Raw genomic sequence first — 72,089 nt, 5'->3', positions numbered from 1 at the left:
ATGTGTTCCTAGAACTTGAATGAGGTTGTAAAAAAATTGAACTGTCAAACTGACAATTGTAAAAAAAATTGGAATTAATGTTCGAATTGCACGATCTAGACAAAAATTTGTTTTGTCAAGATAGGAAAGTAAAGTAACAGATAAGAATAACTTGCAAACTCGTGTTACGTTTTATTTAGGCCTGAAGTTTGAAGAAAAATCTAAGTGTTGAATAAAAGTGAATGACTTGATCTTTTTCTACAAATTGAAAAATAAACAAAAAACTTTGATATTTTGTTAAATCATATCAACTAGTGTTATGATAAAACAAAGTTTTTAAGTTTTGACCTTAAAAGACTGTAACATATTAATTTTTTTTTTATCACAAATGATATTTTCAAAATAGGTTTTGAAAAAAAAAATCTATAGATATCTCTTGAATATCAGATAAACGCTTAAAACATGATAAAGATGTTAAAATTAAACTAAAATAGTGTTTGTTGAACCTTATCCGAAAGATAGCTATAAAAAAATAAAATAAAAATAAATAAGAAAATAAAAGGAAAAGAATATAAAAAAAAGGGATCGTGCATGTGTGAGAGTGTGTAACCAAAAAAAAATTGCATGGTTTCTTATCACCATCATTTGGATGTTTTTTTTGCGACACCCAAACAGTCACAAAAGCTTCATGCAAAGGTCACGAAAAAGGAATTGTCACAAAAAATGTGAATTCTACTTTCTTTCACAACACTTTGTTGGGTGTATGTATGATTAAGAAAGATCAAGAGAGAAAGTAACGTTGGTTTAAAATACTATTGATCTAGAAAATAGGTCTTGATCAAGGATTATTGAATACACACAAATGCCACACAACATTTTTGAAGACTTGTTTGTTCATAGCAAGGGTTCCTTTGTGTTTGGCTTCAATGCTCACTTCCACATAATGTTTTGTGACCAAGTGAAGCTGCATGCGAATGGTTTTGGTGAGAAGGGACACATTGTGTATGTATGTGTACAACATGATCAAGGCATCAAATAAACAATTTTTTCTCTTGTAATTTTAAATATCTCTATGACATTAGATCCTACAGATCGATAATGCACCGCCAGTGGATGCTTTAAAGTAGGCCCCAATGCAAGTTCTTCAAACATAAAACGATCCATGTGAATGTACATGGCTGAGTAAGGATGTATTTCCAACTTCCACGTCTGAGCAGAAGATGCGCCAGTGAGATGAACTAGAGCATGGATTGAAGACCAACCAAAAACTTGACAACAGATCTATCAAGATGTGATGGTCAATAGGTGGATGTTCACCATGCATGTGATCATGCGCACAGGATGTTTCACCGAGTGATGTTGCTCCAAGGAAAAAAACAACTCTAGAAAAAAAACGTGATGCTGAAAGATGGTGTATAAGATACACACATTTTTTTTATAGATCATGCATGCTCATTCGATATACATCATGTTCAAACACTACTAGAAAACAAAGAGTTTTGCCACAGGAAAATAACTAAGAAAAATTTCCGTAGGTAATTACCTACAAAATACCAACGGAATTCCTACAGAATGAGATGCCCTAAGTTAGTAACAGAATAACTACGGAATAATAACGGACGAACGTCCGTAGATATTCTGTTGCTAATTAGCTACAGAATAGCTACGATATAGCGACGAAAGTAAACATGTAGGTATTCCGTAGGTAATTAGCTACATAATAGCTACAGACTACTCACAGAAGAAAATAGCTACATAATAAATACGAAATACCAAAGACTTTATAATTTTATTATTATTATTATTATTATTATTATTATTATTATTATTATTATTATTATTATTATTATTATCATTATTATTATTATTATTATTCAAAATTCAAGTCTTAATTTTTTTTGATCGTTTTGTTTTAAATATTTAAAACATACAAAATTAAAAATCATACTAATAGTACTATTAATAATAATAATAATTATAAACATAATATAATATATAATAATCATAACGAATGTGTTTAACACACAAACAAATGAACAAACGAAAAAAACAACGTTAACACATCAATAATGTAAAATAATATACATTTAATGTATGAATAATGAAAAATGATGATAATTAGGGGAAATATGTATATTTGTATAAGTAAGTGTATGTATGTATTTATTTATGTATGTTTGTGAGTATATATATATATATATATATATATATATATATTTATGTATATGTATGTGTGTATATGTGAGCTTATGGATATGTATGTGTGTATATATGTGTATGTGTGTATTTGAGTATGTATGGGCATGTGTATGCATGCGTGTATGTGTATCTATGCGTATGCATGGTTTATATACATTTATATGATGTATAACTTTGTGAAAACAAAACAATCAAAGTATAATGATGTTGTGAAAAAATGAAACGGAAAAAACAACATTAGACCCTTGAAAAATAGAAAATAAAAAAATCGTAGGTAATCCATAGGTAAATACATATGGATAACCTTTATCCGTAGGTATTTACCTACGGATTGCCTCCGCTTTTTTTTCTTTCTAATTTTTAAGGGAAAATATTGTTCTTTCAATTTCATTTTTTTTTCTAATTTTTAAGGGAAAATATTGTTTTTTCAATTTCATTTTTTTCACAATAATGTTATACTTTGATTTCTTTGTTTTCACAAACTTATACATAACATAAACTTACATGCAAATGTATGCATTGTTAGAACTCATTACTCATTTACAACTTTATTATTCTTTTTCATATAATATAAAGGAAAGTTATTTTCTTTACACAAATACAAATAAATACACATAATTACATACAACCCATATGTATGTATTATTGTGAGTATATCATGTATTTTTTTAATGAGGGTAATTGTTGCTCAAGAACAAACATAAATAACTTTTTGTATCCTATATAGTAATGAGTTATAATGATGCACATTCTTCTACATACGTTTATATGATGTATAATTTTGTGAAAACAAAACAATCAAAGTATAATGACGTTGTGAAAAAAATGAAACGAAAAAAACGATATTAGACCCTTGTAAAATATACAAAAACCGTAGGTAAATATTATTTACCTACGGATAACTTTTATCCGTATGTATTTACCTACGGATTGCCTACGTTTTTTTTTCTAATTTTTGAGGAAAAATATTGTTTTTTCAATTTCATTTTTTCACAACTTCATTATTCTCTGATTGTTTTTTTTTTTTTTAATTTTTTTTATGGATAACATAAACTTACATACAAAAGTATACATATACTAATAGTACTATTAATAAGAATAATAATTATAAACATAACGATAATATATAATAATTGTAACGAATGTGTTTAACACACAAACAAATGAACAAACGAAAAAAACAACAACGATTTAACACATCAATAAGGTAAAATAATATACATTTAATGTATGAATAATGACAAATGATGATAATTAGGGGAAATATGTATATTTGTATAAGTGTGTATGTATGTATTGATGTATGTATGTATGTATATATATTTATGGATGTGTATGTGTGTATATCACGCTTATGGATATGTATGTGTGTATATGTGTATGTATGTATTTGAGTATGTATGTGTATGTGTATGCGTATGCATGCGTGTATGTGTATCTATGCGTATGCACGGTTTTATGTATATTTATATGATGTATAACTTTGTGAAAACAAAGCAATCAAAGTATAATAATGTTGTGAAAAAAATAAAACGAAGAAAACGACATAAGATCCTTGAAAAATAGAAAAAAAACCCGATAGGTAAATACCTACGAATTACCTATGGATAATCTTTATTCCGTAGGTATTTACCTACGGATTGACTACGGTTATGGATATGTATGTGTGTATTTGAGTATGTGTGTATGTGTATATACACAGTTTTATGTACTATATGGATGTATTATATACTGTTTTTTTCCAATTAATTAAAATATTTTAAAAAAATAGAATATTTATACACTATATTAATTATATTGAAAAAAAAAAACATAGATGATAATTTTCAAATTATATTTAATTATAATATAATAGATCAATTTTTCAATTTGTTGGTACCTACAAAATTCCTACATTTCCGTATTCCTACAGAATTGCTACGCCTCCTAAAACCCAAATTCCCGCTTGAAGATTGCTCATCTATCAAACTTACCCAAACAAAACCCTTGTATACACCGGCGATTTCCGAAGCCTGCTGAAGCACACATCCGCCGGTGATTCTTGACTGATTTCAGGTAACCAATTAGACTTTTGTGATTTCCGAACTCTGATTTCAGCACACATCGGCGACTCACATTGACCAAAACGGTTGCAGGTTTGCCCTCTAACATCGCTGTCGCACACCACCGCCTACGCTGCCCCGTACCACCACCGTCGCTGCACCATATTACCACCGTCGCTGCCCCACACCACTATCAGCGACACCCCAGGTATGTATGTATGTCGATTTCAGTTGCTCACATTTCGCAAATTTTGCCACTGGAGAATCAATTTCAGTTTCTGTGATTTCAATTGTCTTTGTCAGCTATGCTTTCCATACTTGTAACTTGTCCATTGCAGTAGATTTCACAAATTTAGACCCAGAGAACTTGAATCATCAGTTTGCAGCAGTTCTGCAGCAATACTTGTAAATTGTCCATGTGCAGAGCTCAAGTTAAGCTCCAACTTAGATACCCTTTCCTCTTCTGAATTCTATGACCCTGTCCATATTTCTCTTCTGCGCGAGTTAGAACTCATCAAGATCTGTAATGGAAGTATTCACCTATTTGGGATGGAATTTTCCTGTTCTCAATTTGCTACTTAGCTTATCTAGATGTCATTCTTTCCCATCCGGTGTTACTTCTTCTGGATTTGGAATTTTACCCAAATGCAATCGTTGAAATTTTGCCTATTTGGATGATTTTACCCTTGATATTTAGCTTTGAAAATGTGTTACTTTTTCTGGACATGGTAATGTTTGCCTTAGTTTTGGAAGTGTTGGAGTTTGGTTTTAAAGAATATCAAAGGGATTGCTTTGCTAGACGATTATGCCTTTTGAAGTTGATTGCCTTAACTAGGGGTGTTCCCAGTCCGGTTTTTTCGGTTTTTGGGTCAAACCGAAGCCAAACCGTTAGTAACGGTTTTTGTCAATCAAAAACCGAAGCCAAACCATTGAAAAATAAAATCGAACCAAACCAAACGGTTACTCGGTTAGTAACGGTTTGGATCCGGTTTGGCTTCACGGTTTGGGACTTTTATTAGACTAATTTAGGAAAACAAAAATTAAAATCTGTCAAATTAAAGCTGTCAAAACAATTAAAAAAACTGCCAAAATGGACATAAAAGCTACCAAATAGTGTTCAATACATGCAACTTAATAAGCTGTCCAAAACAAGAAATAACAACATTAAATATTTTTATGATACATCAAACATTTTTCCAATTCTTGCAGCTTAAAAAGTGAAAACTAAAATGAAAAATGGAAACTTGGAACTGGAATGGAAATTTAGGAAGTATGGAGGCCATCAGGTGTGAATATGCCATTATTTGTGTTAATTAGGTTACTGCGCTTATTGAGTTATTGGATTGGACTATTGGACGCTTCACAATAGAATTGGGTTGGTAAGTTTTCATGTTTTGGTTTTAATTAATTTTTACTACTCATAATAAATATAAAAATTAATATACAATAAAACCATATATATATATATATATATATATATATATATATATATATATATATATATATATATATATATCGTATGCTCTGGTCCGGTTTTATACGGTTTGAAAAATGTGAAGCCGTAAACCAAACCGTCCACTATGGTTTCAAGCCATAAGCCAAACCGTAAAGAAAAACAGAAACCACGAAACCAAACCGATGCATCATATCTAACCTTCCTAGCCTCTAGAGTTGCTTAAATTCACAAGAAAGGATCTATGGACTCAAAAATGGACTTCTACAAAACCCTAGCTCAACTAACAAAAAGGATTAGCAAGATGTAAGGTTTTTACCTACAAATGCTCTCCAAGATACCCTAGATGCAAAATCCACAAGCTTTTCCCACGTTAAATTCCTGGACAACACCTTCTTCTTCTTGCAAATCCACTAAAATGGCCACCAAAATCACCTTTAGGCTCAAGACTCACACTCTCTTGCAAAGATAGGGTTTAAGGACAAAAAGAGGCTATGGAGGTTGTTTAGGATTTGGTCCAAATGATATAAGTGTGTTTAAATAGGGTCCATGCCATGAAATTAGGGTTTGGGTCATCAGCCTCGTACGCCCCAGGTACATGCTCGTACGCCCCGCGTAGGATCCCTAGCCACCCGATGCATGCACAAGCGTATGCTAAGCGTACACTTATGTACGCCCAACTTACAGAGGGTCCATAATTTCCATAAATAAAATACTTCAAGGGCATAAATGGAATTTTGAATGTTACAACGCTTCCCCACTTGAATTAGACTTCGTCCTCGAAGTCTTCCAACACAAATAGATCCGAGTAATGCTCTCTCATCTCGTCCTTTGGCTCCTAAGTCCATTCGGAGCCCTGCCGGTGCTGCCATTGCAACTTCACTAGCTTCACCACTTTATTACGAAGAGCTTCAGTTTTTTTATCCAGGACTACAATGGGCTTCTCAACATAGTTCAAGCTCTCATCCATTTGAATGTCATCCAACGAAATAACTGCGGTCTCATCTTGTATACACTTCCGCAGCTGAGACACATGGGAGGTGTTATGGATTTGATTGAGCTCATCAGGGAGGTCAAACCGATAAGCAACCTTTCCAATCGATGTAACAGAATTCCTAAATGGACCAATGAATCGGGGTCCCAACATATCCCTCTTCCGAAAGCGGATGACACCTTTCCAAGATGACACTCTTAGTAATACCAAGACTCCTACCTGAAACTCAATGTTCCAATCGGCATCGGTCTGCATAGCTTTTTTGACGACTTTGCGCGACTCGCAGATTGTCACACACTTGCTGAATCAACTTGGTGGTCTTAAGCACCACTTCGATGCTTCCTATGACCCGATGGCCAACCTCTCCCCAACAAACTAGAGTCCTACACCTCCTTCCATACAACATCTCGAATGGGGATCAGTCAATACTAGCATGATAACAGTTGTTGTAGGAAAACTCTACTAGTGGGAGGTAAGTATCCCAACTCCCTCCGAAGTCTTGGATGCATGCTCGAATCATATCCTTGAGTGTCTGGATCATCCGCTCGCTCTGTCCATCGGTATGGGGGTGATAATTTGTATTGAAGTGTAGTTGAGTGCCTAACTCCTCATGAAACTTCCTTCAAAACCTAGAGGGGAACCAAACATCGCGATACGTGACCACAGATACCGACACTCCATGCCTGACTACCACCTCCTGTACATAAGTATCCGCTAACTTCTCGGTGGATATACTCTCAAAAATCAGAATAAAGTGAGAACTCTTGGTTAGCATGTCTATAATAACTCAAATGGAGTCAACACCCCGCACCTTCCTAGGTAGCTTAATAATAAAGTCCATAGTTATCTCCTTCCATTTCCAAATGGGGATGGGCAGTGGCTGTACTTTGCCGTGAGGTCTTTGGTGCTCGGACTTGGCCTTCCTACAAGTCATACACCGCTCAATGAACCAAGAAACCTCCCGCTTCATGCTAGGCTAACAGTAACTCAATCTCAGATCCCGATACATCTTTGTGGCTCCCAGATGAATAGAAAAACTTGGACTTATGTGCTTTCTCCAAGCTCTTCCGCCTCACCCTACCATATGCCGGAACCCAAACCCTACCACACTGAGTCAAAAATCCCTGGATGTCTCTAGTAAACAACGAAATATGCCCTCTAATCTGCTTGGTCTTCCAATTCACATTTTCAATCCTTTTATTCTGGCCTCCTTAATCATATCTATCAATGGTGAGGTGACCGTCATCCTCAGACAAATATATCAGATCGGAGAGCACTCTGTGTTACGATTTAAAGCATCGGCTACCACATTGGCCTTCCTGGGATGGTACAAAATATCGTAGTCATAATCCTTCACCACATCTAACTGTAACGTTTGTAGATCCGGGCTAGTCAATTTAGAGATAATAGAGGTCGAAAACGACTTTTCGATAAAAGGTTATTTAGAAGAAATAATCTTAACCAAATTGTAGAATATGTCTCAAGGGTTTCGTACATATAAAGAGCGCCGAAATCCGAGTTATAACGAAGAAGTTATGACCAGTCGAAGTTTCGTGACGGAACCGACACGACACCGAGGAGACGTAAAGTAGTTAATTTATGAGAGAGCAACTTTCAGCCTTAGTGATCTAAATGAAATTCATAGAATATGTTAACTTGAGAGCGTCCATAAAAAGAACGCCCAAATCTGACTTCGTATGAGGAAGTTATGATTTTTCTAAGATTTGACTTAGCACTGCACGACCCGAAACTCGAATTTTAGTTCGAGAGGTTTTTGGCTTACGTGAAATAAATGAGAGTTGAAGATCTCATTAATAGGAACTCAACGGTAAAAATACAGAAGAAAACGGAGTCTGTATGAAGAAGTTACGATTTTTTCGCGGTCCTTTACCAGTCTAATCTTCCCGTACTGTTAAATTTAAGATCGGTCGAGAACTAGCCGACAGAGTCAAAATGAAAGTTGTAAATGTTATTTTTACCTACGCGTGTATATAAAGAACGCCAAAAACGGTGCTCGTATGTGAAAGTTACGAATTTTAGAAGTCGGAAGTGTGCTGCTGTGCGAAAATGGGTGACGTGGCACAATCTTGGTCATTGCTTTCTCCCCAAGTCTTGCCACCAGATGGTGACATGTGGCACCAAGTTCAGCCATATTTCACACTATAAATAGAACCTCTTCCACCCTCATTTTCTTCACACTTTTCCTATTCTTTATTCTCTTTACTCTCTCTCTCTCTCTCTCTCACTAGAACCTCTCTCTAGCCCCGAAACCCCCCGAAAAGCCTAGGGAACCTCCCTAGCACGAGGCAGAAGCCCCGGAGTGCTTGATGGCTACAAGAAGAAGAGCTTTTCGGCTCGGAAATGCTGCTCCAAGCAAAGCCCGATTTCTATAAAACCCATTATAAGTGAGCTACACCTACGCTATTTTTAATATAGCTTTTATTTAAGTATAGTAACGTTATTAGGAACTTATAATAAGTACTTGGGCTATTATTATGGGTTATATAAGTATTGTTTAACGCTTATATAATAGTAATAATAGCTAGACTATTAATTAGTTTCAGCGAATAATAGACTAAACTCTAGTGATAATAATATTAGGTTTCGTCGAAGGAAATTATTTTTAAGAAGCGAAGCGCTGTCTGAGTTTGGAATCAACACCTTTTCAAGTGAGTGCATAGTTACTTCCATCTTACACATAGATATGAAATATTTTATATAAATTACATGCTATGTATGCATATTATTTGAATACTTGGGGCGATGTAGTCATCTACCAGAGTATAGATGGCGATCACAGACTATTCTAAACAACCTCGTGGAAACACCAGCAGGACCATAACCTATAGGTGATGAATTACGAGTTCAGGCACGTATTGAGGGAGTAATCCCTGAATCAATACTGTCTATGCGATGTAGGTGATGATCCTTAGGGAGAGTCTTTAGGAACAAACATATAAGGAAATGCGATGTAAGGAGATGAGAGGTAAATATGATGTATGAGAAGATCCTTAGGATAAATCCTTAGGGAAGGTACTTAGGAATAAAGAAGATAATGGGGATGGGTAATTGGGCTAATTGTTTGATGATTAAACATAATAGTTATATTATTGTGGGTTGAAAACCCTATGTACTCACCAGGTTTCCCAACCTGACCCACTCAGTTTACTTGTATCACAGGTGACGAGGTGAAGTTACATTACACTGAGAGATTAATGAGATATAGATCACTAGTGTAAATGAATGTAAGTTCTATTTATGCTTATGTTTCTGTATTGACGATGACATCCCAAATGTTTTAAAATGAATAAAAATACATTTCTTCGGAAATGCTTTGATAATGAAATTATCATGTTTTTCTGGGAACAAATTCCGCAACGTTTTTATTAAAAGAGATACTCTGATTTTTATAAAGCATACACAAAATCGGTCTTTTCTGGCCATGAAAATGGTGATGTCACACTAACAACCTCCTCTGCCACATGTTTAAGTTTGGTTGATCCATCAAATACTTCAAATTCTTATGATCAGTGTAAATAGTGCATTAAACCCCTTACAAGTAATGCCTCCATATCTTGAGGGCAAAAACCACCTACCTCAATTCCACGTCATAAGTGGGGTAATTTGCCTCATGAGGCTTCAGCTACCTCAAAGCATAAGAAATCACATGACCCCTCTGCATAAGGACGACTCCCAAACTCGAAATAGAGGCGTCACAATACACCACAAAATCATATAATCCCTCCGGTAACGCAAGAATCGGGGCCTCACACAATTTTTGTCTCAAGGTCTCGAAGGCTTACTACTGATCCGGATCCCACCGAAAGGTCACATTCTTCTTGGTTAGATGAGTCAATGACACCACAATCTTTGAGAAGTCCTGTATAAACCTCCGATAATACCCCACAATGCCCAAGAAACTCTGGATCTCAGATGCATTCATAGGAATATCCCAACGTATCACGACCTCAATCTTAGTCGGGTCCACCAAAATACCTTGCTAATTGATGATGTGCCCCAAAAACTGCACCCCACGCAACCAAAACTCATATTTGGAGAATTTAGAAAAAAAGTCTCTCTCTCTCTCTCTCTCTCTCTCTCTCTCTCTCTCCTCAGAGTCTCCAATACATACCTTAAATGTTGCTCATGTTGCTCTTTGGTCTTAGTGTAGACCATGATGTCATCAACAAAAACGATCACAGATCGATCCTACGATCCAACATCGGTCTGTACACCCGGTTCATATTTCACTTTGATTTTTATGATATTTGATACACTTGTTTTATTTGGGATGTATGGATGATGTTGGAATACCGTTTTACTTAAATTAAAAAAGAAATTTTTGGATCATATTTTTGGGACGTCACACAATGAATATCGAATTGAGATCAAAATGATACCGATGGCTTACAAGGAAAGCCCTTGATCCTTGATATGATCATCAACATAAAACATTGGGAGGTGATAATAATCACCTGCCTTGTTTGATTTAATTGATTGAAGAATAAATTACGGAGATAAGCTTGGTAATATAACCACAAATGATTCAGTGAGTATAGATGTCTAAGGTGTCAGCAAATTGTGGCCATTGTGTACATGTTACAAGTGTATTTATAGTCTAGGTTATGTAACTAATAATCCGATATTTCTGAGATCCCGTTGAACTAGTATTTGCACGTGCTTTGACTTGGTATTTCTAGGTCTTAAGCTTGATTAAAGAAATTTTTCAGAGTTGATGAGTCTTTTGTTGACTATTTCTGCACATGTGGACAATAAACAAGAAATATATCCGTTAATTTCGTTAGGAAATAATAATGGCGATGTGTAGGATCCTGATGTATGTTTCGGGATCTTGAGACTCCTTTAAGATTCGAGATCCTAGATAGGTTTAAGGGTCTTGACCCCTGAAAAATCCCCCAAAATTATACCTGAAAAATAATTGAATTAATTTCAAGTGTTAAAACTGTATAATTTAATTAATTGAAAATAAATGATTTGAAATTCAAACTCTAACGGATAGAATTGTATACGTTCAAAAGATATAATTATGTTGTCAAATCACTTCTCTCTCTTCTATGATCCTTATAAATATGGATTAATGGTTGTCGATCTCCTTTTAGCTCTCTTTCAAGCGTTATCGGTTATATTGAAGGCACATCTCTTGTTCCTTTCTTCTCATTTTTCTTGTTTGATGATCATAGGTAAAAAGGCACTTCGTTTTCACTCGATCATCCTTACTCTTCCCGAAGAGGACTACGTATAGCAAAAGATCCTGTCTTACAAAGAGTCTTGCTCTTTTCATGATCACGATATCGAGTCCTTGAAATCGATCGGAACTTTTCCTGCTGACATCATTTTCTATCCTTTTGATGTTAAGGCCAAACTTGACTTCGTCTTTCCTACTTGGGTTTGTTTTCCTGAATATCCTTTCTCCTTGGGCTTGACATATTTTTCCTAGCATCATCTATGAGTTCTTCGAAGTTACAAAAATTTCTTATATCTAGACTATGTCTGTGGTCTGGAGGATTTTGTCTTGGATTGATTGATTGAATCAACCTAAGGATATATAAATGGATTTATCTGAGTTGGCCGATGTTTACGGCCTTCACACTTTTGGGAATTCTTGTTTCTTGCTCAAAGTCAAAACCAATAAACCACATCTTATTTTGAAATAAAAATGAAATGATGGTGCCTGGAAAGAAAAATATTTCTTTGTGAAGCATGAGTCCATTCCCGACGGTGATCTCCTGTCAATGAAATAGGATAAAAAGGGTAGGATTTGACTCATTACGTTAAGGATCCTAAAATTCACGGTTTCTTATTTTGTTTGATTTTATGCAACCACTAAGTTCGAGGATCTTGCTCCTGCTACTGAGGACACTGAAGAGAAGATTGAGAATTTTCTTACCTTGCTTGAAATTAAAAGAACCTTCAAGTCTTAGTAGCCTAGTTTCCAAGAGAGTTCATCCACCACTCTCCCGATGTCTACTGGTAAGCATGTTAATGTCAGTCAGGATCTTGCAGAGAAGAAAGGAGAAGGAAGGAGGAGAAGCAAGAAAAAAGAGGGTGATGGTGATTAAACCTTGTATGCCCTACTTGTAGGTTTGATTATGATCCAGTGACGGCTTCGTATCTCGCCGCCTCCCCGTACACCAAAAAGGTCGCACCATTAAGAATAAAGCGTGCTGAAGAATGTTCGAGGCCGCTTACATGTTGAAAATGAAGAAGCCCTCATTAAAAAGGACAAAATTGTCTTATCCCCATAAAAGATTTAGACATGTGGTAGATGTTATGCGCATGAATCAACACATGAATGATGATTCAAGGAAAGATCAACTGAATTCTTACATAAACCATATGGTAAAGTGTTATATAGAGACATTGGAAGGCCTATCTTCGACATTTTTGTTTCATGCCATGAAGGAGTGGGCTTAAACAAAGTTTTAAGTAACAATATTGTCTGTCACGTTTTGAATAGCCAAATAATCGAACGAAAATGACGTTAATTCACTTTTGTTGAGAGGTTGATTTTAGGTTTAGTTTTAGGGATTAAAGTTTCTGAGTATAATAAAGACACTAGGTAATTCATGATTATGTAATGTGATAAATTGGTTTTGCGTATTAAGATTATTTAGACTTTTGCAGCAGAATTTGAGCACTTAGAAACAACTTAAAGCTTCGACTTTTAACCATCCATGCAAGCTTATGTATCATTTTCATTTTATTATTTATTGGTCACTATTGTGTTTTGTTGTACACACATTACCCATTTATGAAAATGGTTTTGGATTTGAATGTTATTATTGCTGTTGGAATCCAATCCATATATCTATGTTAATTTAATATAATTATCTTATTAGTTGTTTTTTACAACCCTTATTAGAAAAAATAAGGGTGAATGTAAACTTAATCACCAAAGTTGAATGATTGAATTGTACTAATTGAAAATTGATGTTCTGTTACGGTTCTAATTAACAATGATATTAAATACAATGTCAGTTACATTCTTTTATTTAATTTTAGGTTAATTTAATTTTTGATTATGATTATGTCATAAAGGGTGTCATTAAGTGTCAGTATACAACTTCTTTACAACCATTTTAGAGACATCAAAAGTTAGACTTGATAATTTCTTCTTCTTCCCTTACTACAATTTTTTTTTTGTTGGAAAGGTTTGGGTGTTCTAGAAAAACGCTTATAGATGCATCGTGGGAAACATCCGATTTCAGACGGATTTGTTTTAAGACAATCCATTAAACACAGACCTCAACAATTTATGATTTGTTGTTTGTTTACAGAGTTAACCATAATATTTTCCCTACAATCTTAAAACAAATTCATTTGTACGAAACTTATTGGAGTTAATTCTGATTTGAATTTGAGTTTAATGCAATAAAGAGAATAATCGGTTACCACATTGTGGTTAACCTGGTAGTTAAAGTTTTCAGTTATAGTTTGGTAGTTTTAAAAACACTTTTAATTCAGGTTTTAATGTGATAAGAGTCTATAAATTGCAATCAGTTTGTAGTTTGTTTGGAGTGTGTCAAATAAAGAAGAATCCAGAAAATTTTATGTGTGCATTCTTGCCTCTGTTTCAGACCTGTGCAGTTTTTATTGTGATCATTTCTAGCTTGATCACCAACACTTGGTATCAGAGCTTTTGGTTCATGCCCAAATATATCCGTTACGAATCCATGTCGTCATCTAGCCAACTTGTTACAAGAGAGAATGGTGGAGTGCCATTTCAATGTCCGATGTTGACTTCCACGAACTACACCACGTGGGCGATCAAAATGGAAGCTATAATGGATGCCCCGGGAGTATGGGAATCCATTGAACCAGCAGAGGGAGCAGCTGTGGATGAGGAAAAGAATAAGTCGGCTCGGGCTTATCTTTTCCAAGCAATACCGGAAGACATCTTGTTACAGGTGGCAAAGAAGAAGACATCAAAGGAAGTGTGGGATTCTTTAAAAACAAGGTTTCTCGGGGCTAATAAAGTTCAGAAAGCAAGATTGCACACTCTCAAGAGTGAGTTCGAGGCCTTACGGATGAAAGACGGGGAGTCTATAGATGAGTTCGCGGGAAAGCTAGGTGCAATGATCTCGAAGCACAGCAGTCTTGGCACAACCCTTGAAGATAGTGTGCTCGTAAGAAAACTACTTGACTCCGTCCCAGATAACTACCTGCAACTGGTAGCATCTATTGAACAATATTCAGATGTGGATGAGATGCCATTCGAGGAAGCTGTAGGAAGGCTCAAGGCCTATGAGGATTGGCTGAAACTTCGAAGCAATAATACAACCAGGGAAGGAAGTTTGTTGTTCACCCGATTAGAAGGTCAAAACAATCAAAAGGCTTCAAAGGGGGGTTCCTTCTCGAGTGGTAAGGGACGCGGAACATCACATCACGACAGAGGTGGTCGAAGTGGTGGACGAGGTAGAGGAAGTACACGGGGCAGAGGTGGTCGTGGAAGCTTTACAAAGTTTCATGACTCAAACAATAATCGTCAAAAAGGAAGGGATAAAAGTCATATAAAGTGTTACAATTGTGAAGAATATGGTCACTATGCATCAGAATGCAAAGCTCCAAAGGAAAGAAAAGATGAAGTAAACTTGACTCAAACTCAAAATCGTGATGATGAACTAGAAGCACTTCTGTTGAGTATCCTTGGGGAAGAGTCAAACAATATGGTGTTACTAAATGAAGACAAGGTGTTCCCGGGACAGCAGAGCAGTGGTGAAGACCTTTGGTATTTGGATAATGGTGCCAGTAATCATATGACTGGCATGAGAAGTTTCTTTGCTGAACTCGATGAGAAGGTGACCGGACAGGTGCGTTTTGGCGATGGTTCTAAAGTAAAGATTGAAGGAAAAGGGACAATCTTGTTTAAGTGCAAGAATGATGATCAAATACTTGTACCAGATGTATATTTCATTCCAGCTTTGCATTGTAACATCCTGAGTCTAGGGCAGATGACAGAAGAAGGATACAAGATTGAGATGTTGCATCAGTATCTGCGAGTACATGATGAACATGGAAGATTGATAATGAAGATACAACGGTCCAAGAACCGGTTGTACAAGATCACCCTCAAAACTTCACAACCAATTTGTATGGCAACGAGTATTGATGACGAGGCTTGGCTATGGCATGCGAGGTTGGGGCACGTAAACTTTCGAGTTATGGAATTAATGGTTGAGAAAGGATTAGTAGAAGGTGTGCCAAAGATAAAACACCCGACACAAGTTTGCGATGGGTGTTTGGTCGCGAAACAAGTCAAACAACCATTCCCAAAGAAGCAATGTGGCGAGCAAGTAAACCTCTCGAGCTAATTCACGCTGATCTTTGTGGTCCAATAACACCACAAACTTTGGCAGGTAAGAGATACTTCATGCTAATGGTCGATGATTTTAGCAGATACATGTGGGTACATATGCTGAAATCAAAAGACGAAGCCTTTGCAACCTTCAAGAAGTTTAAAGCTCAGGTTGAAAATGAGAGTCCATACAAGGTAAAGGTACTCAGGACAGATCGGGGAGGGGAGTTCACCTCCCAAGTTTTCTCAGAATTTTGCAGCAAAGAAGGCATCAAAAGGCAATTAACTGCACCGTATTCACCCCAGCAAAACGGTGTAGTTGAGCGTCGAAATCGGACCGTTCTTGAAGCCACGAGATCATTCTTGAAGACTATGAATGTGCCTGAAAGATTGTGGGGGGAGGTTGTTCGTCATGCAGTGTATGTTCTAAATCGAATTCCAACGAAAGGTGTAAAAGATATGACACCGTATGAAGGATGGAAAGGAAAAAAAAACCAACGTTTCAGCATGTCAAAGTGTGTGGTTGCCTTGCACACATGAAGAAGCCATCAAATCAATTAACCAAGCTAAGTGATCGAAGTATCCAGGTGGTGTATCTAAGGGTCGAACCAGGTAGTAAGGCTTATAGATTGTTCAACCCTAAAGAGAATAAGATAATGGTGGGCCGAGATGTCATATTTGAGGAGAAAGTTAAGTGAAGATGGGGTGAAGCCCAAAATGGAGAGCAAGATGCACAATCTGGGTATTTTAGAAGTTTTTTTAATTCACCGACAGATGGACAAGAAGTGTATCAAAACCCGGGTGATGAAGAAAATCCTTCTTTCCAGTCGCCGGTGGTTACTCCTTCAGCGACACCAACAAGCACGAGCACATGTAATCCAACAAACTCGACTCCTCTTACGTTTGATTTTTCAAACACATCTTCTGAACACAATGAAGGAATAAGCCCTTCCATGTTTGATAATACCCCTATGCGTGGGTTTCGATCTCTACCTGAGATATATGCTGAAACTCACCCAATTGAAGATGAAGTAGACCTAATGTTTGTTGGTGAAGAACCCTCCACCTATCTGGAAGCAACACAGGATCGAGACTGGTTAGAAGCAATGAAAACTGAACTTGGCTCACTTGAAAAAAATAAAACGTGGAATCTGACAGATTTGCCACGTAGACATAGACCCATTGGATTGAAGTGTGTATTTAAATTAAAAAAGGATCCAGAAGGAAACGTAATAAAACACAAAGCGCGGTTGGTTGCGAAGGGGTATGTACAACGAAAGGGGTTGATTTTGATGAAGTGTTTGCACCTGTTGCACGATTGGAGACAATTCGAATACTCCTAGCTCTTGCAGTAATGGGAGGCTGGAAAGTTCACCATCTTGATATGAAATCCACTTTCCTAAACGGAGAGTTAAAAGAAGAGGTATATGTTTCACAGCCGGACGGGTTTGTTATTGCAGGTAAGGAAAATCAGGTTTACCGGTTAAATAAAGCCCTTTATGGGCTACGACAGGCTCCAAGAGCGTGGAACGTTAAGCTCGACAAAACACTCAAGGATATGGGTTTTCACAGGTGCCCCCAAGAACAGGCTGTGTACCGACTTCAAAACGCAGAAGCAGTGCTAATAGTTGGTGTATATGTAGATGACTTGATTGTGACAGGTAGTTGTGAAGAAAAGATAGCTGATTTCAAGAACCAAATGAAGAAAGTATTCGATATGAGTGATTTGGGATTGCTAACCTACTACCTTGGAATTGAGGTGAAACAAAGTAAAAAGGGTATAGCAATCAGTCAAATGGGATATGCAAAGAAATTACTAACAGCAGCAGGTATGGCAGATTGCAATGAGGCAAAATATCCAATGGAACCAAAACTTAGCTTGACCAAGAATGAAGATGAAGCCACAGTAGATGCTACTAAATTTCGGAGTCTTATTGGGAGCTTGCGTTACTTGATACACACAAGGCCAGATCTTAGTTACTCAGTTGGGGTGGTCAGTCGATACATGGAGTCACCTAGAGAAAGTCATTTAAAAGCAGTAAAACACATTTTGGGGTATGTAAAGGGTACAATTAATCATGATCTTATGTATAGACAAGGATGAGATGGAAACTTGGTGGGTTATAGTGATAGTAGTCACGGGATGGATCGTGATGATGGCAAAGGCAAAACTGGAATGGCATTTTATCTCTAAGGAAATCTGGTCACATGGAGTTCACAAAAGCAGAGGACTGTGGCTCTGTCTTCCTGTGAATCAGAATTCATGGGAGCAACATCAGCGGCTTGTCAAGCATTGTGGTTAAGAAACCTCTTGAAGGAATTGATCAGCTGAGAGGTTAGAAAGGTCAAGTTGTATGTAGACAACAAATCTGCAATAGAGCTCATGAAGAACCCTGTATTCCATGGTAGGAGCAAACACATTGAGACTCGATACCATTTCATCCGTGAGTGTGTGGAAAATGGATTAATTTGTGTGGTGCATATAAGTGGAGAGGAGCAACGAGCAGATACTCTGACCAAAGCATTACCCCGGGTGAAGTTTGCTGAGATGAAAAGTCTTCTGGGAGTTGAGAAGCTTGAAGACCCTATTCAGAATTAGAGGGGAGAGTATTGGAGTTAATTCTGATTTGAATTTGAGTTTAATGCAATAAAGAGAATAATCGGTTACCACATTGTGGTTAACCTAGTAGTTAAAGTTTTCAGTTATAGTTTGGTAGTTTTAAAAGCACTTTTAATTCAGGTTTTAATGTGATAAGAGTCTATAAATTGCAATCAGTTTGTAGTTTGTTTGGAGTGTGTCAAATAAAGAAGAATTCAGAAAATTTTATGTGTGCATTCTTGCCTTTGTTTCAGACCTGTGCAGTTTTTATTGTGATCATTTCTAGCTTGATCACCAACAAAACTAACTAGACTTGTCAAAAACAAAATAAATTTGTTTTTTATTAAAGGGTTTCTAGCCCAGTGGTATCCGGTGTTGTCCTCTCTCGTTGAAGTTGAGGATTTGAATCTCATTATGGACATAGATGAAATAATTTAGGAGTAGTTTAGTTTGCCGTTCAAAAAATAAAACAAAGAAAAAAGATCATAATTTTTTCTTTTGTTTTGTTACTTTCTACCTAGATTTAATAGCAATAAAAAACGCTATTTTTTGGATCCCCAACTCGTTTTGCTAAAAACTGCTATAGTTTATGAAAAACAACTTAAAGCAACTTTATTTATGTGAAAAACACTTAAAATAGCTTCATTTTTGCACACAACAAGCTCATTTTCATGCAAAACAACTTCATTTTCTCAATAAATAAAAACACTTGCAAACATATTTAGTTTTTTGAGAAACAAATACACTATTTCTCTCCTCTCTCTTGTCATTCTCATATACACCCTTACAAAACTCCTCTGACATTAGATAGCATTATCGGGACAACCTGGTAATGCTCGTATTTCCTTGTTTTATTTTCAGGCAGTATACTTGATTCAGTAGAAGCAGTTTAGCCATTGAGATCAAGACCGGTGAAGATCCATGTAACATTAATATTGTTCAAACTCAACCTTTCGAAGTTGATGTGCTCCTGATAAAACTAGTACAAATACAAAGTGTTTTAAGATCTACAAAACATATTGCCGAAGTACAAAAACTAAAATTTACTGGTAATTCCTGAAAATAAGTAATTAATCATCCACGTGATTGGCGATATCATGGATTTCACATGATTAACCGTTAATAATTAAAAGAGTAAATTACACGAATGGTCCCTATGGTTTAGGGTAATTTGCGTGTTTGGTCCCTAACTTATTTTTTTAACTCGGAAGGTCCCTACTGTTTGTTTTTGTTACACGTTTGGTCCCTATCTTAACTAAAAAGACAATTTTGCTCTTGATTTTTTAATTTATTTAGATAAACATATTCCCAACCCCACTCCATTCACCTTATCTTACCTACTCCACCATTTTTTCCTATTTAAATAATAGTATTTTTAGGTAAGATAGGGACCAAACGCGTAATAAAAACAAACAGTAGGGATCAAACACGTAATAAAAGCAAACAGTAGGGACCTTCCGAGTTAAAAAAATAAATTAGGGACCAAACGTGCAAATTACCCTAAACCATAGGGCCCATTCGTGTAATTTACTCGAATTAAAATGAGATATTTAGCAAAATTCGGAAGAAGTATTTGTATAGACAGGGTTCGTATTTCTTAATGGAACAAAAGCCAGGTCATAAAAAATTTGGGTATCTTGGCAATTAGGGAGGCAAAAAAAAAAAAAAAAAGGAAATCACATATGAATCATAACATGAATAACACACATTCTTGCGTTCTCGATTTCATAAGATAGGTTGTCATTTCGTCACATTGTCAGTTTTCTATTTAAGATTTTCCATTGTATATTGATTTTATCCTCATCACTTCATCCCACAGGCTTAAACTCTCTTTATGGTTCATGATTTTTTAAATGCGTGTGTCTATATATACTGTTAGTCGTGTGTGCATATTTAGGGTCAAAAGTTGTTGTAGAAACTAAACTTTGCCATTAACATGAAACATGTTGAATGTAAATTGGCTCTTATTTTAAATGTTACAGGAACTACTAAAATCTCTGTTTTCAACAGGAAATATTGAACACACATTTTCACAATTTGAAGACATTATGCTTTATGCCATGCTCAATGCCCCCTAACTTGATAAAATAGCAGCGAAATATCAAAATACTATAGCCAGTAAGCTAACATAAACCTTTAATCTGCAGCTGCAGTATCTGTCATGTGGTTATGATGTACCTAGATCAAATAACACATTTATTTGAAGCATCTGGTAAAGATTAAATTAAGTTGGATCTTTATATGTCAATCCAGTTGTCACTAATTAAATACAATGTTCAAACATTGAACATTGCATGTTTGTAATTTGTTAACAGGTTTCTATACTTGGATCTGAATTTAAAACGATATTATCGGGACAGAGATAAGAACATTTTTTTTTTTTAAATATCTGATTTGGGGATGCCACGCCCCATTTCCATTCATCTTCTATGGTTCTTTTTTGCTTTTGAATATTTCATTTGTTTATTTCTAGTTTTGTAAATCCATCTACCCTTTAATAATTGTAGTTCTATATTGATGACACTCACATGCTATATAACTTTTAATTTAATATTTAGGTGGTCTTGAATTAATGTACGTCTATTCAAAAGAAATTGGTACAAATTTTGGGTCTTGTGCTAAATGAATGCGATGGGATTGTTAATTTACCCTGTTACGTGATTGCTAATTGATCAAACTTGCAGTTTATTTACTTGTGATATTTATTTTGAAGCAACATTTTTGGAAATTCTCGAATAAAAACATAATATTTTTTGTTTGTTTACGGTCTAATTTCAACATTTGTTTTTTAACATAATTTTGATTATCTAATTTTATATGATAATTTGTCATTTTCTTTTGAAAAAAATAAAAATCATCTTATTAATTTGGGTAAAATATAAAATAATCGAAACTTTTTTGTTCAAAAATTGAGATTAAACTGTAAAGTAATATAAAATATTACGACTTTATCAGAGAGATTTTCCTAATATTTTTTTTTATAATCATTTAATTGAAACATTTGAAGGATAATTTTAGAATGGTTATTTGGAGTAAAACAAAGAATATGATATTATAATAAAGCTTCAAACATATTAATACTTCCATGTAAGATTTTGATAAAAAAAAAAATTGTTAATTAAATAAACTCTAATACTAACCATAAGCTTTTAGGCATAACGAAATTAAATCATTAGATGAGGGCTAATCGAATATAATATATTACGGAGAATCCGCATCTAATTCAATAATGGAAATGTCTTATTCAAACATACCATGGAAGACTCAAAAGTGACATAATATTCCACGATTCCTAAACAAATATAATTATTTTATTATAAAGTAAATACAATAATATAATTTTAAATCATAGATTAATAGTAACCAAGTCAAATAAGATATTTACTAATTTATTAAATGAAAATTGAATTATCGGAATATTTTTTTTTTGTTTTTTTATTATATGTAGATAACAAATTGTCAGAGTGTTCACATATAATAATTATGATCGCAGTAGTAAATTATAGTTTACAAGGTGTATATGTATATATGACAAAGATAATCACCTAGAATAGTAATGAACTACTGGTTTTGTTCACATTTAAACAATCTCCCTTTTTCTTTCACATTCAACCACCGAAATTATTAAAATTGTTAATATAATGCAATTGTTTCATAAATTTAAATCGGTAAGAGTCAACTTTAGTCCACACCAGAAACCTTTTGTGAGGTTAAGAGCTTCTCACACAAATCAAATGCTTGTATATTTATTTTTCTTTTGTGAAGCTGAATTATATTAGTAAAGTAATTAAATATGATTTTTTAGTATTTTTATCCAATACAACTTACTTGTCGACATCACCAAGTGTTATTTTAACTATGATCTAAATAAAATAAGAAATTTCCCTTAAATATACTATAAAGGATTAAATACACTAAAGTACACTAAGTTATTTCCCTAAAAATCACAAATTTAATAGGCCCTATGCTAACTTCAAAAATCACAAATTTAACCAGTTGATTGTTTCAAAAATACACTGTTACTATGTTTTAACCAGTTGATTGTATATATATATATATATATATATATATATATATATATATATATATATATATATATATATATATATATATATATATATATATATATATTTTTTACTTTTTATACATATACGGTGGTATCTATATTAAGAGTGGTATCTTAACCGAACACCTACATGTGTATGGATGTAGTATGTGTGTGGACCTTGACACATATACTATGTGAATATTTTTTGGGTTGGTTAAAAAGACATCTCATTTTACCCTATAGACATACTAATTAATTTTTGAAATATTTAAATTGATTGAAATATCATTGTTTCCCGAAAAAACTTTATAATAACTTAACTAGAGTGGAGCCAATGTTGTTGACTTTAACTGACAATTCAAAAATTTTTAAAATGTATTATGTGAACAAGGTTAATTCGTTAGATGGTATAATGTATTATCTTTGCTACATATACTTCACATAAACTATAACTCGGCTAGAATAGGTCATGATGATACATGAACTTCCAATAAATTCATTATTCCCTGCATGTATACCAAAAAAAGAATTACACAAATATGAACGCTTCCGATAAATAAATTTACCCTAACAAATCAACTTCCTGTAATTAATTTTCAATATTTACTATTATAATTATTTATTCTGAAGGTGAATATTTTCACTTCCGGTGAAAACTAAATGATCACTTATCATGACCAAAACCTACGCGACTACACCATAAGAAATCATGTCGCATCACACAGTAACTTCTAGCATCAGCAATCACCTGTATCAGTTCTCATACTAGAGAACAAAACGAGAGCCGTTGATTATGAAACAGACGACTCTGAATCCCGAAAGCAAAGACGAGATCAAGAGGAACAAAAATCCGGCGAATCCCAAGGCCACGGCGATATCGGATTGGACGCAAAAGGCGTTATTTGCCGTACACGTGCCAATCGCTCTCAGTTGTCTGGCAAGCTCCGTCGCCGCCGACCCGGCAGACAGCAACAAGTACGCAAACACCTGTGAAAGACGACACTGAATAGCTGGACTTATCGTCGTTTTTTTTTTTTTTGGATTTGGATGTGTATATGTATGTGTGTTTTTTGCAGATGAAAAACATTCTTCACAGGAAATTTTTGAAGGAATCGAGGAGAAGGTTTTTGAGGATTTTAATTCAAACGAGAAAGAACCTGATCGTGTCCGAAATCGAACCAGACTTGAGTGAACTCCGGGAAAATGGTAGCACCTCTAGAAATTTCCCAAACAGAAGCTCCCATTTCGAAAAATGAATATAAAGCGACGATAGCGTTTGCAGCGACAACGAATCTGTAGATATTTAGCAAATTTGGTATGTTTATGAATTATGATAGAGTTTCTGAATCGATTTATTGAAAGCGAAAGGGAGTAGTTTGATTACCGGAAGGCGCCGAAGTGGTACCAACGAGGGGTATCCGATGAGGAGGCGGTGTTGGTGGTGAGCATGAAAACGGCGGAGGAGATGGAGGAACCAAAAGCGGCGAAACGGAAGACAAAAATCGATATATTGAAGCGACGGAGCTTGCGTTCGGAGACGGTGGACTGGAAAAGAGGCGTGTCGTGAGGATGCGTCTGGTGGATTCGAGGTCGTGGAGATGGACTCTCAACTCCGCCGTTACGGACCATGATTTACGTTCGCGGCCGGCGTTGTAGATTTCAGAGTTTGAATGGTGAAAATGAAAAGTGTTGGGAAGATGGCGTGATTTCCATGGGAGCTTCAGTCATTCTGCAGATAATGAAAAGGGGATGTAGCAGAAAGAGTGTGTGTGAAAGTGAATGTGAAGGACAGAAGGTGGGGGATGGCCGGATGGTTCTTTTTCTTTTCTTTTTGATACTTACTTTTGGTTTGAAAAGCCATTTTATTTTTCTTTTTCACATTCTTTTTTACTTTGTTTACATTTTGCATTATAATTTAAGGGTTATATAACTGAAAAGATGAATATTTTTGGGTGATGTATGTGATATTTATGTTTAGTGTAAGTCAACATTAAACATGTCATTAATTACTTTTAGTTCTAATTTATATATCACATCATGTTAAAAAGGAAGTTTCTTTAGAAAATATAAATATGATTTCGGAATTATAATAGAAATAAAAATAAATACTAAATTAATTATGATATTGCTTTATTGAGAAGACTAAAATTCAATCAAAATGGCCATTGGTTTAGTAGTGCAAACGAGTCTAGTAAACTCGTGAAATATTTGAGACTGATTTGAAAAATACTTGAAATTGATTAGGTTCGAGGCGAGTCAAACTCGAGTTCAAGTTTGAGCCTGAATAATAGAATACTCGATTTGTGAAACTCAAGAGCTTAATCGAGCTTAGTCATATTTACTCTATTACCTTTTATTGTAATTAAATTACATAATAGAGTCAAATTGAGTCAAGTTTGCAAACTTGATAATATTTTTATTATGGTTTAATGTCATTTTGTTTTCTTAGTAACTGATCGAATCGAGTTTAGTCTAGTTAAAGAATATAGATTACTTTTTTGGAGCTTATGCCTAAGCATAAAATTAAGACTCAAAGAATATAGATTACTTTTTTGGAGCTTATGCCTAAGCATGAAATTAAGACTTGAGTCGAGTACGAGTCATATTTAGAGCTTGTCATTAATGGATTTGACTCAGCTCAGTGATACAAGTCTACAAAGAGTTCTCATTGGTGGTAATCTCTAAATATTATTAAAAAAGAACCCTTAATCCACAAATGAAGCAATCAGGACCTTTTATTGTGTTTTATTCCTATATATTCCACCATTAGATCAAATTGCTGACATCATCTTTCTCAAATATAATTCAAACACAAATGCATTTAATTATAGAATCTGTAATAATTATAGAATTTTTAAATTTAGTAATTATTTTATCAATTGAAACATATCATTCTATTTATATACATTATATTTTCTCTAATTAATATTGTTCCTAATTTAACTCCCTTATTTATAGCTTTTGATTTCCAAATTCAAACTCGTTTATAATTTTTTTTTTTTTTTTAAAGAACTCATTAAACAAGCATATCAATAATTAAGTCAATATTATTCATAATTTAAGAATCAAAATTAAAGTCAATATTATTCATAATTTATCTCTCAGTAAATCCTACATAAAATGAATCAATTTGAGACAATTATTTAAATTTTAAAACTGATTAAATAAGAAAGTCAATTAATTTGAAGTTTTGAATTAATATAGCTGATATCTTTGTTTTTTTCCAGATGAATAGCCGAAAATCTCCAAGATGATATCTTAGGATCCAAATTTTTTTAGAAGATAATGATTTTCTTATTCAAAAACACCCTATATATACGATTGCACTGAAGTGACTATTCTTACGATTTTGGTTTAAGTCCTATGATTACAGTGTTCTTCTTGAGCAATCTTCTTCTTCAATTCTTTTTCCAAGCTCTTACTTTACTGTGTTCTCTTTGTTCTTCTTTAATTTCTTGCATTTACTATGTTTTTTTATTTGTTATTACTATGTTCTTGTTGAGAGGTCATGAAAAAAATAATCAATCCACTTTAAGCATATTGGTTTCATTCATTTAGTTAAAGAAACAAAATTGTACCCTTTATACCGATTTTTTAATGTGTTGACATATGTTTGTCAAGAGAAAGCCATATGAGTCGGTTTGATGCATGATGACAAAGCTAGTGGAACGGACCGAAAACAGAATAAATAAGTTTTTTTTATTATTATACTTCAACTTGCATGAACAAAGACGTATCTGTTGTTCCAAGGTTTTCAATATCTCTTTTATACACATTATTATAATCTTCGATTAAATTTTCTAATTTTATATTATTGACTTTGTTTATATCAATCGTTTTAGTATCAAAATCACCATTATAGTACAAGATTTTATTGACTTGGTGTCACTTACGTTATTTGATTGTGACGCAAAGAATTTTTTGGAAAAAAACACACAAGAGTTGATTCAAAAGTTTAATGAGGTTATCGATATTAACTTCATTTACATAAAACTAATTTTTACTTTTTGTCTGTCTATTTTTATAACTGTTAATTTTTTTCATTTTTAGGAGGGTAATATGAAGATTCATTTCATCATATTTTATTTTGTCACGTTCGTGTGTTTGGGAGGTTTTTGAACTACATGATTTATTGATTGTCAACATACTGCCTGATTAAACTTAGTTCTTTATGCAAAATAAGTTGATAGTAGTTGATTCTCTACTTAATTTTGATTATGAAAGTAAGTTTTATTCAGACTGAGTTGAGATTGCGGTCTACATGAATATTTTCAAGAATTTATTTGTTTTAATGTTTCATATGTATTTCTTTTATGAAAAATTAGTGAAATTTTGCACATGTAACTTCTATGATGCAAATAGCGATAAAGAGAATATAGTAGAAGTACTGATGTTGTTTTCACCAAATTGTAATGACATGGTACTCTCAAAGTTAGTAAACTTCATAAGAAGAAATAAAGAAACAAGTCTATTTGTGTCATTTTGACATGTAAGGAAAGACACTTGGCGTGTGGGAGTTTAGAACATGCAAAGGATACGTGTTACCATTAGAGGTAAATGATGACCTTCAAACATGACCAAAACAATGTAACCGCAATCTAGAATGGGTAAGCACCAATAAATAGTAACCTACTTTGGATTCATTTCTTTCTATCGCACCTTAAAGGATGATTTAAGATTATAAGATATATTTATGTTATTTACCTTTACATTTATTACTTAACTAAAAAACCTAATGTTATTTTTTCTAAGTTTCATAACTGTAATGACTAATTTATCCTTAGATATATTCTGAAGAAAAAAAAAACAGTACAAATCTATTTAGCATCTCAAGGGGCGGTCAGGTGGATCAAAGTTTTGGATAGAATTGCCAAACCAAAGGAGATATGTGGATGCCTTAATGAGTAAAAAGGTGTGTGTTTTACTAATTATTATGGAGCATCAGTTTCCAATGTTTGCAGTAGAGCTGTATAAAAAAGAAACAATTTTTATTTTTAATTTCTTTATCGTTATGTAGCTTCAATTTGTAACGTTTATGTAGTATAGACAATCTGACAGGTGATTTCAATTGCTCTTTATAATCATTACAAGAGAAATTATCATGCCTCTATGCATACAAGTCAAAAAACTAAAAACAATGATGTTGATCATGTTGGATTGGATAAGAGCAATGTTCCGTTAGGGGGTCCAACTGGCTCAGGTTTTCACTTATTGTTTTGATTCTTTTTTTTTTTGTTTGTTATATTAAAAAAAATTGATTTTCATATCATCAATTTGATAGAAAATGATGGGAAGACATTACTTGAAAAGACCTTAAATCCAATAGTAAATGGGCCTTTTTTTTATTGTCGATGCTACTACATTGACACAGGCAGGTTTTATATAAGTTGTACCTTACATCAGATTCTAAGTTTATGTATGTATGTATGTATGTATGTATGTATGTATGCATTGATTTCTTGATATTTCATTATGTTTATTTTGGTTGGTTGGATTTAGGCTGCTACTTTCATTTGTATTACAAAATTGAACTTTGGAAAACCTATTAACTGTACTTCAAAAATTCACCCAGTTATTTTAGAACCAGATTCATTTGAAAAAACCATTAGAAATGAGGATCAAGTAAATACACAACACAAGTAACAAAAGTGTATATAATTAGTTTTTTTTTCTGTCTTTTGATAATGAGATCAAGTAGCAATATTTATAATGCTTTGTGTGTTTAACAATTTCATGATTTGCAGTGCTAAAATGCATACATTGAAAATGAGATGACTACCTATGAGAAAGGTAAATTGCATATGGTCAGACTTAGTCAAATCAAAATTCACCCTTTCATTGTATACTTGAAAACTCTTTGTAAAACTAAACTATATTTTAACTATTTTTTAGTAAAAGTGATTAAAGTACGTTACCATTCTTGCATTTTGATTATATATACGATTACTTTCGTCCCGCCGCGAAGCGCGAGATATCCTCCTAGTTTATATTAACAAAGCAAAGAAAATGTATATATGAAAGTTTAACCATTCATAAATCTTATAATTTACCTTGTACGAAGAAATTTATGAGAGGTATTATGAATCAAATCATTTAAAGGTAAACAAAATAACTAAACAAAAAACCATAAAATAAAATGGAGTTTGGACAAGTATATTATTTTTTTCAAAAATATCATAAAAATCATTTAGTTTATATCAAAATTTTAATTAGACATTGTGTTTTTCTTTGTCTCAAATTTGACATTGTATTTTCCAAGTTGTCTTTTAAAGTGACATGATGACGTGTCAAAATTGAAAAATTTGTTACAAAAGACACTAAGTTTCACTTTCTTCAATTTTGACATAAAGTTTTCATTTTTTTAAATAACTTCATAAATGGTCCCTATGGTATCCCGAAATCTGAAGTTTAGTCACTAAGTTTAAAAAACCTCATAGATGATCCATGTGGTATCAAAACTTTTGATGTTTGGTCCTTATGTCTCACGTTATCAGCTTTCTACCATTAAGTAAAAGACATTTTCATCATTTTGCTATCCCAGTGACCATTTATGAGGTTTTATGTTATTTAAAATAATGAAATTTAATATGTAAGGGATCCACCCTCTCTCTCTCCACCTTTTTTCCTAGTAGCCATTTTTGTGTGACTGCTTTTCCATTGATCATCACCAACAATCACCACTACTCATTTTCAACAACCACCGTTAGTCACCTCCACAATCACCATTAGCCACCAGCTACACCAACTCGTCGACCAAATGAAATCGATTTTATTCTCTGTTTCAAGCATGAGTGTGTTTGTTTTGTATGTGTGTTGAAGATTATGAACAATTTTTTGTTTATATCCACTATCACGAGCCATTTATCCCTAAAAAAGAGTTTTGTTCTCCGAATTATTGCTAATATTGTCTTCCCCCAAGAAGACGTTAGCAGAGCCGGTAAGAAGGAGCTAGAAATTCTTTGGTGCATGGTCACCGGCTTGAAGAGACCACATTTTGGCGCCTTCCTGGCTTACAAACTTCGCAAGGTCTCCACTTGCTATTCCGGCCCTATCCATTATGGCGGGATTATCACTTATATTGCCACCCTCCTTACTTGTGCCGAGCTTTTTGAGAGAAAGCGCCCGAATCTCGAGAAAATCACGCAAGGCTCCAATACCATCACATCCAATGTCCTTGCAGCCTCATCTTTTTTTCGCAGTGAAGATGATGGTACTCTCACATGCTTGGTGCGGGGTGAGCCACATTTCCGAGTTCTTGCTATGGATTTCAACTCTCTCCAACTTTAGCAGGACATCACTCGGACTCGGTGGTGTCTACCAAAGAACACTTCTGCAAATTCCATTCAACGCAATCCCGCGCCCATCCCGAGAGCTCCTAAGCGGCTGGTCGTCGACCACGAAGACGACATCCCTATTCCTCCCGCTCACTCCACTCCTCCCACTGCAGGGGATCCACTTTTGTTGCCCTGATGGAGACCGTATGTTATTTCTACACCCGGCGGGCGACTTGGTACCATGACACATACATGAGAAGTTTTGATCACCTTGATCAAGTTGTTGCCGACATTCGCGCTGATTTGTCTGCAACCAATGCCTCCATTCAACAATTGACACAAACGGTACAAGAAGCTATGCAGTTCATGCAATGTTGGGCACCGCGGTCAGTAGGTTGCCCTACCCTCTCCGAGCATCGAGAATGATGCTAAATCTTAAGTTTGGGGAGGGGTCTTTGTACATTAGGTTCTAGTTTCCACATGCATTTCATAAAAAAAAATTACTTTTCGTATTTTCATTTTTTTTCATGCATTCATCTTTAAAAAAAATTAAAAATAATTAAAAAATAAAATATAAAAAATCGATCTAAAGGAACCTAATCTTCTTGAATCAGTTGAAGTGGTAAACTAGTCGTGGCTTGAGATGAGAACTTGTTCATTTTTCATTAAAAATCTTGAAGAAATAAAATCACACGAACACGTCTCCCGAAGCTACTCGTGCAAAACAAAAAATGATAAGGTCATCAACACCGAAGCATAACGACAGATATAACTTAGCCCGTGGAACACATGGCCGGTCTTATGAGTAGTAAGTGCTCATTCATATCCGAACTCCAAATTCAAAAGAGCCATAAAATGAAGATAAAATTTCAGTGACTTGAATCCTCCAACACTTTAAAAAGTCTTTTCTACCTATTCCCTTCTAAATACCCTGCTCGGGGACATTGTTTCCAACAATACTTACGGGTCTATGTGCGTTTACATCAGTCCCCTAAAAAATGTCTTAGAAGTCTCTCACGGTAATAGACTGTGCGATGTCCCAACAATAGAAAGAGTCAATGACGAAAATATAAGGAAATAAGCCTTGCAAACAAAATAAAAATATTATTAAGTTAATCTGTGACCTTTGGCACTCAAATCAGTAAACCCCGAGGGGTGTTCTACACCTAAATGCCTAAAGCTGAATTGTTTGGGACTGATTGGGTTAAAAGTTCGCTACACGGGTTCCATAGAATGTCATGTACTTAATAATAACAAATATATATATATATATATATATATATATATATATATATATATATATATATATATATATATATGTTTAGATATTCAAATAAAGCTAATTTGTGGCCTTTGAGATTCGGGCAAATAAACCCTAGGGATCTCTTTAAATCTAGCACACCAAGGTCATCTGGTCTGGATGTGTTGGTTGGAAGCCCGCTACATGGATTTCAAAGAAAGCCATGAGTTTTATTTGTAGGAAAATATAATTAGATAGTTTGTATGTATTTATGTTTATAGTTTAATTGAATAATATGTTTAGGAAAAATGTTTGGCTGCCAAAAGATTCCTTTGAACTTGGACTTGAACTTATGACATTTGGACTAACTGTAAACTACTTTGACTAGTGTAAGTGGTTTGAAACATGTAACCAATCTGGGTAAACATTAGGGAATTTTTAGAAAATATTTTTTAGAAAAGATTGTTGTTAGTCAACAAATAGCTGGAGTTGGTCATTATCATGCTTTGTAAAATGAAAATGATTGAGCATTTTTGTCATAACATGTTTTCACAAGAGTAAGATCATAATTTGTTCCATGTGCTAACCCAATACCTGTAAAAGTGAACAAGTGTTGTAACTTTTGATTTTGTTGAGTTGTGTTAGGGAATGGCTACAAATCTTGTTTTAACTGTTATATATGTCTTTGTGGGGTTAATGCCAAGTTATCTCAAGGCACAACAGGTACACCTTCGACTGTATGACACAATGAGGTTAATTGGATTGAATTTCTTTGTTTTGTTTATTGCATTAATATTTGAAAAAATGAATATATCTTTGAAGCTTTGTTAATCTTTTTGGTACATATGTTATTTTCATTAGTTTTTCTTTTATTGCATGCATTCACTCTCAATTCCATTTAGTCCTTTTCATTCCTTCCATTCTTTTCATCTTAGTTTCTTTTTAGGAACCTATCGTCTTCTCTAGGGTGATTCTTAATTGTGTTCTTTCTTGAGGACAAGAAAGTTCTAAGCTTGGGGAGGTTTGATAGGTGCATTTTATGCACCTTTTGCATGTTTATTTTCGTCCTTTCATAGCATTCTACTTCATAAATGCATTTAGTTAATTATTTGGGCAACTGCATATTTCATTAAGAATGTCTGGTACTTCACCATTTTTTATTTATTTTGCAAACATTGTGGTGCAGGGAGATTGGAGCATGGAGTTTAGAGCTTTGGAGCATGAAGAGCAGATGAACTGGTCATTTCCTGGCAGAAAACATGAAGACACAACCCGAGTCATTGTTGCATTGTCATCATAGCAAAGGACTACGTTTGAAATGCAGTTCTTGTCACACTGACACGGGTCGTGTTTGTCCTTTAGCATCGCATATTTGAGCAACATGAATCGTGGTGAAGCTAGACTAAAGATGGAGCCAACAATGAAGACTTATTTGATTTTTAGCAAAAAACATGGGCCATGCCAAAAACACATGGTCAAGACAAATGGCCATGCCAAAAACACATGGGCAAAAGGCATGGTCATGCCAAAAACGCATGGCCTTATGGCATGCATGTGGATATTAATTAAAATAGGAGATGTCGCCATTTTGAAGTAGAGACGGTTTCTGGAGCAACTTTGGGCTATCTTGGGAGAGTTCTTGGAGTTTTTGAGAAGACCTAATCATTGCAAACACTTTCGATTTCATTTTTGTAAGCATTAAACATTCCAATTCCATCTTTATTCATGTTCTTATTTGTTCTTAACCATGTGTGGCTAAGAAACCCTAGTTTCTAGTTCTTGTTCAAAACATGTTTATTGCTTAAATTCAAACATATGATTTGATGTTTTATTTGTGATTCTATTCTAGTGTAACACCCATGTTTCTAGGCTAGGCATTAAATCATGACGTAATAGTCTAGGTCAACCTTTGTAATTTGTTTTGAAATAATAAAGATGTATTATTTGATTATTATGTGTTTATTTTTTAATTATTATGATTTAATAAGTTAATAATAAAAAATAAGCATCGAAAATAAACGTTAGATAAACACGATATCTACGAAGAAAGTTGTAGTGGTTGAAACAAGGATTCCGGAGATATAAAGAATACAGAAATCCGAGTTATAACGAAGAAGTTATGACTTGTCAAAGTTGCGTGACAGAACTAGTAGGACGTTGTATGACGTAAAAAGTGAATTTACGATAAGGTAATTTTTAGCATTAATGATCTAAATGAAAGTCGTAGTGTTCGTTAAACCAAGAACGTGCATAAAAAGAATGTCCAAATCTGATTTCGTATGAGGAAGTTATGAATTTTCTAAAATTTAGCATAGTAGTATGCAACCTGAAACTCGAATTTTAGATCGAGTGATTTCAGCCGAAACAACCTAAACGAGAATCGAAGATCTTCTTTATTGTAGTTTAACGGTAAAAAGACAGACAAAAACAGGCGTCGGATGAAAAGGTTATGAATTTTTAACGGACTTTTCCTATCCCGGCCTGTTAAAAATATAACTTTAAAAATAAATTCAAAATTAGCCGACAGAGTCTAAACGAAAGTTGTAGAGCATAATTTCGCCTACACATGGATATAAAGAACGTCAAAAACGGAGTTCGTATGTGAAAGTTACGAATTTTTGAAGTTTTGGGCACAAACTTCGAGGTTGGTCCGGGGGAGTATGCCCAGCGTACCGAAGGAGTACGCCCAGTGTACTCGTGTAAGTGTTCACAGTCCGAGATTGGCCACATAGCCCTACTCTTTCACATGATGGACATGTGTTGTAGCCTTGACGCGTCGGGGTTGATCTCTTTGTAAGCTCAGCATACACGATGTATGCCTAGCATACTGGCTGAAGAAGGAGTACGCCCAACGTACTCTAAAGTTACGCCCATCGTAACTCAAATGTCCAGCCATTATAAATAGCACTCGAGGCTATCCGATTTTTGGTTTACAAATATTCATCCTCTCACCTTCTACTTTCCTTTTTGTGGCAATAAATACGCCTAACCCTAAAATACTATCCTAGCATCATAAGCAAGCCCCGAAGAGCCCGAAGATCCCAAGAAAAAGAGTTTTCAAGCCGAAACTCTGTCCATGTGAAGCCCGGTTTTTTTAGAAATCATCTCAGTTTCATCGAAGAATATTGTTTTAAGAGACGAGGTGCTGCTCAATTATCGTCTTAACAAGTGAGTGTGTAGTTACTTTCATCTTACACATAAATATGAAGTATTTTCTACAAAATATGTGTTATGTGTATATTTATTGTCTATTTATTTGAGATGGGTGTTGAATGAATGTTTTATATAGGTTTTAAAATGATTTGAAATGAATATGTATTTTTATCTACAAATATGTTGTGTATAACATGGGTAGATGAAATAGTTTGTACGTAATAAAATGATGAGAGGCCTCGATGTTGCTTTTGTTGTTGTTCTTGTAAACAAGGGGATATCGTAAAACCTTAGTCTTGTTCAACACGGTAACAACAAAAAGAAAACTACATAGAAAAAAAAAACGAACACCTTTTATTAAGCAAACAAAAAACCTTTTATTAAGCAAACAAAAAAGGGTTGAAATACTTACAACGAGAATTAACCTATTTATACTAAACAAAAAATAAACTCCTTATACTAATCCAATTAGAAATCTAAATGGACTCAAAAACATGCAACCAATAAATAAATAAAAACTATTTTCCTATTTTTCCCTTGAAACTAAAACTTCTTGTTTGGATATACAAACAGATTAATCCAACAATCACCCCCTTAATCGGTTTGGTCATACGAGCCACTTGTTCAAAACAATGTTGTTTCCTCTTCGATTAGACCCGCTTCTTTCTTTTCCCATTTAGGACACTCGTTTTTATAGTGACCAAGCTCATCACATTTGTAACATCTAACGTGACTTTTATCCCGGACACGTTCATTACCATCTCGACTTCTCCCGGACCCCCGACCTCTTCCCCGATCACGTCCAAAGTCATCCCAATTTGAACGTCCATTGTCACAATGCTTACAAACATGTGACTTTTCGTCACTAAGCGACAATAACCCACCTTGTGTGTCCTCCACTTTCTCGGTTCCTCTTATACGCTCCTCGTACGCCTTCAATCTACCAACCGCTTCATCGAATAACATTGAATCCAACTCGAAACATTGCTCTATTGAAGCCACGATTTGAAGAAACGACTTAGGCATCGAATCTAATAACCTTTTTACCAAATCACCTTCTTCAAGCTCATATCCAAGACTCATTGCTTTTGAAGCTAAACCGGATAATTTTATCACAAAATCATCAACCGTTTCATCCTCCTTCATGCGTAAACTTTCAAGCTACCTTTTTAAGGTTGCAAGCTGAGCCGTTCTCACCCGATCCACTCCCAAATACCGTGTTTTTAGCCCATACCACACTTTCTTTGGTTTAGTGTAACTCGCCATTTGCAACACAATATCTTCTCTTCGGGTATCGCTTGAAACAAAAAAGCAAGAGCTTGTTTTGACTTTTTTTTGATTCGATGTTTCATCCACCTTTGGTTCGACCGTCTCCCATATGTCGTGTGCATCCATAATCGACTTGACTTTTACCGCCCACACTACATAATTCATTGGAGTCAAAACCGGAACTTGATACGTCATGGAACCTCCTTCTTTAACCAACGACATCCTTTTCTCCTTAACACCGACTTCTTTAATCAAGCTTGTTCCGAGAGCACTCTTCCACCGGACAACAAGACAAGGTCACGACCACCTTTACCGTCTTCCGTCACTCACAAAACGAACTGAATCAAAGTCACCCGATTTGACGTCTTCCCGTTCGTTTACTCCGCGCCTCCAGTTAGTCACTCACAAGCCCGATTAAAAGAAACCGGTGTTGCTTCTAATTAACCTCGAATCTCACCCCTTTCAACGAAATAGCGCTTTGATACCAAGTGTAAACAAGGGGCTGCCGTAAAACCTTAGTCTTGTTCACCAAGGTAACAACAAAAAGAAAACCACATAGAAAAAAGAACGAACACCTTTTATTAAGCAAACAAAAAAGGGATGGAATACTTACAACGAGAATTAACCTATTTATACTAAACAAAAAATAAACTCCTTATACTAATCCAATTAGAAATCTAAATGGACTCAAAAACATGCATCAATAAATAGATAAAAACTATTTTCCTATTTTGCCCTTGAAACTAAAACTTCTTGTTTGGATATACAAATCGATTAATCCAACAGTTCTAGTCATCTAGCGGAGAATAGATGATGACCACATACCTTTATAGACAGTCTAGTGTAACACTAGTAGGCTCGCAACATTTAGGTGTTAGTGAACTATATGTTCGTTGGTGTACTACATCCCCTCATGGTTGCCTTAAGGACATGTATGAATGAGGAATCCCCTTAGAAGTAGTGTCCATCCTGATGATGATCCTTAGGCTAGGTCCCTTATGATAGGTATTTAAGGATGTAAAGTGAGGATAACAGGAACATGTAATCAGGGTTATTGTTGGCTGATGAAATTAATAAATTTATTGTTGGTCGATGAAATTAATAAATTTATTATTATTTGTGGGTTGAAAACCATATATGCTCACCAGGCTCCAAAGTTCGACCCACTCAGCTTTTTATATTATAGGTACTGGACCCAGAGCATAAGTTGGATGATGACGAGGGGTTTTGGATTATAGGTCAGTAGTTGTAAATAACTGTTGTAAGGCTTATAATGTATAGTTATGCTTTTGGTCTGTATCGAAACATGACATCCCGAGGTTTTGATATATAATGAAAATATATATTTCTTTGAGAAATGTTTTGATAATTTTTTATCATGTTTTGTTTTGGGGACAAATTCTGCAACATCTTTTAAAAAGATTACTCTGATTTTATTTTAAAAGCATAAACTAAATCGGTATTTTCTGGCCGAGAAATTTGAGGATGTCACATCTAGTGATTATGTTTTTGTTCAAACTAGAATCTTTGAATTTGATTTGTGTTTGATTAACCAATTTCATTAATTGAATTTTTGTGCAGTTAATTAACTTTTAGGGCACCTAATCGTCTTGTAAAGTTAATAATTGGTAACAAACAATAAGTATTCTTATTGTAAAACATATATCACATGTTTTCACACTTCCGAGCGTATGGGAAGAAATGAGCATTGTTGGGAAGCTTGTACAAAACTTAATGCAGTTTTTCAATACAATCTAAGAGCATGTTTAGGTTGAATTAGTAAAGCTAGGTCTAATCAAAGAGCGTGTTTTGGTTAGATAAATTGGCAAGCGAGGGGTATTAGAGCGTGTTAATATTTTTCAGTACCAACTTAGAATAGTAATCACGAATTATATCTAGTCATAATCAGGTTAAATGACAACATTGATAACTAGAACTGGAAACACTTTTACAACTTGTTTACAAATCTATTTCATTTTCTGCATGTTTCAAAGTTGATTGTTATTTTCATTATTTGACTTTTGCAAACAAATCCTCCTTTGTAACCAAAGTACCTTGCTCAAAGAGGTATAGACTTTTATCCCATGTCTCTATGGTTCGATCCTGCTTGCCTTATACTACTTTTTAGTGCATTAAAGCAGTGTATTTGGAGTCTGGTGTACCCCTATTATTTTTTGGGGTTGACACGCCTAACAGGGCCCTTAAAACGTATAAGATCTGAAGTTTGAGTGAAAATTCTTCATGCATTAAGAAATTAATGGAGATGGATGCAATATAGTTGTACGTTAGGCGTATTATGGTGTACGTTGTACGTAGAGCTCCTGGACCGAGTATGTTAAGTGTACTGAAGAGGTACGTTGGGCGTACGCTCTCTGAGGACTTTGGGCTTCCGTGGAGCTACAGACCTTTAGGCCCTAATGGTTTGGGCCTGGACTAGCCAAATTGTGGAACTGAATTTATTATTTGGGCTATAATTGGCATATTGGGCCTTTTAGGCCTTATGTCCCAACATAGAATTGGATTTTTATGTTAGGCCCATTAAAGGAGGAAAGGCCTTTGGGCCATAATAAAGGGACTTGGACTTAGGATTTTGGGCCCATGTCTAGTTGTGTTGTAATCCTAATTAGGGTTATTTGTATATTGTTCAATGTGAGATTCTGGGCTGGTAGTCAAGCAGCTATTGTGATCAACAGACTGAGGTGAGTCTTCTCACTATACTAATGGGTCGAAGGTACCAATGTCGGCCCATTACTTGATATGAGATTTCATTAGTTATATATATGATGACTTGTTATATGGCATGTTATGACTTATGTGAAGACCATGGGGGAGCCCATGTCACTTGGTAAAGACCATGGGGGTGCCCATGGCCCACAGGTGTAAGACCATAGGAGTAGCCCATGATATTTCAGATGAAGACCATGGAGGGAATCCATGGCAATCCTATATGTATGATGCATGGTATATATGGTTATATGTTTGTGTATTTTGGGAAAACTCACTAAGTGTTTGCTTACAGTTTGTTGGATGTTTCAGATACTTCGGGATCTATGAGCAAGGGGCCGACTTGATGGTGTAGTAGGCACTCTCCAGTATTCCGCATTTTTTGTTTTAGATACCTTGATCTTACGGACAAAAGTTTATGTAATGAGATTTTGGGAAAACAAATATGATTGTGATTTTTTAATATTAAATGAAAAATTTTATCTAAAATTTTTGGTAGTTACAAAATTACATTAAATAAAAACTACATTAATTAAAATAAAAAATAACATTAAAAATAAAAATAACTTAAAAATGAAAATTACATTAATTAAAAAATAAATAAAAGATAACATTAAAAATAAAAACCCTAAAAATACCAAGCATAATTGAAATAAACTACTCCATATTCCTACATCGGGCTTGAACCGACTCTTTCATCGCAAGAAAAAGCTTCAAATCTCCGCTGTCAAGATCATCCGCTTTCGTTTTCAAAATTTCCATATTGGTTTTTGTTTGAAGCGTCGCTTTTGCCTCTTGGATTGACGTTTGCGCTTCAATCATTTTTTGTTCCACCCGACTCGTAATCTCGGCCTTGTTCTCTTGAACTTACACATCTCGCTCAAATTTCTCTCCAAAATGATCCATAACACTAGATCTTGTAGATGTCGAACCTGATTTATTTTGCTTTATTTCTTCCAACGCACCGACGAAGAGGTTGCTCGTTTTCAAGATCAAGCGGATAATGTTGATGTCGATGTGTGTTCGTCCGTCGGATTATTAGGAAGTTGCATCCAGGTTTCTTGAACGCTTGGAATCGGAAGAGGTTTGTGAAGTTCCTTCCGTTTGTTGTATCCATTTTAGAGGTTCTTTCAATTTTAGCCATGCTTTCACATACGGAAAGCTTTGCGGGTTGGTGTTGTTTTTTTCAAATTGGTCCAAGGTTGCATTGAAGACATCAAAATCATTTGAATCGCTTTTGCGTATATTTTGGAGGTTGTTGTAAATTCCTCTAAATTCCGTTCATTTTAATCGAATATCACGCCACTTGGAGCTAATTTGATCGAGATTCCAAGATTCACTTCCTATTAATGCATAATTAAAAATCGCTTCGAACTTTCTCCCAAAAACAAAACTGAAGGTTTGATTATCTCCTTTAATTAGGTCTTGGGAAGCCAAAACACACGCCTCCGCTAGCTTTTCTGCTTCCTCTTTTGTCCATGGCATCCTTTCTTGGGTATTAGTGGGTCGTGCCGGTTATTTCCCTTTTCTTTTTTGGTTGAGGTGGTGGTGAAGGTTGCGTTTCCGAAATGAAATCCGGCAAATGAGATGGTTGTGAAAGTGGATGTTGTGATTGCGAAGGTGGTGGTTGTGACGATTGTGGATTGAATTGTTGTTGGAATTGTTATTGAAAGGTTGGAAAATATTTGTATTATTGTTGGAAAAATGATGTTTATTGGATTGGAAAATCGGTTTGAAGCAAATTGACAAAACCACCTAGAGGTGATTCCATGGTCGGAAATTGACGAGAGATGGTATCTAAAGGCAAAAACGTTATCGGATTTGCGATTTCTAAAATTTAGAGGGTATTTTTGTTGGGATCGATGGTTTTTTGGTTGTGAAATGTTATGTGTTTTTATGTATAGAGAAAGAAATGAATAGTGTAAGAAATATGGATGTATAATGTGGTTTTTATAGGTAAAATTTGTTAAATTTTATGTTTATTATTTATTTATTTATTTATTTATTTTGGAAAAGTTAGCCGTTCAATGGCTATAATATTCAGTTAAACAAAGAAAAGATTTTATTGGGGCATGCACAGTCGTTCTCCCCACTGAAACAAAAACAGCCAACCACGAACATACGGGTTGGTGTGCACAGCTGTTGTTCGTAGCCAGCTAGACCACAAGCACGCTCGTGCTAGGCATATCGGAAGGTCTCACAAACTTTGATTTCTAAATCCTTCACATTCAAACCCCAAATCAAGTGTTTTCTAACTATGTGTGCTTGAGTGATAAAAATAAAAAATGTAATTTAATCTTACATAATTTCATGAAATCGATGCACCATTTTAAACGATCAAATACAAGTCCTTCAAAACGAGCAAACGAAGTCCACTTTACGACATTCCATCATACAAGATTTGAATAACATTTAACTCAAAAAAAAAAAATCACAAGTAGACCAAACACGAACAAAAAAATCATACCAAAAATGACATTTTAAAATCCATTTAATAAGTCATAACATTAAGAAAACAAAAGCAAAACAAGCGTATATAGAACGAATATATGAAAGATAAGAAACTTAACATGGTGAGTTGATGACTCACCACATCCATTTCACATAAGTTCTTGCGATTTTCTCACACATCGACCAACTTTCTTCCTGAACTCGTCCCTTCTGTCTCTCCATTCTTTCTGAAAATTTTATTAAAAAAAAAAAACATCGCAAGTCAATACACTTTTTGAACCACACAATATGGTAGTGTTTGGTATGCAGTAATTGGAAAGGGGTGTATTTTCTTTTCACTTTTTGATATAATAGAATGATATATTATATTGGGCAAACTACATAAGAGACACTATAGTAGTATAGTTTGGCTATTTTGTGGTTTATCCACCATGAAATATGTTTATATGCAATTTATTTGGTGACATGTCAATTCTATTAAAATTTACTCTTATAAAATAAATTCTTTATTTGTCAATTTGCTTTCATTTTCTTTTTTTTTTTATTATGCATGATAAACAACATGCTTGAATGACTGTTTCAATTCCTTTAGCCAAACAAACATGATAATGAAATGTAATGATCCATTCCATTCCATTGTACTCTAATGAAGGTTAATAGGGAATATGTTTGTTACCGCAGCTTCCACGTTTGCAGGAGACTCGTCATTTGGACTTGAGAGCATTGATATAATGCTTAAAACTATGCTCTCTACCTGAAAATATCATATTTTAAATTCTTTAAATAAAAAAAAATCTTGAAAGTACATTGCTAAAATGGCAACAAACGAAAGTACATTGCTATTTCTAGCATACCGTATGGACAGGTGTCCAGCGTTCACTTGCAAGTTCATAGCCATTAGGATCATCACCAGGGGGATGAAGAATTGAAATACAAACCTTGCCATCAGGGTAAACTGTAAAACACAAAAAGGAAACGTTTTTTTATAAAGAAATTTCATAAATTATGAAACTTTTTTGTAAATGTGTTCTATACTAACCGTTTGGATGCCAAACCTCTGAGGTAAATCTTACTGTTGGAGGACTATTAGGGTAATTTTGTGGGAAGGTCATTATAGCATTGAAAAAACCTCCATCACTGAAAAAGATGAAGAAGAGTCAGTGACATATCGATCATATGATAATCTTGAAAGCTTCTATGGCTATCTCCTTAAAACCCTTAGAAAACCCCAACCAAAAAAACGGACATCAAGGAATACCAATAGTTGCATATCTAATTGACAGGTAAACCGACTAAAACCCTAAATTTTACCACAAATGGTTCGAGAAACCCCAATTAATCTGAATCCATAGGATAAAGTTGGAAATTGGAGACGGAATATTACTTAGATTCAATATTGGAACAGAAGAACAAAGAAAAACTCACTATAATGTATCAGGTGGCCCGATTATCGTGACACTCCATTCAAAAAGATTGCTTTCATCGACGAGACCCGCGGAGAATCCATCAACAGGGTTTTTACAGAGATCTAGAGAAACAAACCACGGATCATCATCGGAAGAAGGTACATGAAGATATAAATTAACGAAAATTGAATTTGAGATACTAAAATTGAACCTTTAAGCTGTTTCTGAAGAAGGAGACTTGCTTGAGATGGACAGGCCATGGATGATGAAGGAGGCCGATGGGAGAAAGGTCAAGCAAAGGGGGATTTTAGCGTAAGCCCTTGATTGATATATAACGCCGACCGCTTCTCAATAAAGTGTTTGGGTATCGCAAAAAAGTTGCCTTCTTGATGGCAACTATTTTCTCTCTATATTGTTATACATAATAATTAATGATAATAAAGTATTATTCAAAGAGTTATCACTAAAATAATGACCATTACATTTTTATTTTTGAAGTATTATGCAAAGAGCTATCAATGACCATGTATCACAAGACGAAAATACAAGACATGTGTGACTAATATATTTTTTCAAACACATTATCTTATAATAATAAACAGATTTTGAAATTATGTGACAATGTTGAATTAGAGAACGAACCCGTGACATAACAAATGAGAACACATTCTTTTACACCAGTAGACGAAACAAATCCAACTCCAAACAAATGCACTGTTTAAATAAATAACAAACAAAACATCTTCTGGAAAACATCAAAAATGACATATATTCAAATTATGATCTCATCAAATGAATTCATGCTTGAATTATATAAGGCACTTATAAGTTGCTTTTGAATTGATCATGAAAAGATCATATCATCTAGTTCAGTGTTGCTTAATCGTTCTTTTGACTACAAAATATGGATTAATGTTTGATGTTTCTTGTTGGCCTTCTTTTGCACCAAATTAGATTTCCTTTCCGTTCAAATATCATTTATAAGTTGCATGTTTACCTTTTCTATGTAGAGTGGGTGATTTATTAGTTGCATGTTTAACTTTTCTATGTAGAATGGGTGAGGAGGTGCACGAACAATCATGATTAACTTGGGAACGATATACTCATATGTTATATAGAAACATGATTAAAACAATATCATAATGAATGACCACGAATTTGAAGGACTCCAAGAATCACATTGCAAATATTATACAGGTACCTAATATATAGAATCTTCAAACCCTTAAGTAGACCTAAATATGTTGACTAAACGATGTATTGGGAACAATGTACAACATTATTACTTGCAAGGGAAAATGTGACTCAAGAATCCTTAGCAAGCTTAATAGATTTAAGCCCATTCGTGCACCTCTAAACACGTAACACACATTGCAACATCAACTTTCATTGTCGGCGACCAATAATATGGTTTGAAGTCCATATACATATATATATATACATCTTGGTGCTCCCTTGGTGAATAATATATAAGGAACGATGTGACCCTTCCATCAAAAGAATTTATATTTCTTTGAACTTCGATGCATATATAAGACTTTAAAAAGCTTCAACCCTCGTCTATCATCCTTGAAGACTATATATTTATTCAAATCCTTTTCCTTCACATTCTCATATGCTAAAAATATGGGAAAATGACGTATATGCCCTATTATATTTCTAGGATTTACCCTTTTAGTCACTTAAGTTTTTTCGTGGCTTAAGAAGGGAACTAAGTTGTGAGTAACCTTTCATTTTAGTCTTTTTACTTGTTTTAACCGGTTTGGATAATAAATAGACCAAACTTGGGCCCCACTCATCTCTCTCTCTCTCTCTCTCTCTCTCTCCTAAACCGCTTTTTGACCTATCAAAGTCAAATGATCCTCACTAGATATTTTTCATCGTCTCCAATGGCAAGCTAATAAAAAAGTATCAACTCAAAATCAGATCTCCACATACAAAATCAAAAACCCTGAAATTGTAAAGAGAAAAAATGGAAAAGCACACACATTGTCGACCTTTCTTTTGCCACGCGCATCATGAACTTACTGTAACCTTCATCGCCATCTCCACAATTGCCTCTACCGACGACAACAACTCATCTCAGAAATCAGTCGTTGGTATGGCGGTTCATAAATCAGGAGATTTAGCCATATAGAGCGATGATCGGATCAATAGGGTTGGTGAGAGTTTTGGGAAATCAACTAACGGATTAAAGGGAAACGATGGAAAAAGAGATGAAATCGAAGTTAGGTCTCGTAAAAAAAAGAAAGGGCGTAAAAGGGGAGACATATTAGGGAAAGTCTTAAAGAGGGGCAAGAATGCGACTCTAGTTTGTTAAATCCGATGATAATGTTGATGATCATGTGGGGCTAAATGAACCCTCTCCTCTGAATCATTGTGAATTTAGAACTGAAGTGACTTCTAGAAGTGGAAAGGTTGAGAAGAAACTGCAAAGCGGGAGATCTTCAAAAAGAGGCAAGAACACGAATCTAAATAGGCTCATTTGAAAATGGATTTGCTGTCTCAAGCAAGGTTTTTTTTTTTTTTTTTTTTTTTTTTTTTTTTTTGGGGGGGGGGGGGGGGGGAGCTTGGATAATAAAAGCACAAGAACAAATGATTCACAGCATAATAGTGATGATGATGATATGCTTTCATTATTGGGGGTAATGTTAAATCAAGCAAGAGCCACAGGAGGAGTGATAGTTCTAGGAAGACGATTCATGAAGATAAGTTCGTGACTTCACATGGTTGTCTCCTTGATGAAAGTGATGACCATAAACATATTACATTAGATGATGATATTACATGTTTGGATGACACTGATCATAGCTCACGTGTTGGAAGCAATGAGGTAAAGTTAATCCTGATGGAATTGGATTCCATTCAAGCAGATGAGAATGAAGGTGATGATACACAAGAGCTAAAGTCATTTGAAGAAGACGACAGTGATTAGCGGGACTTGGACCCACCTGAGAATGCTAATGTTGTTGGTGGTAAGGATATTGAAGTTTTCCATTTAAGAGAGAGAGAGAGAAAGAGAGGAGGGGATGTTGTGGGCCCCTTTTATTATTTTTAAATATTAAAATACTAGGTGTATGACTCGTGTACTACACGGGTTTATTAAAAATAAAAATTTAATATCAATATTTAAACATTAAATTTAATATCAATATCAATTTTAGAGCTCTCATTAATTATGTCATTTATTACATTATAAATATATCATTTCTTTTTCAAGGAAGCATTTATTTCTCTCAATTGTAACCGAAATAAGTTATGATATGTGAACAAATCAGAAAATTCCATGTGGAAATAAATAAATTCTAAAAATCTATTAAAATGCCATGTGTCCAAATTAGTGAGGACATGACATGTGGCAGAAAATGAGTTTTATTTATTAGTATAGATAAAAGTAAGTGAATTGTCGTAAGGGGACTAAAAATGACCGGCTGACCCCTTCACAATTGAAATAAGGACTTAATCGACCCGACAAAGTGTAATTTGTTCCCTTATAAAGCCACAAAATAAGTTAAATAGCTAAATGGGTAAACCCTAGAAACATAATAGGGCCTATATGTCATTTTCCCTTGTTTGAGCTTCTCTGAGTCTTATTATGACTACTAAAATCACTTCAATTCACATTTATATTACCTTTTTCACTTCGGGTTCACCATTCACTCAAAGCATCCACTACCATGTTTCCTTTACAAGGATGGTGAAATATCTCATAATTAAATTCCTCTTCATGACTCTAATCATTTTTTATTGTCTCGTGTTCAAATCCTTCTGACCAAATATCCAAAGATACCTAACAAACTCTTGTGATTTATGAACAATTCACATTTGGCATTTGTAAAAGATAATATTGCAAAATCTAAAGTGTGAATATTATTGTTGTGAATTACAAGCCATGACACAGATGGTTTAACGTGTGAACTTTCAATTGTCGTGACATATAGGTTATTACCCTCTTTTTGTGAGTAACGACATGACGTAATCATACTCCATAAGCATCACTAAAAACTTAAAATTCATTTGTCCCTCGATGAACGATGTTTTGACAAACACTTCATAAACGTCTCAAATGTCACAATCTACTTCATGGTGCATGTATACTCGAAAACTTTCCAAGCCAATTTTGTTAATGTAGATGCCAGCAAAAAGGCGTCTTTGATAAATCTCATATAGTAATGAGTTTACCCAAAAAATACTTCTCACTTATGCAGGACTATTTGTATTTCCTACTCTATTATCACATTACCCTTAGTTGGTTCACATTAATACTATCTTAATTAACCACATAAATAAAGAATTATATTTATCATATCCATAAATCACATTTGGAGAACTTTTGTGACATCCCAAATTCACGACCATTAAAAAAATTATGCTTATTTTAAAGTAAGAGTATCAATTTTAAAGAATAATATTGCAGAATTTGTTCCGAGAAAACATGATAAAGATATTATCAAAGCATTTCCGAATAAATGTATTTTGTTTATATTAAAACAATGGGATGTCATCATCAATACATAAACATAAGCATAAATAGACCTTACATTCATTTATACTAATGATTCACATCTCCTTTAAGCTCTCAGTGTAATGTATCTTCGTATCGACACATGTGATACAAATAAACTGAGTGGGTCAGGTTGGGAAACCTGGTGAGTACATAGGGTTTTCAACCCACAATAATATAGTTAATTTGTTTCTTCACATAATTCATGTCAAACAATTAACCCGGTTACCCATCCCCATTTTCTTCATTTAATCTTCCCTAAAGATTTATCCTAAGGTTCATCTCCTACATCATATTTACCTATCATCTCCTTACATCGCATTTCCTTATATAATTGTTCCTAAGGATTTTTCCTAAGGATCATCTCCTACATCGCATAGACAGTACCGATTCGGGGATTACTCCCCCAATACGTGTCCAGTAAGGGTTAGGGTATCATCACATGAATACGTAGTTACAACATCGCATGAACTCGTAATTCAAAGTAAGGTTTAGAGTATCATCGTATGAATATGTAGTTACAACATCGCATGAACTTGTAATTCATCACCTACAGGTTATGAGCCTGTTGGTGTTTCACATAACTGACTAGAATAGTCTGTGGTCGTCATCTATACTCTGGTAGATGACCACATCGTCGGTCAAAGTTATGACATCTCCTCTCATCTCACATTACCTATCTATCATCACCTTTCTATCATCACATATCTCTCATCACCCGTCGCTACCCAATATATATTTATAAGTATAAAAAAATACATATATAGGTTAAATCACATAAACATGTATACATCGTTCATCTAGCATAGATACCAAGAACACAGATAATATGCACACATAGCACGTAATTTACATTACATATTTCATATATATGTGTAAGATGAAAGTAACTATGCACTCACTTGTTAAAATGATGATTCCAAACTCGGGCAGCGCTTCACTTCTAACAATTCTATTTTCCTTCGACGAAATCTAGTATCATTACCGCTGGATTTATTCTAATATTTATTGCGACTATTTACGAGTGATATTGTTTTAAAAGTGTTAAACAATACTTTTCAACTACTATGTACAGACAAGGGTCAGATGTGAAACACCGGAGGGCAGGACCATTTTGGCATTTAAGCACTTCTGAAATCTAACAACATTATGCGGCCCTTCAAACCAGATTCTCCCGTACCGCGAGTAGTTAAAAGATATTATAATAACACTTTGTATATTATATATATATATATATATATATATATATATATATATATATATATATTGTTTATAAGTTCATAATAACGATATTGAACTTAAACATAAGATATAGTTTAAGTAGGGTAAACATAACTCACTTACTAAGAAATATGGCTAGGAAACTGGCTCTACGGGGGGTAGAACTTCCAAACCGAAATCTCTTCTTCTTAGAGCCTTCTGACACTATAGGACTCGCTACAAACTCCTAAGAAGGGCTAGAGAAAAGCCTTGAGGCTTTGGGAGTGTTTGGGAGAAGAGAAGTGGAAAGGTGTGAAGAAATGTGATGATTTGCGCCTCTATTTATAGGCTGGAAATGGCTCAAAACGTCGTGTTGGTGTGTCAAGTGTCACCATCTGGTGGCAAGTTGTGGTGAGGAAGCAATGGCTCAGATCGCGTCACATGTCACTCGCAGATTACTTCAAAAACGAATTATCTTCTAAAGTTCATAACTTTCGCATATGAGCTTCGTTTTTGACATTCTTTATATCCTTGTGTAGGTATCGACGGGATCTACAACTTTCATTTAGACTCTGTTGGCTAATTTTGAATTTATTTTAAAGTTATATTTTAATAGGCTTAGACAATTAGAGTCCGTTAAAAATTCATAACTTTGTCATTCGACGTCTGTTTTGACTGTCTTTATATCGTTGAACTCCTATTAATGAGATCTTCAATTCTCATTTAGTTTGTGTCGGCTAAAAATCGATCGATCTAAAATTCAATTTCTGGGTTATGCACTGTTATGCTAAATCTTAGAAAAATCATATCTTTTTCATAGAAAGTCAGATTTGGACATTCTTTTTATGTAAGTTCTTGGTTTAATATATACTAAGACTTTAGTTTAGATATCTAAGTCTAAAAGTAATTTATCAAAAATTCACTTTTTACGTTACGCGATATCATGTCGGTTTAGCCGTAAAACTTTGACGGATCATAACTTCTTCGTTATAACTTGGATTTCAATGTTCTTTATATGTACGGAACCCTTGTGACATATACTATAACTTGGTCAAGATTATTTATTCTAAATAATCTTCTATCAAAAAATTTATTTTTGACGCTTATTGTCTCTGAATTGACTAGCCCGAATCTACGGACGTTACAACTTTACACACAAAAAAAAATTACCACTCATAATACTTCTCATATTTTGATTTTTTTTTGGAAATAAAAAGTATGTTAGACTTCCTCGACAGTTCGATCTGCCTAGGACTGGACTTCGAAGCTCGTGTTAGTTAAGGGACCAATTTTCCTTATACAAGATGACCATCGAGGATGTATGAAAACATGATATGCAGACATGGCTCAATATATGGGTAATATGAGTTGAATCCCAAGTTATCAAATATGGATATGCAACAATTTAAACCAATAAGTAATATTATATATTAGTTTGGCCCAAAAATTTTAGGCCTATGGAGAGGCTATGGATTTTTATCGACATAAACAACACTGGAGGGAATGATACAAGGCGTGGTGGTCACAAAAATATGAAATAATTGAAGCCACCTAACACATTGAGAATTGTAATTGACATTTATGATTGTTTGATTGTCAATTGACACCTAGAAAAACGAACTTTGTAGAAGACCAAGGAATCAAATGTCATCCCTAAATCGACTAAATCCCAATTTTTAAATTTGATTTCTATTTTATGATTTTCTCTTATTTCTGATTCCCAAGCTGGCGATTTGTGTGAGTAGGATAATTAACTAATATTGTCAATCTCCTATTTCTAATTCACAATTCTGATTTCCTTTATTATCTTGTTTTGTATAACTAATCTGATTCGATATTTCTTTGGCCTGGAGTTCAGAGCCTTCAATTAAGGAGGTATTTGTAACAACCTTAAAAGTTTGAATTACAAGTTATAACATGCATGTGTTAAGTTGCATGAATTAGTAAATTTAAAGGATGTGAACATTGGTTATCATGATATAAATAATGTTTACCTTATGTTTATGGCAATATAAGTGGAAATGTAGATCTTTTATCAAAAGTAATCTACTGGCAAGTTGTATTTGACTCGAATACAAATATGTGGATATAAAGATCACTAAAATATGAGTTAGTATGAAGAATTTATGGCTATTTGAAGTTTGGTGGTAAAGTACATTGCATAAAAACGAGGAATTAGATAAAAATGTCTTGTGTTGTAAAACATGACATGTGTTGTGAAACAAAAACACATGGTGTGAAACAAGGTTGTGTTATAGGGTCGAAGTTGTAAAATCATATTTAAGGAAGTATGATGCTATTTATGGTGCTTTTGGGAATAAGTTGGTGAAACGCGGGTTGTGTTCAAAGTTTAAACTCTAAAAAATGCACTATGTCATCTGTAATACTAGTCCAGGCTTCTCATTTCACACATACACACCTTTGGAAAAGCATCTAAGAGGTATTTTGAAGGCTCTAGACCACCAAGTTGAAGTTGTATCCAAAAATATTCAAGAGAATCAAGAATCAAAGTTCTACAACTTGGATTAAAGGTATCACCTTCTTCTTAGCAAGCTTAGATGAACTTTCATGGTGGAATTGAAGAACGTACACACATACACACAAATACTCAATAACATACACATACGCACACAAAAACACATATTCAAGAACATACACATACACACACAAAACACATATTAAAGAATACACACATACACTAAAGAATTTCATACCTGATAAACACAAACCTACCATAATTGAAACACACATAAACCAAAAAATATCTAGATCAAAATCAGATTTATAACACAAATGCAATCTTCATCCTCTTCAACCCATAATTCAAGTTTCAAAAAGTACACCATAACCAGAAAATCGAGATTCATATTCATGAATTTAAAATATTTTTTCTTGTTCTTTCATCTATATATTGACGAGGATTAAAAATCGAGCTTCAAAAGGTCTATTAGAACCCAAAGTCAAGGTTGCGAGCCTGTTAGCGTTCCACTGGACTGTCTAGAATAGTTTGTGGTCATCATATATATATATATATATATATATATATATATATATATATATATTGTTGGGTTTTGAGCAACCTAACACTCCTAAGTGTACATGCAACCCTAAATACCTTGGATCTATGTTTTCTCTATTATACATGCAAATATCAATTTTCCAAGGTATTGTGCTATTCTAGCATACAAAACTTTGAATAACACAAGTTAGAATAACATACCTTTTGTTGGTGCTTGTCTTCATGAAGCTTGAGTGCCTAGTGCCCCAAGTGTGACACCTCAAATGGTTCACACAACATCATAAGCACTTGGAATAACTTATAGAGAAACTTGAACACTCCATGAAATCGTTTTGCCCTCACACACACATATATAGTGTACGATTTCTTGAGCCATGGGATTCTTTTATATGGTGGCTATTAGGGTTACACCATGTAACTCGTGACTTTACCCATTCCTTATGCTCCATGGATTTTAAACTCCATGGAGCATCCATGGGTCATCCCATGGACTTAGTCCAACATAAGGAATCTTGGATCACAAGCCCACATATATAAGAATGAATGATTTACACAATCAACCCATATATTTAATTAGTCTCCTTTTGATCACTTAATTAATTCTTGATCAATACTAATTAAATAACCTTATTAATATATTAGAACTTATAATATATTAATAAACCTTAAGTGTTATTTCTCTCATTTTAGTCTATCCAAGTGCATGATGCCATGTAACCCAAATGGACCATGCCGGGTCGGGTCAAGTTTTACCAATTATAGTTATGGACTTAGACATTAATCCAACAGTCTCCCACTTGGATAAGTCTAAAACTATTATTGCAAGTATGACTTCAAAACCTGACTAGCAATCGTAGCTCTCAAAAGCTTCTATCGAACTCTGACCTTGTAGATGAACTCTGACCTTTGTCAATGACTTGTCCATTAGATAAGGGATCATATATTCCTCGATTCTAGATATCATATGGACTGAGACATGGATTATAATCATTCTCTCTATCCATTTGTTGTTTCCCGATTTCTGATTTGTGACGACTGACTAATTGAACAAATCAAATCAGTCCTGGCCCGGCCGAGCACTTCCATTTGTCATCATTAAATCATCGAGGGGCCCATAGATATCGCTTTTATCCCGAAGGTAAAAGGAATGGATAAACTTCGACTCATATGCTTGTACTAACTATTTGTTGAATCATACACAAAAGCACGTTTTATAACATCGAGTTACCAATGCGTTTACGTGCAATCAATGTATAACCAACTCATAGTCAACAACTCATATCTCTAGGTTTGAAGAATATAAGATATTATCGTCTCATGATTCACTCATGATAAAATCCATGAAGTGAATCCAAATGAGCGTGGGTTGAATCCAATACTCAAACCTTATGAGTACTCATGAATGTTGTAGCAAGTATTGCATTGTCTAAAGCACTTTAGACAAATCATACAAGCCAAATTCACGACAGTCTTGATTCATATCTACTTCCAACATATGACCGACTGTGGATGGTTTGAATAACTTGGTCATTCGGGAGAATGACCTGGTTATTCTGGAAGTCAAAACATGCAAAGTGAAACACAAAATAATACTAGTCCTATATGGCCTCAACACTTTGAGCGTAAATAAAACACCTTTTATCTAAGCACCATATTGATCACTCATTATTCATGTTTCGATTAATCAACTTAATACTTGAATTAAAACAGTAGTGATGCCATGCTCCAAGCATGCATACTATGTTTCTCTAAACAATAGCTATGCCATACTCCAAGTATGCACACTATGTTTACATATGGTCATCTCTTTGTGAAATGTATATCAATTGAACATGACTTCTATGATTCTCATTTCACAATCCCAATCCTTATTGTAAATGTAATAATACCAAGTTCTTGTCATTTACCGTAATCTATGCAATGATCCTCTTGTAATGATATTCACACAAGTCACAAAGACTTGGCAACAAACATTACAAAGTATTCCAATGGAAAGCAATTCCATGGAGATGAAGTCTCAAATTCAAAGTACATTCCTTTGAACATCCTTCTTTGCATAGATTCAAAGAATAACTTCCACCTATGGAAACAATTCCATATTCCCATCTTGACCATCACTTTTGAACAAGAGTTGCCTCTTTCCAAAATATGTCAATAAGATCCTTACTCTATACTTCCAATTGTCCATGAGTAACCAAACTTTGGAAAATCCCAAATTGTTCTCGACAATTGCTTAATCATCTTAGTCATATCCAATTCTAATCCCTTTTCCCTTCTTAACGCCCTAAGCATTAGGAAAATTTAGAATGGATGAATATTATAACACATGCAATCGATCCTATATCCGAAGCATATGGGATACAATTCATGCTATAATATTTTTATTTGCCATGTTCTCATAATTCGAACTATGAAGAGGGATGCCGTAATCATAATCGAATTTTGAGAAAGCAACATATATAGAAATTCCTTATGTTGAACCATTTCAACATAACATTCATATATATTCTTGACTAAAGTTGATTAAAATCTCAATCTAAGCTTGTAGAATTGAAATGAAGTATAAATTTCTCTCCCTTAATTATAGTAAAACAACTTTTTCAAAGCAAGTTGAAACTTTTGTTTTCTATAGTTAACATTGCTAACTTTCAACATAATCATCATGCTCCCACTAGCATAATGATTATTATCTAACTAGCATAACACTTTTATGCTCCCACTAGCTTTGACATGTACCTAGAAATCAGTCAGATTTCTGATACTAGATTGCCTTGATAAGACTTTATCAAATCATACACCTGGAGTCTAAACCTTTCCTTAGATAGCTCACATGTGAGTCTAAACCTTTGCCATTCTCATTAGTTAGTGTGCCGGTTAACCACGCACACTCCACTAACGACATGAGAATGCAAACTTCACACTTGCTATCCACTTAAATCTACTTAGTGAAAGAGTTTCCTCACTATCATTTTCATGAATCAGAGAGAAACCTTATGACACTTAGATTTAATGGTGTGTGTGTTCTTATCCATGTGAATTGTCAAAAACATAGTCACAAGACAAGGATAATGACAAATCCAAAATCATATGGACTGAACTCAATCTAATTTCTTGCCACCTGGCAGCTCAAGGGCCTGTTATTGCTTCCAAGTTGTTATGCAACCAGTTGAGAACTCTTAGAACTCCAATGCAAAACCAACTTTAACTGGAATGGGGACAGAATATGTCAACATGATAGGTTACAAACCTCAAGTCGTGGTCTAGTGATTAACAAAACTCTTGATTAGTTCTTGAATCTATCTTAAGATCCTTTTAAGGCTCCCACTGACCTCTTGACATATAAGACTCTCTTTGTCAAGAACCATTCCTTGACAAAAACGAATATTCAAGAGTTAGTGCAGATTCTTATCAAGTTAAACACTTCTCACAATTGGTCTTAGTTGGTCTTTGTTTTATCGAAAACATCACAACTTACCAATTTCAAATGTACAAGAGTAAGAACACATTTTACTCTACATTTAAAAAGTGTTATAAACCTTTCTTAAGATTATGTCACTCAAGGCTTAATCTTGGAGTATGACTCTAATATTTAATTTTGGAACGAAGTATAATTTATCTTTTGATCTAACCATTTCAACAATTCACGATTCCTCTCCTTAGTCAAACAAAATGAACTAAGGTGTCCTCAGAGGATCAATTATGACATGGTTTCATAATCACTAAGATAATCATAACACAAAATACACAAGTACTCTCCTATCTCTTCAGATTGGAGAAACTTTTATCTTTCTGCCTTATTTGATTCTTCTTTTTCATTCTGCCATACATTGAAACTTTTCCAATGTTTCAGAATTACACTTAAACTTGTAAGCATAATCATATTTACTAAACTTTAGTAAATCTTATCAACCTTTGTGGTGGACCTGACCAGCACACAACCAAGTGTACCCAATCCTTTAGTCCTTCACTTGACTCACATGTGAATGTGAACAAGGAATTAGTCTTAATTTACCAAAGATGAAAATTCTCATTCACCACACAATACAACTTGCATGATTTCAAGTTTCTATCCAACTGAAACTTGGGTGATGAGAATCTTTCCTTATTTGGTAAACTATGACACTACCACAAATGAAAGAATCAAATCCATTTCCTATATTGCTTATCAATGGAAACATATAATCAACAATTTTTCACAAATGCCATTGTAAGGATACTTAAATTAAATAAAATCAAAACCATTTTTTTTTATTTTCAAACTTTGCGGAAAAATTAATCCTTACAATCCATATGGAAAACTTGTTGTTATCTATTCCTAAGCAATATATCATAACTCTTAAGTAACAGCTCAAAATTCTGATCACCGAACCATGCGATCGAAATCCATCTTCGCGATCAGAATTAGCATATACTTCCTTTAAGTTTCTTCACTTTTTCTTTGATTCTTAAAACATCAACATGTGACTTTGTCACATTATGAAATAAGAATCTCAGAATAGAAACTTAATAGAGTTAGACAATGGACTTTACCTGAAGTAGAGTCAAACCTATTGACTTTACCATCCTTAAGATGTTTCAGGTAAATTTAGCAGCTTCGCAACCAAAATCTTTCCTTTGGCAACAAAATCATATAGACTCTTTGGAAACGTACATGGGACTATCACAGACTTAACCTTTCTCTTTACCATTTGGTCAACCGAGTTGACTATGGCCGATCCCTTTCCATTGGGAAGAGAAAGTTTTTCCTGGACCTCCAATGTCACCATTTTCAATGTCCAAATAGGTTTGGAAAGTAGATCTTCCAATCCAATTTGCTTTACTAATGCTCCAAATCATTGCTGATTTAGCATCATCGAGCAAATAGGTAAGATCATTAAGGGTCTTGTCGCGACCTGTCATCAGGGAGTGACTGAAGAACCAAGTCAGCAGCCAGCTACCTTGAGCCTTTGACACCCGACTCTCCCGACTTGTCAATATGTGGCTTAATCCCCAAGATCTAAGCACATATAAACTTTGCTTGCCAATAGGGATTGAGTGACTTAGAACTTATCAAGTCTTAAAACTTGTGGGATAGGGAGATTTATTGGAGGAGGTGGATTAAGTGAAGTATGATTTCTGGTCCCACAAATGCCCAACAAAGGGATTGATCTTTCACCTTTATTGCCATTTGGGATATCATCTTCATTAGGAAGCTTGTTCCTAAAGATTTGGGAAGACCATAGCTGTCTAAACTAGACATCTATAATGGGAGAAATTCAAGTTAGTTGATTTAAAGTCCTTAATACAACACCCAATATGAAGTATTAAGGCTATCCAATAGCCTATTTATAACTGGAAGAGGGATGCTGTAATCCAAGTTATAAAACAGTTAAAGGTAGGCAAATGACGATTTACCAATTTCCACCATGAAAACGAAATATTTTATTATTAGGTTTTATTGGTTTTGAAACTCCTAGATCTTTTGAGATACATTGAACTTTCAATGGCATGTTTGAATCTCGATTGTGCCCTCTCAAGTTTGTGACTGGGATGTCGAGGATCACAAACAAGGTGTGAATAACCATACAAGTTGACTTGGTACCCTTAACAATATTACCTAATCTATGTGTCGGTTAACCACACGTGCTCCACCGATCTATAATAAAGTCAAGTTACCCTTTGCCACTCTTACTAGTCCATATTAGTGTGCCAGTTAACCACGCACGGTCCACTAACGACTTGGTAAGGTACAAAGTGTAATTTTATGGGCTAGCACCTTTTCACATTTTCCTAAGTAACTAAGATTGGGAATTTATAAGTGTTTAGTTACTTAGTATTTTTCATTATACTTTTAATGAAGGGAGAATTATAGTCCATTCCTACCCGTTCGGCTAACGACCCTCCACCAGTCAAGGAAGCGGTGGGTGAGAGTGGACACCCATTAAACTGCCATTTTATAGGCAGTAACCTTATACCCCCTTATAGACCAGCTTCGTGAATGAGGCCTACTAACGGTAAGATTGACTTCCTCTTATACATATCTATATAATTAAAATTATAATAATAGTATAAGGGTTGAATTTTAAACTTTTTTAAAAATTCAATGTTCAATTTGGAATTCAAGTATACATGAGGAGTAACTTTTCAAATTCCAAAACTTGAGGGCAAGTTTTGAAACTATTTCAAGACTCTTTAAATCATAACTTATGAGTTTAATGGTTCATTAAAATGAAGACTCTTCATTTTAATGTAACCCCTTATTCTTTAAAAACACTTAAAAGAAGTGTCTCTTCAACATCCATAACTTGAGGACAAGTTGTGGAGTCATTAAAGTATTTAATGGAAAAAACTCTTACATTTTATGTAACCTACAAAACTTTTATGAGTTTTTAATGTTCATAAATATGACTTTTCACATAACTTGAAGACAAGTTACAAAAACATATTTTATGAACTTCTTTTAGACTAATATGGATTGAAAACAACTAAAACATAATTTTTCATTATCAATCTAAACTAACTCATAAATCAAGGAAACATAAAATTCTTGAAAATTTATAACTTGAGGACAAGTTATGAACTCCATACAATTTTCAACAAGATCATGAATTATATCAACAAACAATTTGCACACAATTCCTATGATCTAGCAAAACTCATAAGCATGATTATTCATAATCAACAATTTTGAAGAATAACATGAACACATATAAACTTGAAACTTCTATTATGGCATTGAAATTGGTTTAACATAATCATTACCACATTCAAAACAAGTTTTATAAGCCCAAAACAGTCAAAGGTAATGATTCTAGACCAATTCTAGCACCAAAACTCAAAAATATGTTGTCTTGGGGTCCAACTCGTCGAGTGCATGAACAAACTCGGCGAGTTGGATGCATTTTGCCTTGGACTCGTCGATTCCTTTCATGTACTTGGCGAGTCTGCTGGGCAGACAACACCAAAAGTCGATTTTTAAGCAGTTTAAGCAAGTACAACAAGAAAACAAGCCTTGGCTCTGATACCACTGTTGGGTTTTGAGCAATCTAACACTCTTAAGTGTACATGCAACCCTAAATACCTTGGATCTATGTTTTCTCTATTATACATGCAAATATCAACTTTCCAAGGTATTGTACTATTCTAGCATACAAAACTTTGAATAACACAAGTTAGAATAACATACCTTTTGTTGGTGCTTGTCTTCATGAAGCTTGAGTGCCTAGTGCCCCAAGTGTGACACCTAAAATGGTTCACACAACACCATAAGCACTTGGAATAACTTAGAGAGAAACTTGAACACTCCATGAAATCGTTTAGCCCTCACACACACACATAGTGTACGATTTCTTGAGCCATGGGATTCTTTTATATGGTGGCTATTAGGGTTACACCATGTAACTCGTGACTTTACCCATTCCTTATGCTCCATGGATTTTAACCTCCATGGAGAATCCATGGGTCACCCCATGGACTTAGCCCAACATAAGGAATCTTGGATCACAAGCCGACATATATAAGAATGAACGATTTACACAATCAACCCATATATTTAATTAGTCTCCTTTTGATCACTGAATTAATTCCAAATTAATTCTTGATCCATACTAATTAAATAACCTTATTAATATATTAGAACTTATAATATATTAATAAACCTTAAGTGTTATTTCTCTCATTTTAGTCTATCCAAGTGCATGATGCCATGCAACCCAAATGGACCATGCCGGGTCGGGTCAAGTTTTACCAATTATAGTTATGGACTTAGACATTAATCCAACACACACACACACACATATATATATATATATATATATATATATATATATATATATATTCTACTAGACGACTAGATCATCTTCAAAGTTGAGGCCTTTCATCGTCAATTTCATTTTTCATCTCTCATCATTTATATCATCTTTCATCTATCCATCTCTTCCCATTATATTTATAGGTATAAAAATACATATACAGTTTAAATCAAGTAAAAGATGTATAAATCATTCATCTAGCATAGATATCAAGAACATAGATAATAGGAAAATATAGCATGTAATTATCTTAAATACTCCATATCTATGTGTAAGATGAAAGTAACTATATACTCACTTGTTAGAATGGATGACTGAAAATTTGGACAGCACTTCGCTTCAGCACTTGCCTTTTCCTTTGATATGATATAGGTTCAATTATCTCTAAGTATTACTTTATTACCTCTTATGATTAGTTAATAGTCAAGATTCCTCAGCAATCTCAATATCTATTGATCTATAGCTGATAAGAGATAACCAGGTAGGATCATATTGGAGGTAGGGTCTATTTGGTATATAGAGTATACTGTTTAGAAATCCCATTTTAAATACCTCACTTAATCCAGCCTAGACATCATCCCTTTAAGTAGATCAATCAGTAATATGATGTTGGAACCAGTAATAAATCATATTTATAAATTCATAACGACTATGAATTTTAAATATAAACTACACTAAAATAATATTGAGTGTAATTTAACTTACAGATATTCCCTATACAAAAGTATGAAAATTGTACTAGCAGAGTTCCTACTCGATGGTTGTTGCTAATTGTTCGTCGGGATACAATTTCTAAGGAAATTTTAGGGTTAAAACTAGAAGGAATCAAGGGAGAATTGTATGGAGGGTGTGAGGAATGATCAGGAGTGACCAACAATTTATAGGGCAAAATTGTCATATTGTGACATCCCCAAAATCTCGGTCAGAAAAGACCGATTTTCATTTTTGCTTTTAAAATAATTTCAAAGTAAATCCTTTTGATTTGAAAGAGTTGCGGAATTTGTTCCCAAAAACAAAACATGATAAAACAATGTTTACCAAAGCATTTCATAAAAGAAATGTATTTTTCATTATATAATCAAAACTCGGGGTGTCATGTTCTGATACAGACCAATAAGCATAAACGATAACATTACAATTCATTCAACAAATATATACATATACAGACTTGTAAACAAAACAACTTGATGGTTCATCCATCTTACGCCCTTGCGCCACTTCCTGTAATACAAATAAAACTGAGTGGGTCAGGCTTGGGAGCCTGGTGAGCATATAGGGTTTTCAACCCACAATAAATAATTAAATTAATTATTATCAACCAACAATAACCCAGTTACCCATTCCCGTTATTCTCACTTTATGTCCCTAAAATAACTAACACAAGGGACCTAATCTAAGAATATTTTCATCGGGGTGACAACACATGCTGCGGGGGTTCCTCAGCAATATAAGTCAAATAAGGTAACCATGAGGGGGATGGAATACAGCGAATGAACACCCAAGTTCATTAACACCTACAGATTATGTGCCTGCTAGCGTTCCACGGGACTGTCTAGAAAAGTCTGTGGTCGTCATCTAAATTCCGTTAGATGATTGGATCAAAACAACAACGAGGCCTCTCATCTGTTTATTACACACCAGCTATCTACCCATGTTATACCCAACATATTAGTAGATAAAAACATACATTTTTATACAAATTTTTAAAACCTGTATAGCATGCTTGATCAATACATTTTCCATATAACAGATGAGGCACACACACATAACACGTATTTCATATAGAAATAATCAGATCTGTAAGATAGAAGAAAGTGAATATACATTCACACACATAACAACAAAATATACACATAACACGTATCTCGTATAAAATACTTCATAATTATACGTTAGGAGAAGGTAACAACACACTCACACATATAAACAACAATATACTTAATACACTCAAACCATACTTGTATTTTTATTGCGTTTATGAAAGGTAGTATACACTCACTTGATCAGAAGATGATCGGACAGCACTACGACTTGCAAAAGTAGTAATCCTCAGCAGATCTGGAAGATCTCTACAAAAATCGAACTTCTCGCGGGCAGAGCTTCGGCTCGGAAACCGCACTTCTCGGGATCTTTGGGATCTCGAGACTTGCTTCGGGACTCGGGAATATTACTGGGGCTTCGGGGTACTTCTGGCACGCAAATTGATGCAAAACGGGAGAGAGAATGGAGAAAAATAGCAAAGAATCTGGCTGCCCTCGCATCCTATTTATAGGAGGCTGATGCCTCGCAGTACGCGGGGCGTACTGCCTCCGAAACGTCACTGCATGCATCATCCGAAGTCCTCGAGTGCGAGTTTCGACACTCTTCGCTGTACGCGGGGCGTACTCCGGATGAGCCTGGTAACTCGCCTTCGGATAAGGCCGGATTTAATAATTAAATTTAATTATGAATTATTTAATAAACTTCGGAAATTCATATCTTCTTCATACGAAATCCGTTTTCGACGTTCTTTACATCCACGCGAAGGTGAGACTACGCTCTACAACTTTCATTTAGACTCCGTTGGCTAATTTTAAATTTATTTTTATTATTCATTTTTAATAGGCCGGGACAGAAAATTTCGTTATAAATTCATAACTTCTTCGTTTGACGTCCGTTCTCGCCTAACTTTTTATCGCTTTGATACTAACAACGAGATCTTCGATTCTCGTTTAGATCACTAAGGCTAAATATCGCTCTAACGTAAATTTCACTTTTTACGTCATTCAGCGTTGCCGGTTCTGTCGCGAAACTTCGACAGGTCATAACTTCCTCGTTATAACTCGGATTTTGGCATTCTTTAAATCTTCGGAAACCTTGTTTCAACTACTACAACATTATCTAAAGATATCGAGTTTATTTTACACTTAAATTTTGATGCTTATTTTTATTCTTAATTAATCAAACCACATAATTAAGCAATTAAGCACAAAACACATAATACTCAAATAATACAATTCTATTATATCAAAACGGGTTACAAAGGTTAACCTAGACTATTACATTGCTAAAAAATGGCAAGCCCAGAAACACAGGCGTTACACATATGCATGCCAGACCCATACCAGATGCATGCCGTACATTGGCTTAGTCAACTCTCTCTGCAGCTAACACGTGTCCGTTTTTGGCTGGAGCTACGTCGCCCCCTTTTAGAAGGTGTGTGCATCGTGCTTGTATGCGAGACGAATTTCATAATTTCAAAATTGCATAACTTCTTTGTACAAACATTTTTTTGACGTACTTTATATCCACTTATAGCTATCAACGAGATCTACAACTTTCATTTAGACTACATCGGCTACTTTATTTATTTCACACATGCTTAGACTCTTAAAACTCATATAAATTCATAACTTTGTCATCCGAAATCCGTTCTCAACTGTTTTTATAACCAAGGACTTCTATTAATGAGATTTTCGATTTCGTTTAAATTGTTTCGGCTAAAAATCGATCGATTTAAAATTCTATTTCTGAGTTGTATACTATTGCACTGAATCTTAGAAAAATCATAACTTCCTCTAATGAAGTCATACTTTGATCTTCTTTATATGTGTAATACCCCAACTCTCAGGTATAAACTTTATAGTCTTATATTTATTTTGAAAGGTCTACTCGACGAGTTGGATGCCCTGACTTGTCGAGTAGGAACGGATTTGGTCGCGTGTCTTAAGTGACTAACTTGACAAGTTAGAGGATACAACTCGACAAGTTTTAGCTAGAGTTTGAAACCCTAATTTCTAGGGTTTAGCACCTTATTTAAAGGTTCATTAGCCTCCCTTAGCCTCCCATACAACCCCCTTTGAGCTCAGAAACCCTAAATCGTATTTACTCTCCATATTTTTGTGTTATTAAGCCTAGAAGGTGGATTTTATGAGAAGAGATTAAAGATCAAGGAGCTTGGAGGAAGGAAAAGTTGTGGATCTGAATTCTACTCTATCTTAGCATCACTATGAAGGTAACAAGTCGTTACCTTAACTTCCTTCTAGCTAGATCTTTCCATGCTTGATATTAGGGCCATTTTAGCATAATTCGCGATTCATTTCGGGTGTTGGGCACGATTTGAAGTTGCAACTTCAAATCTAGGCTCATCTTGGTCCTTATAGTCATAAAGCTTCAATATTTAGCAAGATAATGCCTTTTCCTCACCTAGAACCTCTTCTTTAGCTTGATTTTGGCCCTTAGCACCTTTCATGTATGTAAAGTTTGCAAATTTACGTAAGAAGTATGCCTTAGGAGCTTTGGGTGGCTTATAAACAACTGAACGGAGAAGGGACTGAAGGGACTCGACGAGTTGCATGGCCAACTCGGCGAGTCCGGTGAAGATTAGCCTTAAGGGTTTCTGCATGAACTCGGCGAGTCAGAAAGACGAATCGATGAGTTAGCTAGGGTTTTCTCGACTTTTAAACACGAATGGACTCGATGAGTTGTCTAGAAACTCGACGAGTCAACTGGGGGTTTCACGACTTCTCGAGTTCTGGAAGGACTCGACGAGTTAGTAAGCTGCACTCGACAAGTTGGGTCAACATGGACTGTTGACCTTGACCATTGACTTTGACTTTGACCAAGGGTTGACCAGTTTGACCTTCATGCAGGTCAAGCACCTCTCGACGTACTAGGCTACTTCCCTCTTAATGCAAGTAATCAGCACGAAGATCTTTATACATCTTTGTCGCCTCGGGATAAATAGAAAACCTGGATTTGTGGGCCTCATCCATCAGAATCTGCCGCACTCCACCCCAGTACGGCACCCAGACCCTCTCGTGCGGGTTTGAAGGGTTTTGAGCATTCTAACACTCTTATGGTGTACATGCAACCCTAGAAACCTTGGATCTATGTTTTCTCTATTATACTTGCAAATTTGATTTTCTAAGGTTCTCAACCTAACTAGCATGTTATAGGGTACTTGTAATATAGAAACTTGGTAGAATAACATACCTTTTTCCTTGTGGTTGATTGCTTGGAGTTATGAGAGCCTAGCACCAATAATGTGGATGCCTCAAGTAGAATCACAAATCACCAAAACAATTTGGAAAGCTTGAGAGAATAGAAAGAACTTGTAGAAATCGGCCCACTCTTGTTCACTCACACACTAGTGTCATTTCATGTGCCAAAGACCTCTTTATATAGTATGGTGGATTAGAGTTACATTCATGTAACCCTAATACCTATGACCTTTCATTTCCATAGGATCCATGGGTTAAAAACTCCATGAACTATCCATGCAAGCTTAGCCCATCCTAAATGAACTTGGCCCATTATATATATATATATATATATATATATATATATATATATATATATATATATATAAGAGTCCATATTTAGTTAGTTTCTTTTTTATCACTAAATTAATTCTTGATCAATGTTGATTAAATAATATGATTTTGTAACAGCCCGGAATTTCAGGTATTGTTTTAAAACTATTTTTGGGGACATTTTAGGAAGGGACTCGGCGAGTTGGTGCCTGACTCGCCGAGTAGGACCACAGACTTGGTCGCAGATTCGCGACTGGACTCGACGAGTCCATTAGGGACTCGGCGAGTCGACGCTGTTCAGCAGAAACCCTAGCCGTTTGGTTTTGGATCGTTTATAACGCCTCTTAGGCCGTCATTGTTCGTTTTTGCTTACTGAGAAGAACCCTAGAACGATTGTGTGCGTCTGGAACGAGGATTGAAGACCATTGTTGGGTTTGGAAGAGTTGTGTGCAAGGAAGAGGAAGGTTTAGCTAAAGGAACAGCAAGAGAATCACGTTCTGAGGATTGGGGACACAGAAAGTGCATCAATCAGGTAATATCTCGGATTTCGTTCTTCTGTGATTGATGTGTATATGAAGTTAGGGTTTATAGAACCCATTTGATGATTAGAGGGATTATTATGTTGTTACCCAAGTGTTTATACCCCAGTAATAGGATGTTTAGAGGTCCAGATAGTCCCATGAGTGTGTGTTTCGGGACCATACGTGTTTCAGGAAGCAGTTGATCGACTGCATGGCATGGACTCGCCGAGTCGGATGAGCAGACTCGGCGAGTAGCTTGAAGATTCACTGGGACTCGCCGAGTTGTTCTTCAGACTCGGCGAGTGGAGTCGGGGTGGCCCCGCGATTCTTCCACGAGGACCTCGTCGAGTCAAGAGGGATAGTCGACGAGTAGAAGGGGAACAACAGGGAAATTTGGGGAGGACGTCTAGACTCGCCGAGTCGCCTTTGCACTCGACGAGTCCGGTCAAGTTGACCGTTGACCAGAGTTGACCTGCATGTAAATTCTTAGGGTCAGTTGTCTTGAATGATAAGAGTATTAATAAGGGTATATGGTATTATAGGGAGTCTGCAAATCGGCGAATCGAGTGCGAGTAGTTTCAAGAGTTGATAGCTTACATTACCACGAGGTGAGTCTTCTCACTATACTGTACCCGGAAGGGTTTGACTGTGTGACCGGAAGGTCGGATATGTTATGTGTTTTATATGTGCTATAATTGAAAGGAATAGTTGCTATGCATGCTATGTATGTTTCTATGGGCCGGAAGGCAATGTATTATGTGACAGGAAGGTCAGGTATGATATATGATATATGTGATATATGTGTTAGAGTAAATGTATTATGTGTTATATATGTTTATGGGCCGGAAGGCAATCATGTTATGGGCCGGAAGGCAATTATCTTATGGGCCGGAAGGCGATTATCATATGGGCCGGAAGGCATTGTATTGTGGACCGGAAGGTCCGGGCCTGGAAAGGCGTATATGTGTTAGTGGTATACTGGGGAACTCACTAAGCATTTATGCTTACAAGTTGTTATGTATGTGTTTCAGGTACTAGCGAGGACCGTGGGAAGGCGCCGGCATGATGCATACACACTTCTGCTATTTGAGATCTTGGGGATTTTACATATGTATTTGTTTTGAAACATGAAATAAATATTATTGGTTGAATGAACTCACTTTATTTAAAATGAAAAATTTATTTGAAAATTTGCGTTGTTACAGATTTCATATTAATATATTATAACTAATGATATATTAATAAATCATAAATACACTATTCTCAAAAGATTATCCATATAAATTGTTTCGGTGAAGTGCAACCCAAATGGACTATGTCAAGTCAGGTCAAGTACATACCAAATATAGTTACAGACTTAGACAACTTATCCAACAGTCTCCCACTTGGATAAGTCTGATAACTATAGTTGAAAGTATGACTTCAGGAACCGACCAGCAATCATAGCTTTTAAAACTATGTTGAACTATGAAATGTCATTTTAGATAAGTGATCATATAATCCTCTATTCTAGATATCAGCCGGACAAATACATGGAACAAAGTCGTACTTATTGTCCAATAGTTTGTTTCCCGATTTCCAATTTGTTTGACATAGATTTAAACTGAACACGTCAATTTGGTTCTGACCGGTCCCGACACATAGGTCAAAACAAAATCATCGACGGGCCCAAATATCGCTTTTAATCCTCTAAGGACTAATAGGAACAGATAACTTCGACTCATATGCTTGCTCTACTACTTATTGAATCATACACAAAGGCACGTTTTATAACATCAAGTTACTGATGTGTTTTCGTACAATCAATGCACAACCAACTTATAGGCAACGATTCATATCTCTAGGTTTGAAGGCTTATATGATATTACCTTCTCACGATCACTCAAGATAAATTCCAAGAGGTGATACAAGTGAGTGTGGGTTTAATCCAATACTCACAAATTATGAGCACTCATGAATGTTGTAGCAACTTTTTCTATGTCTAACACCTTAGACATCTACAAGCCCAATTCATGACAGTCTTGATTCATACCTACTTCCAACATAAGAACGAATGTGGAGAATTTGAATAAAGCAAGTATTCTAGAAGTCAAAACATGAAAAATTGAAACAATAGTAAACAACTGACACAAGATAGCAACACCTTACTTATAAATAAACAACAAGTTTTATTCGATCATTAAATGTCAATTACATTTTACATGTCTTAGAGTTATCTAATCTGTAAAACCAATATCGTCCTTCAACCCGATGTGCCTCACATGCAGCAAATGCTTAACCCTAGTCAGTCCATTCGTGAGGGGATCTGATGGGTTCTCTTCTGACGATATCCTCTTTGCCAGGAGGAGTCCTTCTTCTATCTTATGTCTTATGAAGTGATATTTTCTATCAATGTGTCTGGATCTGCCATGATCTCTCGGTTCCTTGGCTAAGTCAACCACACTATTGTTGTCACAAAAAATATCCATGGGGTCCTTTATAGCTGGTACAACTCCAAGGTCTCTGATGAAGTTCCTCAGCTATATCACCTCCTTTGTCGCTTCACTTGCTGCTATATACTTTGATTCATATGTTGAATCAGCTACTGTCTCCTGTTTGGAACTTTTCCGAGTAATTGCTCCTCCATTCATGGTAAAGACCCAGCCCAACTGAGAGCGGGAATTATCCATATCAGTCTGAAAGCTAGCATCACTATACCCCACTACTCTCAATTCATCACTCCACCAAGGGTAAGGACCCAGTCCTTAGTCCTCCACAAGTACTTGAGAATGTTCTTCACCGCAGTCTAGTGAGCCTTTCCAGGGTTCCCCTAATATCTGCTAACCATGCTTAAAGCAAAGGCAACATCAGGGAGGGTACAAGTCATATCATACATGATCGAGCCAACAGCGGAAGCATATGGTAATCGACTCATCTCAGCTATCTCAGCCTCTGTACTCAGGATCTGTGCCTTGGTCAGTTTGGCATTATGTTGGATAGGTAAGTCACCTTTCTTGGAATTCTACATGTTAAACATTTTCAACGCTTTGTCCACATAGGTGCTTTGACTAAGTCCAATTAATCTTTTACTCATTTCTCTCATTATCCTTATCCCTAGAATATAGGCAACTTCTCCATGGTCATTCATAGCGAAACACTTCCCAAGCCAGGACTCATCTTCCAATGAGTAGTATGTCATCCACATACAGTACTAAAAAGCTAACTGTATTACCACTAGCTCTGACATATACACAGGACTCATCTTCGCTTCTCGAAAATCCAACCTCTTTGACTTTCTCATCAAAACAAAGATTCCGACTGTGAGATGCTTATTTCAATCCATAAATGGATTTCTCAAGCTTGCACACTCTATTAGGGTACACTGTACTGAAAAAACCTTCTGGCTGACTCATGTAAACATCCTCAATCAACTTTCCATTAAGGAAAACGGTTTTGACATCCATTTGCCATATTTCATAATCATGAAATGCATAAATGGCTATCATAACCCTAATAGACACAATCTTTGCTACCGGTGAGAAGGTTTCATCATAAACAACTCCCTGAGTTTGAGTGAAGCCCTTCGCAACCAGTCACGCCTTCTAAGTGTCACTTTCCCATCCATGTCGGTCTTCTTCTTGAAGATCCATTTTCACCCGACCGTCTTACGACCAGGTACAATGTCAACCAAGTTCCAAACTTGATTGTCATACACGAACTGAATCTCGTTGTCCATAGCCTCTTTCCATCTAGCAGACTCAGGGCCTGCCATGGCTTCCCTATAGCTGTTAGGTTCATCCAAATTTACCCGTGTACTATCACTGATAAATGTATCACCTTCCATAGTAATATGGAAACCATAGTAATGCTCAGATGGATTTCTAACTCTAGTAGAACGCCTCAGAGGTACAGAATCTTCAGTTGGTTCAACAGGAGTTTCCTCCCCTGATTTATTGCTAGGGTTTGAGGTTCCTTCACCACTTGACTCTTGAAGCTTTTCAAGGTCAATTTTTCTCCTACTCTTTCCTTGGTTTATAAATTCTCTCTCGCAAAAGACCCCTGTCCTTACCACAAAGACCACATTCTCATTGGGTCTGTAAAAGAGGTAACCAAAAGATTTTTGTGGGTAGCCGATGAAAATACACCGCTCACTACGAGGTTCAAGCTTGTCTTGAGTCTCACGTATCACGAAAGCCTCGCAACCCCAAATCTTGATGTGGTCTAAATTGGGAACTTTCCCAGTCCGCATCTTGTGAGGTGTTTTGGCAACCTTCTTGGTAGGGACTAGATTAAGGATATGGGCGGCAGTCTCTAAGGCATACCCCTAGAATGAGATTGGTAACAAAGCTCAACTCATCATGGAACGAACCATGTCTAACAAGGTTCGATTGCGCCTCTTAGCCAAACCACTAAGTTGTGGTGTTCTGGGAGGTGTCAATTGCGAAACGATTCCACGTTCCTTAAAATAGTCAAGGAACTATGTACTAAGATAGTCTCCTCCTTGATCAGATCAGAGCATCTTAATGTTCCTACCCAGATGATTCTCCACTTTCTGTTTAAACTCTTTGAGATTTTCAATGGTTTCGAACATATGCTTGATTAAGTAGACATGACCATATCTACTGTAATCATCAGTAAAAGTCACATTCCGTAGTGACGGTTCTGAAGGGTCCACACACATATATGTGTATGAGGTCCAACAAACCTTCACCCCTAGCACAAGTACCAGTGAAGGGTGACTTTGTTATTTTTCCAAGAAAACAAGACTCACAACTATCATCCAACTTTAAGTCAAATGACTTCAAGACTTCAGCCTTTTGGAGTTGGCCTATGCGCTTCTTGTTGACACGTCGAAGACGACAATGCCATAAGGATGCCTTATCCAAACTAGTGGAAGAATCGATATGCAACGCATTATTTCCTAATTCGTCTACAACCGACACAGTTTCATATACACCATCACAAGGTAATGCTTTAAAAAAAAACATTATTATAAAAAGCATTAATACCACCACATTCATTATCAAATGAAAAAGTAAATCCTTGTTTGTACAAACCGTAAAAAGAAATAATATTTCTCACCAGTTCAGACAAGTAACAAAACTTATTCAAATCTAACATTAACCCACTACTTAGAAACAAAGAATAAACTCTAATCTTGGTGACAGGTGAAGCTTTCCTATTCCCCATGATCAAATTTATCTTTCCGTGCTCCACATCCTCATTTCTTCTTAGGCCCTGCAAATTAGAACATATATGAATACCGCAACCTGTATCAAGAACCCAAGAAGTAGTATGTGGTGAGTTATAAGACAATATAGTGTAAATACCTACATGGTTAGGTTTGACCTTCCCATCCTTAACATCTTGCAGGTACTTGGGGCAGTTTCATTTCCAGTGCCCCTTTATCATGACAATAGAAGCATTCAATTTCATTTGGGTTAGAAGAATGAGTGACAGAACCACCTTTGGTTCCACTCGAATAGGATCCATCAAGAGACTTTCCCTTGGTACCCTTCAAAGGGGTCATCCTTTTTTCCCTATACTTTGCCTGATTTCCAGAACAAGGGTGGTGTTAGGAGTAGGAATAGTAACAATCGATTTACCTTTGAGACCACTTTCGGCAGTCTTCAAAAGTCCTTGAAGCTTGTTGAGTGTGACCTCCTCCTTGTTCATGTGATAGGTCATTTGTAAGTAATCATAAAAAGTAGGTAAGGAGTGCAATATGATGTCAATAGCCAACTCCTCAGGGAAGTTTACATTCAACTTTTGCAAACGGTCCACAAACCTTTACATTTTCTGCATGCGACCCATGATGGATTCACCATCCTTCATTCGGGTTGTTATCATGGAAGAGATGATTTCATACCTCTCTTGACGAGCACTCTGATGGTAGCGGTCCATCAGGTCCATGTGAATCTCAAAAGGGTAATAGTCCTCATAGGACTTCTGGAGTTCAGTTGTCATTATGGCCAACATGATACATGCCACCTTGGTGGCATCTCTCTCATGTACCCTAAAGTCATCGATCTCTTGTGGACTAGCAGTAGACTCATCAATTTCTTTCAGCTCCTTGTCGATGACATATTCATTATCCTCGTAACACGTGACCATCCTGATGTTACTGAACCAATCATTAAAGTTTGAACCATCAAAGATGACTCTCCTACAAAGGTTCATGAGAGAGAAGGAGCCGGTAGGGTTTGAGCCAGAAGCAACATTGTTGGAAGACATTTGAAAAAAATGAAAGACAAGTTTAGATTAGATATAGAATCCTTAATAAGACACCCAAATGTAATATTGAGGCTAGGACCTAGCACAATACTTTATAACTTGGAAGAGGGATGTCGTTATCCAAGCTATAAAATATTTGAAGGTAGGCGAATGATGATTTACAAATTTCCACCATGAAAAGCAAAACAAATTATTAGGTTTTAATTGGATTGAAACTCCTAGATCTTTTGAGATTCATTGAACTTTTCAATGGCATGTTAAATCTCTATGGTGCCCTCTCATGTTTGTGACTGGGATGCCGAGGATCACAAACAAGGTGTGACTAACCATGCAAATTAACTTGGTACCCTTAATCTTTATCAACTAATCAATGTGTCGGTTACCCACACGCACTCCACCGATCTATGATAAACATTAAGTCACCATTTGCCACTCTTGCTAGTCCATGTTAGTGTGTCGGTTTCCCACACACGCTCCACCAACGACTTGGTAAGGTACAAAGTGTAATTCCATAGGTTAGCACCAATTTCACATTCCTAAAGTAACTAAGATTGGGAATTTATAAAAGGTTTAGTTACTTTATATTTATCATTATACTTTTAATGAGAATTATAGTAGTTGTCCTACCCGTTCGGCTAATCACCCTCCACCAGTCAAGGAAGCAGTGGGTGAGAGTGGACACCCATTAAGCTGCCATTTTATAGGCAACAACCTTATACCCCCCTTATAGACCAGATTCGTGAATGAGGCCTACTAACGGTAAAACTGACTTTGTTCTTATACATACATACATACATATATATACATATATATATATATATATATATATATATATATATATATATATATATATATATATATATACACATATTAACCATTAATATTATAATAGTATAAGGGTTGAATATTAAGTTTTAAAACTCTAGGGTTTGGAATTAAGGTGGGTATGAGACTTTACAGATTCCAAGACTTGAGGGCAAGTTTTCAAGCTATTCAAGACTTTTAATTTCTATAACTTATGAGTTTTAATGGTTTTAAAGAAAATACTTTTGGAATGCCATAACTTGAGGACAAGTTATAGAGTCCATTGATTGGCATTTAGATCAAGATTTACACTAACAAACAATTTGCAAATAATTCCTATGATCTACTAAAACTCATAAGTATGAACATTCATATCAACAATTTCAAGAATCATATAAACATATATAAAACTTTAAATTTTGATAATAATCATTGAAAATGGTTTAGCATAATCACTACCACATCAAAAAGAGGTTTTATAAGTCCAAAACAGTTTAGGATAATGATTATAGTCCATTTCCAGCAGCAAAACTCGAAAATCTGCACACAAGAACTCGTACTCGCCAAGTGCAAGAACCTACTCGACGAGTAGGATGA

At 35.2% G+C, this 72,089-nt stretch overlaps 2 protein-coding genes and 1 long non-coding RNA gene across 4 annotated transcripts; 1 reads left to right on the top strand and 2 right to left on the bottom strand.

Annotated features, from left to right (window-relative positions):
- The first annotated feature begins 4,104 nt into the window (after nucleotides 1–4,104).
- Nucleotides 4,105–21,105, top strand: LOC145013256 (uncharacterized). 2 transcript variants are annotated; one of them, XR_013664894.1, is made up of 5 exons: nucleotides 4,105–4,233; nucleotides 4,314–4,428; nucleotides 19,444–19,505; nucleotides 20,730–20,794; nucleotides 20,898–21,105. It is a non-coding gene; the product is annotated as an uncharacterized LOC145013256 (long non-coding RNA). The 2 variants fall into 2 exon arrangements; XR_013664893.1 differs by having other exon boundaries at nucleotides 19,444–19,631.
- A 1,967-nt stretch (nucleotides 21,106–23,072) lies between these two features.
- Nucleotides 23,073–24,451, bottom strand: LOC145012639 (CASP-like protein 4C2). The gene is made up of 3 exons (XM_078971432.1): nucleotides 24,015–24,451; nucleotides 23,788–23,923; nucleotides 23,073–23,617 (listed from the first exon to the last, which is right to left on the bottom strand). The coding sequence occupies exons 1-3, from the start codon at nucleotides 24,257–24,259 to the stop codon at nucleotides 23,396–23,398; spliced, it is 603 nt and encodes a 200-aa protein (XP_078827558.1). The 5' UTR covers nucleotides 24,260–24,451; the 3' UTR covers nucleotides 23,073–23,395.
- Nucleotides 24,452–40,754: 16,303 nt separating this feature from the next.
- On the bottom strand, nucleotides 40,755–42,517 carry LOC145012060 (ubiquitin-conjugating enzyme E2 7). Its single transcript, XM_078970825.1, has 6 exons — nucleotides 42,359–42,517; nucleotides 42,167–42,269; nucleotides 41,781–41,878; nucleotides 41,596–41,696; nucleotides 41,418–41,495; nucleotides 40,755–40,968 (listed from the first exon to the last, which is right to left on the bottom strand). Exons 1-6 carry the CDS (start codon nucleotides 42,405–42,407, stop codon nucleotides 40,891–40,893), a joined length of 507 nt encoding a protein of 168 aa, XP_078826951.1. The 5' UTR covers nucleotides 42,408–42,517; the 3' UTR covers nucleotides 40,755–40,890.
- Nucleotides 42,518–72,089: the final 29,572 nt, after the last annotated feature.

Source organism: Lactuca saligna, chromosome 8 (genome assembly GCF_052625555.1).
Source record: "Lactuca saligna cultivar CGN05327 chromosome 8, ASM5262555v1, whole genome shotgun sequence".
Classification (NCBI taxonomy): domain Eukaryota; kingdom Viridiplantae; phylum Streptophyta; class Magnoliopsida; order Asterales; family Asteraceae; genus Lactuca; species Lactuca saligna.
The sequence above is the reverse complement of the archived record's forward strand: the minus strand, read 5'-3'. Positions and strand labels throughout refer to the sequence as shown.

Excerpts from the sequence above, each read along its gene's own strand:
- LOC145012639 (XM_078971432.1), bottom strand. The coding sequence starts at position 24,259 with ATGGTCCGTAACGGCGGAGTTGAGAGTCCATCTCCACGACCTCGAATC. Across the intron at positions 23,924-24,014 it reads TACCACTTCGGCGCCTTCCG|ATTCGTTGTCGCTGCAAACG; the intron begins GTAATCAAACTA and ends AAATATCTACAG. Across the intron at positions 23,618-23,787 it reads TCGATTTCGGACACGATCAG|GTGTTTGCGTACTTGTTGCT; the intron begins GTTCTTTCTCGT and ends CGTCTTTCACAG.
- LOC145012060 (XM_078970825.1), bottom strand. The coding sequence starts at position 42,407 with ATGGCCTGTCCATCTCAAGCAAGTCTCCTTCTTCAGAAACAGCTTAAA. Across the intron at positions 42,270-42,358 it reads TCTTCAGAAACAGCTTAAAG|ATCTCTGTAAAAACCCTGTT; the intron begins GTTCAATTTTAG and ends TTGTTTCTCTAG. Across the intron at positions 41,697-41,780 it reads AGAGGTTTGGCATCCAAACG|TTTACCCTGATGGCAAGGTT; the intron begins GTTAGTATAGAA and ends TGTGTTTTACAG.